Consider the following 72089-nt stretch of genomic DNA (forward strand, 5'->3'; position numbering starts at 1 on the left):
AACAGAGGGTTTTATTGTTGGCCCTTATAGATAGACATATAATGTAGTCCACATGTCTGGGGACAGACAGACATATGACTCTATATAATAACATGGTGAGAACAGACTTACTGGGTAGAGCAGAGAAAATGATTCATGGCTATGGGGAGAATTGGGACAGGCCGAGAGGATGAAGTGCTCTCTGAGCTGGACCTCATACCAGTGCCACCCCGGCTGCAATGGGTTTTGAAAGATGATTAGAAGCAAAAAGTGGTACCTGTTTAAGCCCAACCCGCTGCTGTTTAGCTTGGGATAAAAGGGAAAGTTAGCTGAGCCCCACCAGAAAGTTTGCTAAAAGCCAGAACTTGAATTTAGTTGCTAAACCTGGTGTCCCCCAAAATGACATGGTCAAAGTGGCCAACTCGGATTTTAAGGCCTATTGAGTCAGTAATCACCAAATCTGGGAGAAGAGACCCCAGTGATTGCTCAGCTCCAAAAAACTCTCACATTTCCTATAACTAACATGAAAATTGCTGTAGCCTTCACTTGAGGAAATCTTCTCAAGATGGGAAGGACTTGAACATGTTTATAATGGCAGAGGAATTGACATCAGTGAGGTGCAGCAGCAGTCAGGAAGGACTGATGGAAGGAGCTCTGTGAGGGCTAAAGAAAGGACGGGATCCAAAGCCCAGGTAGAGTTATTGACTGCTGCCGAACAAATGATGTGAATCAAAGTAAAGGCCTCTCCATAAAAAGGAAGTGCTGTGCTCCCCATCAGCCTTCCTTAGAGTTGTCTGATAGTTGCTGTTAATCTGCTGATGAAATCCAATGAAAATGGCAAAAGACAATTTCAGTTTAACAAATAACGGGTATCTGTACAAAAGGGAAAAAAGAAACATTGCATTGATTTTTTTGTTCTCCTTAATGGAAAGTCAATATTTCCTGATTCCTTGTTGCTGTTCATTCAAAAGATGTTTGAGGGCCCGAATTTTCTAGGCACTGATTTGAGAACATTTGCATTCTAATCAGGCAGACTCTAGACTGTCAGCAAGTAAACAAAAAAATAGTAGCAGTTTCCTTTCTATTCCAAATGATTTAAACAGAGAACGAGGTAGGAAAACTGAGGGTGAGGTGGGGCTCAGGTTTGCTGGAGATACGGGACTAGGGAAGGCCGCTCTGAGGAGGTGACACATGAGCTGAGACCTGAGGGATTAGATGCAGTCAGCTAGGGAAAATGTTCCAAGCCAGAGAAGAGCCAGAAGGAAAGTTCTAATGTGGAAAACCCTTGGCCTGTTCTAGGAAGTGAAAGGATGCCATGGAGGCAGGACTGTGTTGCGTAAATGTGTGACTTGAATGAGGGTTGGTATCAGAGATTGTCAGTGCCAGTAGGGTCCAGATGGTGGAGGGCCAGGCCCTGTGTTAGGTGTATTATTTGTGCTATCGGATCTAATTCTCAGAAGCACCTCTCAGGTAACTTTGGTTTCATTGTGGTGGTAGAGATAAAAAAAAATGATTGTAGGAGAGTGAGGAATGCAAAGGCTGTAAACCTAGGCAGCCACGTGAGGGAAGAATGGGAGAGAGGGAGGTGTTGAGCATCTGTGCTCATGTCAGTACCCCAGTGCCTTTACAGATGACTGCGTGGGGCTCATTGTTGCCTCAGGGTTCAATCACAGAATGGTAGTGACGATCATTCTGCTTTGCAGACAAAATTTGAAGTCTTAGTTCCATCATTATATCTCATGGAAAATGTAAAACTTCATTGGTGGGTCTTAGATTTTTCTTTATATTGAATATACAGTACATTTTTAACCATTTTGGTGAAGGATGTTAACAAGGAATTGGGTATTCCACCTAAAGGAGAGGGGTCTACGTTCAGTGCTTATAGAAAGCGATTTTTTTTTTAGAATAAACTGGTTTGAGTAGGCACTTGCAAGGTTCAAATGAAGTCCAGGGGTGCAAGGGTAGTTCAGTGGTAGAATTCTCACCTGCAGTGTGGGAGACCTGGTTTCAATTCCTGGCCCATGAGCCTCCCCAAACCAAGAAGAAAACAAAACAAACAAACAGAAATTCAACAAATGGTGCTGCAATAATGGGATACTGACATGGAAAAAGAATGAAATGTTACCCCTGGCATTCAGAATACTAAAAGAAGGAAGTTCATGTAGAGTTCTTGAAACTTCTCCTTAGGGCTCAAATTGGCTATCTGTGCAGCCTCTTACCCAGTCCCGAGGTGGCTACCCTGTTTTATTATGCCACTCTTGTGACCATGAATTCACTAAGGGGCTGTGCTTTTTGGCAGTTGACATTCTTTGGTTGGATGTAGCCAATGAGAGGCACAAGTGGCAGCCTGGAGTGTGACAAGAGCCATAACTTCTGTCGGGCTGCATGTAGCAGTATCTGGGGTATGTTCTGTTCTCCAAATGGGAACATTCTGAGAGTAAAGGGGGGGTGTTACACGTAAAATTAAAATTGCTTGTAAAACTTCTGAATATTTAATCAAATCAAGATTCAGCTGCAAATTCATAAAATCTCTTCAATTTCCTTCCATTCTGGTACAGAATATAAGTGTATCTAATTAAACATAAGAACTACATTAAAAGACCCTCAGCACATGTTGAGATGTTCCCACGTCCACCATCTGATTTCAAATGGTTATTCATTGTGCACTCCTTGAGCTCTGATGGTTCAGCGTGTTTGCTGCCTCCATTGTTTTCCTTGGATAAATTTTAAAATCTTCTTCACAAACTTCCTTTCATTAATTACAATTTTCCCGAAGCTTCAAAATCTGAAGATTTTTGACCTGATGTTGAATGATGCAATTAAATATTCCTAACTTATCATAAACAAAATTTTAAGGAGTTATTTCCAAAAAAATAATAATCACAGACCTTGTAGGGTGGTTGGATTGATCTACACAGCAGTTCTTCACAGGCTCGAGCATACCTAAAATTTGATTGACAGGTGCAGCAAAGAGAGAAGACTGATGTGGACTTTTTGATTCAGTATTACTTTTTGGTATTTTATGCAGTATCAGCCCCATCCCAGAAGTTTTGATGTTCGGTAATTTTGAATAAACTGATATGTACCTATAACCAACATTTCAAGACCAGCAGGTTGGTTTCAATTGACTGTATATCATAGCCTGTTTGGATGTGGTTATGAATTTATTTTTTATTTTTATTTTTACCTGACAGTCCTATGTATTAGTACCTATAAAATAGATTTTTACCTATTAAGAACATTTTTCCCAGACCTTGCACCTCTCCCCCAAAATAAGAACCTTATGTGTATTGTGATGGCCATTTTGAGATGTCAAAACCTAGAGGACCCAAAATGGGTGAATGAGGAGAATACCAAGAGCTCATCTTTAGCATGTGAAATCAGAGTAGGCAATTGGAGATATTTATTTGAGACTAGTTAGTGCTGTAGTCCTATACATGTTGGAGTTATCAGTCTTTGAATATTATATAAAGCCACATCAAAGAAATGTGTAGATATGAGAGAGAGAGAGAGAAGAGATCCAAGGCTGGTGTCTTGGGACATTCTAAAATACAGTTGAAATAAAAATTAAGAGTGTGATGGAACTAGGAAATGTTAGGTCAGAGAGTAAGTGAATGTTTAACTAAAGTAAATATTGCTATTTTTCTTAAATAGAGGTACCAACTGATATTCCCAACAGCAGTGTTTGAGAATTTCAGTTCTAAATCTTCCCCGGTACCTTGCATGTTGTGACTTCCTTTTAACTTATTGTGAAAACCTGTAAGTATTTTATCATAACTATAAAATATGAATAGATAGATTTCTATGAATTCACCACCTTTCTAAAAAACCTGGGAAAACTGCTTCCATCTCACCGTAGCAGTATTTCATACTGCTGCTACAAGTAAAACAGTCAATGTTAATTTGGTGCTATGGGCTTTACATACAACAAATAATTGTCCTGCAGCTCCATGTGCTAAGTACCACTATTCAGCTTCTCAGTTTTAGATGAAGAAACTGAGGCACAGAAGCGCGAAGTGCCTTGATTCAAGATTGCAAACAGTTTGCATGCAGGCAGCCAGGTTGCAACATGTACTCCTGCCTGTGTGCTTTGCTCCTTCTCTAGAAGGAGTTGTGAATGTGGCCAGGGGGTTTATAAACCCTGTGCTGCTTCCCAAAAGATTGGCCTCGGAGTGCACAGTTGAGGCTTTTCCCCATTTGACTTTGTGGAGTCAGCAGAAGGAGAACCAGTGCCTAGAGGGTTACAGACTTTCTTTCTTACAGGAACACTTGCAGGGTACCTGATTCAATATCTTCAAAATCTACCTTAGATCTAACTAGTGTGTTAGAGCTTCAGTGTAATTTGTGAGATTTAACTTTGCCAAAAATAAGTGATAACTGCAACTCAGTTTTTCTCCGTGGTGGCTTTAGGTTTTAAACCTTACCAAGGTGACTGGATAGAAGCTAAGGTTTCCATCCATCCATCCACCCATAGCAGTAGCGCAGTCTCCGTGAAGCTTCTGATACATAAGCATGTGCATAAGGTACTTCGTTTGCATAATTATGTTGTCATAGTGATCATTTTTGTCGCTCAGGATTCTCTTGGGTGCTCTGGAAAATCTAGAAAAATGAGAGAAAATACAGTCTGCTGAAGAGGTGCCAATGTTCTTAATGTACTTCTGAAAATAAATGGAGAACAATATAGAACTCATGTATTATTAAGTTCTAAATTTTGTAGTTTATTTGGGAAGTGTTAGAATGTTCTCAGGACAAGAACAAAGAAAATTCATGCGCCAGACAATTGTTTATAATGAATGGAATGGGGGAAGGGGTGTGCCAGGGTAGTTCAGTAGTAGAATTCTCTTCTGCATTACGAGAGACAGGGGTTCAATTCCTGGTCCATGTGCTTCCCAAAAAACAAACAAGCAAAAGAAACAAACAAAAATCCAACAAACAACAAAAATTGAACAAGTGGTGCTGGGATAATGGAATGCTCACATGGAAAAATAATGAAATGTGACTCCGCCATACAGCATACAAAAAAAAAAGAATGAAACTGGACTTGAGTTTACCGTTACAAGCTATGTATTATTTGCATAGTGGGGGCTGACTGGAAAATGAATTGGAAATTCAGTTTACATAAAGGTGCAGATGGGAGAATGAGCTTGGAATGTGGCAGAGGAAGTAGGGGAAAATGATAGACAACCTAATACCACATTCCTTTCTTTCTTGACTCTTCATTCTCTCAACCATAACTCTAGAGGTCAAGGTACAGTTTGTGCAATAGTTAGAGCAGTTTTTTCTCCTATGAGACCCTGGCCCCATGCCTTGAGGTTCTGATGTAATCGATCTGAGATAGGGTCTAAGCATGTGTATTTTCCAAAGCACCTCTAGTGTTTCAAATGTGTCAAGCAGGCTGGGAATCCTGATTTGGGGTGATCTGCAGTTGGGAGCCAGCGGGAAGAGGTGCAAACGCTGTTATGCTGCCTGCTTCTAAATGGACATTTCCATTCTTATATTTCCAGGTCTGTAGCACTAGCGTCTGTGGAAGAAATGGGGTGATAGACGATAGTATCTTTTTCACCTTGGATTCTCTGAAACTTCCTGTTGGATACATACCTCAGAAATCTGATGTTGTCAATGCGGTCGTCGTGGTGAACATGCAGCTGTGCTATCTTTGGCGAGCAGTTTCTATGACTTGAGTGAAAAGAGGGTAATAAGAAAGCACTATGTTTATTCCCTGTGCAACATTTCTTCTTTTGCAGGAAAGGGCATTGTTTAAATGTGTTCTGAAAAAAAATAGCTGCAATTAACAATTTATTTCCAATACAACTTTTCAAATCTTGAGTAGATTGGTTAAATGGATGTATCTTCTGGAAAGGGTTCACCAGTCTTCGTGATTGATTAAAGAGAATTTCATCATAATCTTTTGTAATATTTAATCATTTTTTCATTTATGATTGTAGTGGATCCGTTTTTCTGCTTGACTTTAGTTAAACTGCATACTTTGTTCTTTTCCCCCCCTTCATCCTTTGATTTATTTTTACAACGTATTGTGTGTCATACGGTTTTTAATATTCTGAGTTTGCTTTACCGGGCCAGTGAGACCTCCCAAACATCTTGTGATTTTTGCCCCACTTTTTGGGTGGGCAGTAGGACAAAATATCTTGTAGAGTTTAGGTGTTCACTCATGGCTTCAATCCAGAAATACTTACAGATTGCACTTTATGTGGAAGGCACTGATCTAGGTACTGGGCTTATAGACTTGAACGCAAAAGACAGAAGTCTGTCCTAATGGAACTTGCATTCTAGTGGTCCCTGCCTTGGTTCCTGTTCCATGAGTAGCAGCTAGTATGGTGGAAACTGTTGGAACTTAAGATCCCTGAAAAAAATAATCTTTTAAAGGTAGCACAACATCCCCATGGGAACTATAGAGCTGTGTGCTGTTGCACCTGAAAGTTGTATGGACCATGGGTCTGCCAGTTCTCCATTTAATTCTCCAGTTTGGTTAGGATGGAAGAATGTTCTTTGAGTATACCAGTGGGTTAGTATAAGTCAGGGCAGGTGGTGACACAATCATAGCTGCATGTTCCCATATATCTTACCTGGACTGAATGAATCACTTCAGCTCTTTTTTTGCATCTTGTGCTAGTATGTATTTTTCTTTCATCCTTTTATATGACAAACTCTAGAATGATTTGCTTTCGTAAGGCTGACCCAGCAGCAGGAATCTTTGAACCTTTTACCTCATGGATTTGCCAACTCGGAGACTCTGTGCCATAACTTAGAATGCAGGATCCTTTTGCATCTCACCTTCATCAGGGAATAGCACTGATTTCCCTAAATGGATGACATCATGGCTCTAGGACTCGGGCAGTTAAAAATAGCGGGCCGAGTTAGAAACAAGTTTTTCTTAAGTTGGGAAATAAATCACAAGCAAATATAAGTGAACCTACAGCCATGAGTTTCTAAGGTTCCAGTGTTGTGCAGAGGAGCATCCCAACTTGTGTGCAGTGAGTGGGTTGCAGATTTGTTAAGAAACAGATTCCCATCAGCTAATTTAGTGATAAATGCAATGAAGAGAAGGGATTAAGACAAAGATCTCGAGAACAAACTGGCAAACTACACCTCTTGGGCCAAATCTGGCCTCATGTGTATGTTTATTAAACAGCTTTATTGAGATATAATTCACATAACATGGAATTTATCCATTTAAAGTGTATAGTTGTGGTGTGGGGTCTGAAATTACTCTCGTGTTGCTTTGACATCTGGAGCAAACGAGGAGGGCCTTGAGGAGTCTAACTAAAAATTTCCCTGCCTACTCTGATTGGTGAAATCAACAAAAAATTTCCATTTATAATAGCAACCAAAAGAGTAAAATACTTAGGAATAAATTTACAGATACAAAGGACCTATACAGAGACAACTACAAGAAATTGCTAAAAGAAATCATGGAACAACTAAATAAATGGAAGGGCAAACCGTGTTCATAGACTAGAAGACTACATATGGTTCAGACGTTAATTCTACCCAAATTGATTTATAGAGTCAATACAATAACAATTAAAATCCCCAAAACTTACTTTGCAGAAAGAGAAAAACAAATAACCAAATTCATCCAGAAGACCAAGGTGCCCCAAATAGCTAAAAATATCTTGAGATAAGAAAATGAAGTGGGAGGTCTCACACTCCCTGACTTTAAAGCATATTAGAAAGCTGCAGTGGTCAAAACAGCATGGTGCTGGCATAAAGATGCATATACTGACCGATGGAATTGAATTGAGTGTTCAGAAATAGAGCCTCTCTTCTACTGATCTTTGATAAGCTGTCAAGCTAAACCAACTGGGACAGAACAGCCTCTTCAACAAATGGTATTTGGTGAACTGATATCCATATGCAAGAGAATGAAGGAGGATGTATGTCTCACACCCTATACAAAAATTAACTCAAAATGGATCAAAGACGTAAACATTAGAGCTAAAACAATAAAACTGTTACAAGAAAATCTAGGGGAATATCTTATAAATCTTGTGATGGGAGGTGGACTCCTAGACCTTACACCAAAAGCACAAGCAATGAAAAAAGAAATAGATAAATGGGATCTCTTCAAAATTGAACACTTATGTGCATCACAGAACTTTGTCAGGAAAGTTAAAAAGCAGCCTCTGCAATGGTAGACAATATTTGGAAACCACATATCAGATATGGGTTTAACATCCAGAATATATAAAGAGATTCTACAACTCAACAACAAAAATTCAAACAACCCAGTTAAAAAGTGAGCAAAAGATATGAACAGATACTGTTCAGAAGAGGAAATATTCATGGCTAAAAAGCACATGAAAAGATGCTCAACTCAACTGCCTATAAAAGGAAAACACAGTGAGATATCATCTCATACCTACTAATAGCCATTATAAAAAAGAAAAAACTGAAAATGACAAGTGCTGGAGAGAATGTGAAGAAAGAGGGATCCTTACCCATTGTTTGTTGGAATGTGAAATGGTGCAGACACTCTGGAAGGCAGTTTGACGGTTCCCCAGGAAACTTAGAATTGCCATATGATCCAGTAATCCCATTTCTAGGTATATATTCAGAGGAACTGAAAGCAAGGACACAAAGAGACAGTTGCACACTAACATTTAAAGCATTATTACTTAGGGATGTCAAGAGATGGAAACAGTTTAAATGTCCATCAATGGACAAGTGACTACACAAGCTGTAGTAGATACATATGATGGAATGTTACACAGCTGTAGACAGAATAAATTCATGAAGCATATAACAACGTGGATGAACCTTGATAACATTATACTGAGTGCAATTAGCCAGAAGCAAAAGGACAAATACTGTATGGTCTCACTAATATGAACTAACATTAATGAGTGAACGTTGAGAGTTAAAGTTAAGAACATATATTTTCCAGAGATAAAAAGAGGGCATAGATTGAGCATTTGCTGCTGAAGGAATACAGAATCTGCAAGAGGACTGATTGTAAAAATGCAGAAATTGATAGTACAATACTATCTGATGCTAGCACATAATATAAGTACGCTGAGTGAAACTCAATATAAGTATGGTTGAGGGAGAAGGGCAGGGGGCAAGTATGACACCAAAAGTAAACATAGAGGATAAAGACTGAGGCGGTATAACGTAGGAATGCCTAGAGTGGACAATAATGCTGACTAAATCTTCAAATATAAAAACGCTTCTGCGTGAAGGAGAAACAATGAATGTCTACATTGCAAGGTGTTGAAAATTGGATGATATACAGGAAAAAATACAATCAATGCAAGCTAAGATCTCTAGTCAACTCTAATACTGTAATATGTTTCCACTGAATATAACAAAGACATTGTGCCAAAATTAAATGTCAACAAGCAGGAGATATGGGGGAGGGATATGGAATCTTTGCAGAAGAAAAGGAAATGTCTTCATACAGATTATGGTAGTGAAGACATGGCTATTTACTTAGGTTGAACTGTATGATGTGTGAATAAAACTGTTTAAAAATGAACAGAGTGAAACAAGGGCTAGAGAAAATGTGGATAAAGAGATGTACCTACTTACTGTTGGTCAGGAAGCTGAGAGGTGCAGCCCCTCCAGAGGGCAGTGTGCTGGCTGACAGGAAGCTAGGGCTGGGCTTGCCTTATGATCCTGAAACCCCTTTGCTCAGTATATGCCTGGAGGAACTGCGATTGGGGACATGAATTGACATTTTCACACTGGTGTTTATGGCAGCAGTTTTCATGATTCGCAATGGATATAGGTGTCTTAAGGTTATAATGACTGAGGAATGGAAGGCGGAACTGTGGTGTTTCTATACAATGGACTATTGAGCGGTTGCAAGAAGGAAGGAAGTTGTGAGGCATGCAAATAGGTGAATGAACCTTAAGGGACAGTATGTTGAAAGAAATGTCAGAGGCAAAAATAACAAATATTGTCATACTTAGTCGTATGTAGTAAATATAATATGTAATCTCAGAGACTTAAATATGAAAGCTTGGGTTATAAGTTTGGGGCCTAGTATAAAGCATCCTAGATTGTCAGCTCTTACAGCAGTCACGTCTGGTGGAGTTGTAACTGTTTCTTGTAAATTCCGAGTACTGAGCCATTTCTTTATAACCTGGGCTTTCCCTGAACCTTTGGTATTTATGTGACACCTGAGGCTCAGATTTGTAGCACTGAAGGTATAAAAGTCAGCATTACGTCTATATGGCAACTGTTAAAACGTTTGAAAAAGTGATCAGACTTCAACTAGAGAGAAGAATGAAGCTGACCTGGATAATTCTAAGGTAAATCAGAATTCTGGGTAAAAGAGTACATCTCCATATTTGAAACTTCAACTTCTATGTGAGACGAAAGGGAGAGACGTTTATTTGGTGCAAACGGTGGGGACAACAACTCAATAAGCTGAGCCCTTGATCTTGGGGTTTGCCTTGATGAAACTTGTTCCTTCAAAAGTGTGCTAATCCTACTTAAAATTATGCCTAAGAGTCACCCCCAGAAAACCACTTTTGTTGTTCAGTAGTGGCTTCTGTCTCTAAGGCAACTTGGCAATTGAACTCACTGCCCTCCCACCCATCCGCCACGTGGGACACGACTCCCAGGGGTGTAAATCTCCCTGTTTATGTGTGATAGAACTCCCAGGATGAGATCAGACTCAGCAACATGGGATTGAGAAAGCCTTCTTAACCAAAATGGGTAAGAAAAAAATGTGACAAAAAAAATTTCAGTGGCTGAGAGATTTCAAACAGAGTTGAGGGTTAACCTTGAGGTATTCTTATGCATTATATAGATATCCCATTTAAGTGTGTGGTGTATTTGGGTTGCTAGAGGGAAGTACCTGCAACTGTTGAACTGAGTTCCAGTAGCCTTGATTCTTGAGGATGATTGTATAACTACATAGCTTTTACAATGAGACAGCATGATTATGAACACCATCTGCCTGATGCTCCTTTCATCCAGGGTATTGACAGACAAGTAAAAAATAAGGATAAAAATAAATAAATAATAGAGGGGGATAAGGAGTTTAAAAATTGGGGAGATTGAAATACTTGTGGACAATGAGAGGGAGGGGTAAGGGATATGGGATGCATGAGTTTTTTTCTTTTACTTTTTTCTGAAGCGATGTAAATATCTTAAAAATGATTATGGTGATGAATACACAACTATGTGGTGATATTGTAAGCCACTGATTATACACCAGGTTTGTCTGTATGTTTGTGAAGATTTCTCAATAAAAATACGTTTTTAAAAATAGAACCGAGAAGTCACAGAAGTCAAAAAATAGAAAATATCAGCATGTGACATGAGGCTGAGATGCAAGTGAAGGAACCCCAAAGACTGCGGGCAGTCAGCATCACATCACTACCGACTGTGAGAGAAAGCAAGCCTTGCCCGTCGTCACTGTGTAGTTCATCTAGCCTCACAACCACTGAGTCAGTCAGTTCCTGTTGTGATGCCAACCCATTGCATAGTATTTGTGATAGGAGCTTGGCAAATGAAAACAGCTTCCCTCTGAGTAGGACGGAAGAAAACCAGCGGTCGGTCCAAAAGGTCAAAGGCTATTCACTAAATCTATTCCATGTCGAATCATACCACACCTGGGAACCAGGAACCCAACATTTTTTTTTTTAGCCTGAGAAACCTGGTTGTAGAAAGAGCATAAAATAGTAAAAAAAAAAAAATAAATAAGGGCATGAAAATGGATGATGGTGCTGGTGATGGAGACACAACTTTACGATTGCAACTAACCCCACTGAATTGTAGATCTGAAAATCGATAAAGTGGGAAGTTTTACGTTGTACATAAGTTACTAGGCCAAAAAACCCCACTGCACAACACAAAGAAGGACCCCTAATATAAACTATGGACTATAGTTGAGTATAATGAAAATGCTGTTTTAGGGCTTTCCGTTGGTGGCTCACCAGTAGAGTCCATGCCTACCACGCTGGAGACCCGGGTTTGATTCCTGGTGCCTGCAGATGCGAAAAAAAAAAGCTTTTATTGCATCGATTGCAACAAAGTTATCACTCTAATACAAAATATTAGTAGGGAAAACTGTATGAGAGGGGGACAGTATATGGGAACTTTATACTTGCTGCCTGATTTTTTTAATTTACAATTTCTCTAAGAAAACTTAAATACATAAGTAAAAAAACAACAACATTAAACCCTAAAGAAAGTAGAAACAAATTAATACAGATAATAACATAAGGCAATAGTAAATAAAGTTTACCTTGACAAGTAAATCCAAATTAAAAAAAATATGAATAATATAGGCATATTTTTGCTACAGCAGAGAGAGAAGGAGAATACATTTTAGGAATAAAAAGATGAAACCACTGTCTTGGTGAAGTTCACATGCTGTGATCTGAATTTCACATATCGGCTTGGTTAGGTTATGGTGGTCATCTGTTTGGTTGAGCAGTGGCCTGCCTGTTAATGTGGCGGTATATTGTCGGTCGGATTTGCATCTATAATCAGTTCATTTCATCTACAATCAACAAAGGAGATTGCCCTCAGCAATGTGGGATATTTCCTAATCCAATCAGCTGGAGGCTTTAAAAGTCAGAAGTGAGGGTTTCAGAGATCAGAAGAATTTCTGCCTTAACTTCAGCACTGGCTCTTGCTGGAATTACCAGCCAGCCAGCTTGTCTTGGGGAATTCAGACTAAGGACTTCGGCATCACCTTTATAGGAGTTCCCAGCTTGTGGCCTGCCCCATGGAGTTCCAACTTGCCAACACCATGTTTGTGTTAACGAAATCCTTATAATAAGTCTCTTAATTATATATATGTTAATTATATATTACTATATATCTATGTATATACTGTCACTTATGTTTCTCTGCAGAACCTTGACTAATACATACAGTTTATGCAACTTTTTACCAGCAAGTTTGAAAATTTAAATGAAAAGAATACATTTGCCAAGAAAACTGAAATTCACCAAAATACACCAGAGATTAAAAACATCCCTCAATTACATGAGGAGAAAAGAAAAAGGCTCCTAAAGTTTTAACCCCTAAAAGGACAGCAGCTTTAACCTTTAAGGAATGTATAATTCCTAGTTTTATAACTATTGCAGAGCACAGAAAATATAGGAAGTTTCCATATGTGTACCATGGAGCAAGCATGATCACACAAAAATCAAGAAAATAAAACCCATCTTATTTCCCAGTAGGAAAGTCAAGATTTCAGTTGCAAACCACACAGCAGTTTGGAAAACGAAAAGTGCACTGTATACTATAGGCTCGTTCCTAAAGTGAGCAACCTTCACCTTACCAAGTGTATACCCAGCCCCTAGAAATCCTATCCACAACTTTCAATAAGAGGTAGAAATTTGGAAAAGGCAAAACCTTCACTATCTGCATGCAGTTTTATTATATACTTAGAAATTCAGAAGAATCAACTGAAGAACTTTAAGAAAAAAAGAGAAGTTCAGTATAGTGACAGGTTACATGGTGAATATCCAAAACACAACAGCTTTCTCTATGCTGTCAAAAGCAGATACACAGCATGATTGCAAAAACCAAAGAAAAATCATTCATCATATATCAAATACTATAAAATACCTAGGAATAAATTTAACAGAAATGTGCAAGAAGTTATAAATACAGTTTTAAACCTTTATTGAAGGAGTACAGTTAAAAGTTTTTATAAAATTGGAGTAAGCACCAGGAAGATGTAGTATGTTTTTTTAAGTTTTTAAATTTTTTTCAAAAGTTTGATGCATTCATTTTTTCACCTAAAAATATACTTAATTTTTTTTTAATTTTTCACTTTTTTATATATTTTTAAAAATTTTTATGTTTCATATATCTGTATTTATTCAATATTTTTTAGCAATATGCCTATATTTTGGTAATAAATTTTAGTATTGGCTGCAGCATCACAATATGGACACTTAGAGCCTCGAAAATTCCCGGAGAATTCTAAACATATGGGCACTCTTGGGGCCAAGTAGAAGCTCCTTGTCATGACAGAAGGCACAGGTGGTCCTTAAACTGAAATTTAACTTCAGTTTAAAAATGAGAGAAAACTCCTCAGAGCTGCTCCCTTCTTCATCAGTTTCAAATTTGGGGTAGAAAACCAAAACTGTTGGTGCTGTGATACGTAATTGTCTCAGATTCTGACAAAGTCGCGTGGAGTGGCATAGTGCAAATCTTTTGGAAAATGAAAATGAAAAACCGATTTTGAAAATGCTGCCAATTATGTCATTTAAAATTATGTCTGGTCAATGCAGCGGTGCTGGTAGGAGTGACAAACATGCGCAGGTGAATGTCCTAGCTGCATTCCCAAACACCAGTCCTCTGGAGTGGATCCGGAAGCCCATTGTGGAGGCTGCCCCAGACACACCTGCCTGACTCTCAGGGCCCCCAAAGATTCCATTTTGAGCCAGTGTTCATCCACCCATCCAGGGTAGGGAAAGGAGCAGGATGGCTATGATGCAAACTACAGTGGCAACCCAAGGAAAACAACTTTCTGGTAGGAAAAAAAATGTTGGCGAGAAGATGAACCAACAGGATAAGTGAAAACAAGACAGGTCTTTGGATTGATTTAGTATAGCAACACTAGACAGGGTGGCCAACGGTGGTTCTGTGGCAGAGATCTCGGCTGCCATGCCATGGGTTCGATTCCCAGTGCATGCCCATACAAATAAAAAAAAAGTCTAAGGATTTCAGGATGAACAGGGGAGACATAGGGAGGCTGAGTTCTGTGAGAAGAGGAATGCGCCATGAGGGAAGGAGGGAGAGGATGGGGCATCCGCCCTATACCTCCTCATTTCTACTTTACCCTGTGCCAGCCTACTTTCCTCCTTTCTTCTTCTCTGGTCCTAACAGGGGTGTGTGTTATGTCGGTGTGGACTAGCACCCAAGCCTCATTTTACACACTGGATCCAGGTTTTATTAACAGAAACAAGGGAGCATTACACAGAGGACATGGTCAAGGTCACAGCTTCCCAAACTGCTGCAGGTCGCTCAGTCTGCAGTCCACGGGCCCAGGCCACTGGACACCACGGGGAGCACAGAGGCAAGTGGCTTCATTCCTTAAGCACATGGTCTGGAAACCACATGCTGGGATTTCGCCCTCCTTTCTCACCCTCCTCTTCCAGCTTTCCTTCCCATCTCTCCCCTCATTCCACTTAGGGAAGGGGGTAGGTCAGGGAGAAAGCAGAAAGTGCAACAATGTTAAGTGTGAGAGAGAGGTGTGAAGCAAAATCAGGTAAACTGTTGGGGGCAAGGAGTTACATGAGTTCTGAGGCAGGATTCTAAACCTTGGCATGAGGAACACTGAGATCGATCCATTCTCTGTTGTCCTGGCTTTGCAGGATGCTTAGGAGCATCACCGGTCCCCTCCCGCTAGCTGGCAATGGCATGCATGCACACGCACACACACGCAATTAGTTGTGACATACAAAAATGTCTCCTGAAATAGTCAGATGTCCCTTGGAGGATGCATAGTCATCCCCAGTTAAGAAGTGCTGTCCTACAGCAAGGAGAACAAAGGAGAAGAGAAGCCGCAGCAGAGCAAGTGCGCCATGCTTCCCTGGCTCCCGAGCTGCCACCACCTCCTCATATGCACGTTGTCGGGTGTAATGTCCTGCTGGAAATTGAACCTCCACCAGAGCTAACACAGAGCCTCACCCACCAGCCCACAGCCCTGCTTGGACGCCTGCTTTCCATCTGCCCCTGTCTTCTGTGCTGGGTTTCCTTATTTCTGCTGGGTTGGGAGGTGCCAGAGGAGGTGGACACACCAGGCAGGCACTATCCCTGTTGGATGGAAGAGGAAGCTGAGGCTTGTGGCATCTTCCCTGAAGCGTCAGGATGGGTCCCAAATCTGGAACAGGCGCCAAACCACCAGACTATTTTCCCTTGCAAATATATTTAGGTTACAATTATATTCAAGGCTCTGTCGGCATAAAACTGCATACATTCAAGAAACAGTTGTAAATTAATGATTTAGTATTCATGAAAAACAATCAGTTAATGAGATGATTACCTAATTTCTGCATAGATACTATGCTCAGGTAATCAATAAATTGTTCTAGGGAGTACCTAGCTTATCTCTCTGTAGACCCGATTAGGTTCAAGTAGTGAGGTTTGGTTTTGTTTAGTTGAAGGGTAGAATCTGAGTGGCCAATCTCTGCTGTTGTAGGAAAAGTCAGTCTCTGCCCAGCTTTCCTGGGTCTCTGACCCCATCATTGTACATGGGTTTTGGTGACTCCTCTAAAAGCCTTGAAAGTGACCACAGACAGAGGAAAGAGTAATTCTAGGTAGCAGTACAAACTGGCCCCCGAGTGAATTGAGAAGAGCTCATCGGAGGACCAAAACAAGTCACTCACTCTCAGCAGGGATCCTGAAGATGCTTCCCCCACCTCAGGGCCTGACGGTCTAAATCCCGGCTCTGGACTTCACCGAGCCGCGGGCCCAGCAGGGATGTGGTGACGGTGCATACACGGCCCGCCTCAGCTCTCCTCGCCCCAACTTATCTAGCCTCACAGCACCAGGGTGCATTTTTAAATAAATAAGCTATATTATCACTCTTGTAACAATATGAACCATAGAAATATTTTTTAAAACTTTTAATTCTCTTTCTGCCTTATTTTTTTTTTTTATTTCCCTTTGCATGGACCTGAATTTGTGCATTGAGTCAGTGTAAAATGAGGTCCTACTGTATACACTCTACCCAGATTTTTCAAATTTGAACACTTTGCCATATTCATTACATCATTCTATGTATCGTCTGAACATTTGTGAGTAGGCTGCATATATCAAGCTTTTTACACCTTAGTAGTTCCACGTATCTTTCCTAAGAACAATCGGCCTGTGTTTTGAGGCCAATGGATGTGAAAGCTTGGCTTTTCAACAAGATCTATGGCAGCATCTAACACTTCACTGAAATCCCATGCCTAGAGCTGACAACTGAACCCTCTGTGCAGGGGAGGAGCGCGACCCCAGGCAAAGGGACAGAAAAGGCCCCAGAAGCAGAGGAATATGTGTTGGACACTTGGGAGCCACAACCAGGCCCAGCCTCCCATCTCAAGGCAGGTGGCTGCCCCACCTTCAAAGCCACACTCCAGATGCTCCCTGAAGAAGTCCACAGATGACCCTACTCTCTCCCCCAATCTTTGGAGTCGCTTCTAAGAACTGCTTGGCTTTCCAATGCACTTTTGGTGGGAGGAGTCACGAATTCCCACCCACTAGCCCATATTTTAATGGCCGCAATCCTTAGCTCGCTGCGCTCCCATTGGGTAGATTATGTAAGGAGGCGGGCACAAATGCAAACCGGCAGTTACCGGGCTGGATGTGAGGGCCTCTGACTAGTGATTGGTGCACACAGAGAAGGAGGCGTGGCTCCTGAGTGGCTGCCGTGATTGGAGCGTGGAACGGAAGCAGAAGCCTGAAGACGGAAGGACCTCGTGGTGGGTGTCGAATGGTACCTCAGCCGGCTGACTCCTGTACCATGTTTCAACTCATTGCCAAGGCTCTGAACTTCTGGAGGAGGGCAGACAGTATGGAGGAGGGCTGCAAGCAGAAAGGTACCCACCTACAGGGGCGCCGCTCCCTGCCCCCCCATCCAAGGCCTCTAGGGTCTGGAAGGGCGCTGCGTGACCACGGTGTGCTGTACTGTGGTACTGGGGTAGGGGGCGTCCGTAGTTCTCTGAGTCCTCAAGAGCTGGTCTTATGTCAGCCACACCACAAATTCTCACCTCCAAAATGATGGTGTTGGAAGAAACGTCTTGGGGGTGGATCGCTTTGCCCCACGTCTACATTTCCCCAGATGCCTTTAGAGCTTGTGCACATGCCCAGTGGTTGGCTGTGTAAAAGGTTCCTTTTTATATTTCCAGTAGTGGCAAATTGCCCTGATTTGAAAGTTAATTTGATTTTGTTCTGAAATGGGCAGGATTTGAAGGCAAGTGGTCCCGTTATCACAAGTTTTCAGTCACATATAATAGGGCTGGGGCTGTGCATTTACCTTGTCACTTTTGTGTCCTGTACCCAGCCCAGAGTCTGGCATTGAGTGGATGCTCAGTGGCTGTTTGTGAAGGCATGCATTTAGTTGGTGGAAGTCTTTCAAAACGTGACAGGGTTTTGTTGACTGGATCGTATGCCTCGTCTGAATAACACGGATGTCTTACATGTGTTGGGTGTTTGGATGTGCCAAACGTTGGACTTAGAGCCTTATGAGCTTTTGTGTCATATAATCCTCACAATAGAGCTCATGAGGGATGTGGTAGTATTGTGAAGTTCATTTTACAGCCGAACCAGGGAGACACTGACGGGTGAGCGAGAGTCGTGTGTGGCTGGTACTACCTCATGCTAGTATGTGCCTGAGCAGAATTCATGCCTTACCGTCAGGTCCAGCAGCCATGTTCTTACCCTCTGCTATCCCCCAGCCTCTGGATGCCAGCTCTCCCATGAGAGTCACAGCTCCTTAGTGTGGAACTTTGGAAGAGGCGCTTCCTCCCTTATCAACATTACTCTCTCTGCAGGGAAGTCTGCCTTCCAGTTGCTTGAATCTCCCTGCAGCTTCTCTGCCAGTTCCCGAAGCCCCTCCAAGGTGGCTGAGACTTAGCACATCTTTGACTTAAATGCTATTCCTTAAGTTTGAGCTGAAATCTCTTAGTGTAGAATCCACTAATGAGCATTACTTTTACCAATGGGGCCACACCTTTGACAGGTTTTTATGTGCATGAGTGGCAGTTGTCTTCATTGTCACTTCTACTTTCTTCAATATGATTTAAAGAAACAGATTTGACCCATTGTTTCATTTTGTTAGGATTTTCTTGGCTCATGATTCTGTAATGTGGTATAATCAAGATTCCTCCCAGCCATCCAGTCAATCCAGTCAATCCAGAACTTCCTGTTTTGGAGGTGGTGGCTGTGATGTTGAGGTTCAGAGTGTGGACTCTACAGGCAGACTATCAGCTTTCCAATCCCGATCTGTTGCTTGCTAACAGTGGTAGTTCAGAAAACAGAGGAAAATGCCACACTTCCTCCAGGTGATTCAGATGCACATTTGCACTAGATTTAAGGCCCGAAATCTTTTAGGCTTTGGTGGTGAGATGTTTAAGAATTTCCAGATGTTGCTGCTGATGCCGTTGATGATCATGATGATGTTAGATGACAATTATGGATGGTTAAAGCCTCTCTAGATGCAGTTATGATAACAACAACTACCATTTTTACTTGTGTTGTTTTAATATTTTTATTGAGAAAGCTTCACACCTATACAGTCCATAAATGGTGACTTACAATATCATCACATAGTTGTGTGTTTGTCACTATGGTCATTTTAGAACTTTGCATCACTACAGAAAAAGAAATAAAAAGAAAAAGGCCATACACCCCATACCCCTCCCTCTCATTGATAACTAGTATTTCCATCTATCCAATGTATTTTACCCCTTGTCCCCTCTATTATTTATTTAATTTTTATCCATATTGTTTTACTCATCTGTCCATACCTGGATAAAAGGAGCATCAGACACAAGGTTTTCATAATCATAGAGTAGTCATATGTTAATAGCTGTGTCATACAATCTTTTTCAAGAAACTAGGTTACTGGAACAGAGCTCATCAGTTTCATGTTCTCCCCTTCAGCCACTCCAATACATCATAAACTAAAAAGAAATATTTGCATAATACATAAGAATAACCTCCAGGATAACCTCTGGATTTTTTTTGAAATCTCTCAGCCACTGAAACTTCATTTTGCTGCATTTCTCTTTCCAGTTTTGATCAAGAAGACTTTCTCAATCCCATGATGCCAAGTCCCAGCTCATCCCAGGCATTCTGTCCCACGTTGCAGGGAGATTTCTACTGCTGGGAGTTATATCCCATGTAGTGGGGAGGGCAGTGAGTTCACCTGCCAAGTTGACTTAGAGAGAGAGGTGACATCTGAGCAAAAAAAGAGGTTTTCTTGTGGTGACTTGTAGGCATAATTTGAAATATGCTTGCCTTATCCTTGGCAGGTATAGGTTTCATACGGTAAACCTCCAAGATTGTGGGCTTGCCCTATTGAATTTATTGTCCCCACAGTGTGTGAGAATAGGACGAATTCCCTAAATGGGGAAGTTGAATATTTCCTCCTTTCTCCCCAGTCTCCAAAATGGACTTTGCAAATATTTTTTGCGTACTTGTTGTATATGCTTGCACCAGGAATCGAATCCGAGTTGCCAGCTGGGCAGGTGAGAACTCTGCCACTGAGTCACCATGGCCCGGCCCTGCATATGTTTTTCCTCGTTGCTGAAATTGCTCTGGGATATATTGGGGCATCACACCAACCAGGACAAACCAAAAATATCTCACACCCTAGCAAGTTTCCCTGTACTTATGGTGTTCCATTAAACTGAATGTACAAGTTAAATTAGATAATACGCTAACCAAAATATAAATTTTGCCCCAAATAAACGTCTATCCCTTTGTTTTCACATAAAGGATGAGTTTAAAACTATGGACCGTATCATCCTTTACCCTGTATTCTGATTTGCTTTAGTCCTATCCACATCAGCTTCATTCATATCTCTACTTGAAGTCTGATTCCTTTTTTTGAACTTTCTTAACAATTCCTGTATGGGATAATTCATGACTTCCATAGCTTCAGAACTCTGAGTCCCAGGTGTCCCATAAATACATGAATTTCTGGGACCGACTAGGTTATATACAAACAGCTCATTATCTCAGAATTTAGTAACAACTCCTGGGTATATATGAGTGCTGTAAGAGCTTACAATCAAGGACCCTTTATAGTAGGCCCCAAGCTGATAACCCGTGCTCTCCACTTCAGTTCACTGAGATTGTATATTATAGATAGTCCATATGAGTGAGGCATGATAATATTTGTCTTTTTGTTTCTGACATTTCTTTCAAAAGACTGTCCCTTAAGGTTCATTCACTTAGTTGGATGCCTCACAACTTCATTCCTTCTTGCAGCTGCTCAATTGTCCATTGTATGTATATACCACAGTTCCCCCTTCCTTTCCACAGATGTTGTACCCTTAGGCCACCTCCATTCATTGCGAACAACTAACATTTAATCTTGATCTGTGTGAGGAACTAGCAGTTCTATGACTTTACATGAATGTGTCAGATAATTCTCATTTCAAACCTATTAAGCAAACATGGCTGTTGTCCTGGTTTTACAGATGAAAAAATGTCAGAGAGGTTAAGAAATGTGGGGAGGGTATACGTTTGATAATTGGAAGAGCTGTGATTCAGAACCAGGCAGCCTGGCTCCAGGCTCAGTGTTCTTAACCACGGCACTCCACTGCCTGTGGCCACTCGTTACCCAGAGAACTGTGGAGCCAGGACTGGAATCCGGGTCTTTTGCCTCTAGAATCCAGCATGCTTAACCACTATGTTCTACTGATAATCCCATTATCTTTCTAGATTTGGATCATTGTCTGCAATGTCTTCCTCTGGTAGGGCTCATTTGTAGTGTGTGTTTGCTTTAGAGATTGATGAATGCGACCTTTTGTTTATCTATCTCATAGGTGACACCAAGTTGAAAACTGTACACGGGATTGTGACAAGGCTCTATAGTGAATATGGCTTGATTAATGAATGGATCTACTTTAGATGTGATATTGTGACTGGCAATGTGCTTCTGAAAGTTGGACAAAAAGTGATCGCGGTTGTGGAGGAAGATAAAGCATCTCGTGGATTGAAAGCAGTCAAAGTAAGATTTGCATGAATTTGGGGACAGTCAGTTTCTAGCAGGCTTCCAAGCTTGCTTCTACTTATTCAACCTAAGTTGACCTGGTATAGTTGGTGTTAATTTGTGTAATTTGAATTCCCACTCACATGATTGTGTGGTTCTTTTGGTGTTACCTTTGGGGTGGTACTGTTTATAAAATACACATTATATATTCTTCTAGCATATCAAATATGATTGACAAGGATAATTCTTGACTCTGTACTATTCTACAAATTCCTTTTGCCAGGTAAGAAACCATTTTCTGTACTATGCATTTATAAAAGTAGAATTGCTAGGTCGAAGGTGGTACATTCTTTATATAGCATTATAAAATCTATAAAGTTTTCCCTTTTTAAGTGTTCAGTGAACTCTTTAATGAAATGAATTTAAAAATAAATTCACAGAGTCATACAACCATAACCTCAGTCCAGGTATTTACTATTTTAATGGGTTTCATCGAGTTATCTTTCAGCTGTATTGTACTAAATTTATACTTCAGCGGCAGGTATGACACTGTCTATTAGTATTGGCAAGGACAGAAATATTATCAATCTTTAATATATTTGCTTATCTGAGATGTGAAAAGCATCCTCAAAAATTTACTTCGCATTTCTTTAAGTATTAGTAGAGTTGAGCAACTTTTCTTTCCTTAGAGCTATTTTTTGTATTAGGGTCATTAGAATTGTCTGTATGTTAGGAAAATCTGAACTTCGTGAGGAAAATTATCATATGAAGGTTTTGCCACTATTTCCTCTAAGACTTTCTTTGAACTTTTTTTACAGAGTTCAAATTCTATATAATGTAAATGTGTCCATCTTCTCCGTGAATCTTTTGCTTTGGGTAAAACTCCTCACAGAGACTTATTTCACTCTTTAATATGCATAAGTATTCACAAATGTTCTCCTCTGAAAGTTTGTTTCTTTATGTTTAAATATTATCTTGCCTCGAATTGATTTAGCCATAGAGACTGAGGGAAGCATCCAGATCTTGTTTTGCTAATGGCTATTACCTTGTTCCCATACCTTTAATTGAATTAGTAAATATTTAAAGAACTAAGTAATTTCCTTGCTGAGTTGAAATGCCACTTCTATCATACACTACATCTCCATAGGCATTTGAAACTGTTGGAACATCCTATTTTGTTCATTGGATTGTTTTGTCTTAACTTGTTGGTATGATCAAGTGATTTGAATTGTCAAGGCATTGTAACAATTTCAGTGTTTTAGTAGCCTAGTTTTCCTGGCAAATGTTTTGTTTATTATTTTTTGGAGTCTTCCTGGAGATTCCTACCCAGTGGCTTTTCTGCATAAATTTTAAAATCATTCTATGTAGCTCACCAACTCCCAGTATTAAAAACAACAAGAATAATTGTTGAGAATTTTAATTAGAATGACATGGAGGGTATAGATTTATTTCAAGAAGAGGTGATATATCTATAATGATCTTTTCACCAACAAAACAGGTCTCGCCTCTTACATGCTTCTGAAATTGTGGCATTGTTTACGTTTAATAGATTCTGTATGTTTTCTTTTTCGGGAATTTAAATATTATGTTCCATTATGTATACTTTTCTTTACGTTATTTAAATTTTAAATTTTGCTTCCTATATAGGACAGTGTTGAATTTTGTTATATAACTTGGTAGATGGTAAATTTTCTGAATCCTTCAGGTTGCTTTTCTTATATGCTTGAGATTTATTTTATTATTATGGTTTAGCTAGCATTTGCAGAGCATTAACTGTTATTTGGAGCTTTCGAAAGTTGTTTCTACCCGGTCTTGCTGTTTGTTTAAAGATTCTGTGCATGGGACAGAGCACTGAATTGTCTCACTGCAGCATCTTCATTGGGGTGGGTTCTCTTTTCTTCTTATAGCTTTTTTCTTCTGAGCAATCAATATGGAGAAAACTACGAATCCTTTTCCCAATCATGAGTCACCCTTACTTTATGGCAATGATCCCTATTTGGTTATGATGTTTAATTCTTCTAATGTACTGCTGGAGCTCTTTGCTTTGTTTCTATTTAAGAATTTTGCATCCACATAAATGAAATTGATCTATAGTTGTCTCTCTTTATGCTAGTGTTATCAGTTTATGCAAACATTATTAGAATGGATTTATACAAAGAATTGGGTGCATTCCTTCATTTTTAATGTTTCTGCACAATTTAACATCAGGATTGTTCTACTTTGCTAGCTGGCGGAATACAACACACCAGAGACGAATTGGCTTTTAATAAAAGGGGATTTATTTCATTAGCTCTTCAGAGGAAAGGCAGCTGACTTTCAAGTGAGGTTCGTTCTTAGGTGGAAAAGCACAGGGTGATCTCTGCTGCCTTTTCTCCAAGCCTCTGGGTTCCAACAGCTTTCCCCAGTGTGATTTGTTTCTGCATCTCCAAAGGCCTGGGCTGAGCTGCGAGTGCAGAGATGAGGTATGCTGAGCTGCTTGGGCTGTGCTACATTGCACTCTCTCATTTAAGCACCAGCCAATTAAATCAAACATCGTTCATTACAGCAGCCACACCTCTTAGCTGACTACAGATGTAATGAGCAACAGATACCATTGACTCATGTCCGCAGCAACAGAACTAGGTACCTTCACCTGGCCAAGTTGACAACTGAATCTACCTACCAAAAGGATTATGTATTCTATGAAAATCATAAAGAATTCAACTATCAAGCCAATGCAGTTTTTCATTTCCTTCCAAAGCTAGTAGCTTGTTAGGTCTTTTCTTGCTGTTTGTTTAACAAAAAACCCCGCAAATCTACCCACATCTTCATCTGTTGCCTCCTCCTCCCATCCTATTAGAATGGAAAAAGTGTCCCTGCAACAAAGGCCGCTCCACATCTGTTGTTTGAAGCTCATTCTCATTGCTTTCTCAGAACCCTTTCTCACACTACTGAGTGCTTCCACTCTTGTCTTTTTATGTTCTCACACTTTAAGGATCAGTGTCCATCGACATTTAAACGTGCCCAAATCTGAGTTCAGAAAAAGCAACATCTGGCCTTCAATATTGCTTTTTCTTTTGATCTCTCCCCTTTCTTTTGCAGTCAAGCATTTTGGCATCCTTATCTGTTTCATTACCTTCCCTTCCAGTCATGGGTCATCTCACTGATGTCTGATTTCCCCTCCCACCACATTCCATGAACCCCAAGCTACCTTTGATCACATATGCAGAAATCACTTGTCAGGGAGTGTGGAAGTCCAGTGTCAGGCTTTACCTGTTTCTTCCTCACTGCAGCTTTACCTTACTACACAGAAGAGCCCTCTAAGTGCTGCTCCTCAGTCCACCTGGATGGCTTCTTCTCCTGTGTCTGACTGTGTCAAGTCAAGGCTCTCAGTCTCTGAAGATGTAGTTGTTCATCAAGTTTAGATTATACGATGCATGTTTGATGGATGGAAAGATAGTTTAGGATGCTGAAGGTAAAGGGATAGTGACAGGCGATGAGGACAGAGAGGAAGAGATAACATATGGCCCTGTAGATTGTAGATTGGAGTACGGAGTTTGGATTTTACCTGAAGTTTAGTTGAAGGTCCATTAGAAGATTTTAAGTGATGAAAAGATAGATATTAAGTACCTGCAAAAATAATCATTGGCTACTGTGTGGAGAATGGATGGTAGTGAGCAAAGAGGTAAGCAGGCAGGTAAAATAGAAAGTTTATGGCTTGGGCTAGGTAGTAGGAATAGAGGTGATGAAAAGTGTTTTGACTAAAAATTCAATTTTGATGGTATCGATAGGATATCCTGACGGGTTGGATGGGGATTTGAAGAAAGGGAGGGTGTTGTGGGTTATCCCAGGGTTTTTGCGTAAAGCCATTAGGTGAATTGAGTTACCATTTTCTAATCTCAGAAGATGGGGGAAGAGTTGATTTTTGGCCTGTGGGATGTTCAGAACATGTTAAATTTAGGCTATGTTAAGCTTGTGATGCCTATGGGGCAGCCATATCCTAACTCACTGCGTATGTAAAATTCAGAGTCATGAGCATTTAGATGGCATTTACATCCATGGGACTGGTGTGTACATAAAGAGGAGGCTCAGCGAGAGGAGGAAGATCTAGCAAAGGAAGCTGAGAAAGAACCTCTCCAGGAGAGGGTGGTAATGCAAGCCAGGCAAAACATTTCAGGAAGTAGTGAGAGACCGACCACCTGTGACACTGATAGGTTCAGTGATGAAAGCTTAAAGAACTGGGCATTGCATTTGGCAGCCTAGAGGTTACTAGTAATCTTAAGTGCAATTTCATTGGCCTGTTGAAATAAATGCCTGATTGCAGTGGGTACATGGTTTGCCTTGGGGGATGTCAGAGCTAATCAAGGAAAAAAGATAAGACCACTAGATGGGAGTAACACGCAGTGTATTCATTGGGGCTGTGCTTTGACAGGTTGTGTGAGAGGGGAAAATCCCTCACAGCAGGGAACCTTGCAGAGGCTGTGATGCAGGGGATCACCCAGAAAGGAAAGCAGGGTCAGAAAACTCCAGAGGAGAGAAAGTACTCGAACTACTTTTAAAGCAATTAGATGTGGAAAAATTTGAGTCAGACACTGGCAAACTTATTTGGGAGTGTGGGATTGGCTCACAGGCCAAGGCTGATGTCAAGAACTAACCAACAGGCAGAAGGAACACACAGAGGTCATCATTAGCTCATTTACATAACAGTGGAGGATTGAGGAGGGCATTGGAAGTGAGGAAGTGAGTCTCAAGGATTCCTTCAATATCTTTTGCTGAGGGGGAGCAAATGAAGCCAAGGAAAATTGATTTGTGTGTTTTTTTTTTAACCTTGGAGTTTCTAGAGTATGTTGACCCATTAGAGAAAAATTGATGTAGAAAGTAACTGTAGAAGTTAAGGCGAGAGAGAGAATGGTATTTTGTGCACAGCTGGGGTTAAACCTTTAGTTAGGGCTTGGATGTCCCTCCACTCTTGGGACAAAATGCAGAGAAAGCCAGAACAGGTGCCAGGAGGTTGATACAGGAGCTCCTGTCCCAAGACCCTCATTTTCTCTGGAAAGCAATAAGTAAGGCCTGCTTGTCAGTGTGTATTCTTCCATTAAAGACCATAAAATATTTGTTTAATTAAAAAACATGAAATTACAGTGATATAGTATTGAGGTGTATATATATATATATATATATATATATATATATATATATATATAGTCTCAGATTTGGAAAAGAACATTCACTAGTTCTTGCAAATAGAGTAAGAATATTGGGCAGCATTGAGTGCTCATGTGAGAATTGTGTCCGCCCTTGTAAATTGCCCTAGACAGCTGAATCCGTTGGTTTTAATTTTTTGCTGGAGAGTTCAATTGCTTGGGCGAAAGTGGAGAATACCTGGATAGGTGCACCTTACTGAGCTTGGGGTTTTGCTGCCAGCTGAGAATGTCAAAGAGAGTGAAGTTCAAGGGTTGACCGTTTTCGCCTTGTTTGGAAATCTTTGGGCTTCCTGAGTGTGCATATTCATGTCTTTCATTAAATTGAGGAAGTTTTCTGTCCTTATTTTGTGGAATATTCTCTCTGCCCCTTTCTTGCTTTCTTCAACTTCTGGGAACTCCAGAGTGCCTATATTGGCACACTTGATGGTGTCCCACAGGCCTTAGGTTCAGTTCGCCTCTTAAATTCTGTTTCCTTTCTGCCCCTCGGTCTGAATCATTTCTTTTACATTGTTGAAATCACTGATTCTTTCATCTACCAGCTCCAAGCTGCTGTTGAAACGCTTTAGAGAATTTTTCATTTCAAGTATTGTGGTCTTCACCTCCAGTAGCGCTTTTTCTGCAAATTTTGTTTTTAAACACTTGTATCTCTTTATTGAGATTCTCATATTGTTCATTCATTATTTTCTTCATATTCTTTAGGTCTCTTGCCGTGTTTTCCTTTGTCTTCTAAGTCTTTGTCTAGTCTGCCCAATGTCTTGTCCTCTTCCTTGATGGTTTCTGGATTTTTATTTTATTCCTGTGGATGGGCCATTCTTTCCTGTTTCTTTGATTATCTTATAATCTTTTGTTGCCCACTCACCATCCTAATATTTTAAAGTGACCACTCTGGGATTTACTCCCTGAACTATCTGTTCCTTAAGTGTGTATGCAGCTAGTGATATGACAGAGATTTTCTTCAATGCCAAGAGCTAACATAAACAAACATACCAAAGCAAAAAGCACCTTTCACAGTCTTTGCAAATTCATTCTGTGTGGGTAGTGGTCTCCTTCGGAGCTCAGCCCTCCTATCAAAAGCAGCCTGAGGCAAATGTGAAATGCAGGGTCTTCTTTGTCTTACCTAGGTCTGTGTGGGCTTCTTGTCCTGGGCTTGTACTTGCTTGTGGCATCAGGAATGACCAGTGTACAGGAATTCAAATGCACCCTCTTCTCCCTTGGAAATAGATATTCTGCCTCTCCTGGGTGCTCTGTTGCATGACATAATGCAGGTAATATTTGCCCCAAGCTGTCTCAGCTGAATTGTTCTTTCACTACTTTAGCTTTCTACAAGTGCTTCTTTGCTTTCAGGACAAATTCTCAGATGGGGAACCTGAGTCAAATTTTCATCTAAGATTGGTACTGACATGTGGGCACCCCAGTATGTGCACAGGGGTTCTCTGCTTTCTCTGGACCAGGGCCAAGGTCTCACAGTGGGAGCTCAGGCTGGCTCCACACTTCACCAGAGAAGGGGTAGGGGATGGTCTAGCAAGGGCACCAGGAATTTTGCCTGCTTTTTCTTAATTCACCACTTGCCCAGTTATTGCATCCCTTTGACTATTTTCCAGAATTTTCTGGGATTTGGCTCTACTAATTTTTATAAGTTGTTCAAAGATTCTGGGTTGATGGAATCCTGGAGCATGTTATACCACCACCTTGGTCAACTGTATAAAGAAGACTTATGGGATGTGTTACTGACAAAGCTAGTGGATTCTTTTGCCCATGCAATCAAATGACTAATTCCTGTAACAAAGGGTTTTGTTTTTTATATATTTTATTTTTTTGCTTGGGCAGGCACAGGGAATCGAACCCACATCCCCAGCATGGCAAGCGAGAACTGCCTGCTGAGCCACTGTGGCCCAGCTGACAAAGGGGTTTTAAAGAATGAAAATGTATTGCTAGGCATGTAACACGAGATGAGGTGGCCTATAGGCCCAAAAATCTGTCTACTTGAACAACAGTAATTCTGATAGTTTTATAGCATTAAAAGATGGGCAGGTTTTAGGATAATGTGCTCAATAGCCGCAAATGATGTAATTAGAGGTAATTTAATTATTGAGTATGCACAGATGGATTACATGCTTAGTCACAGGGCACATGTAAGAAAATGGTGGCCTTAATATGAGGATGGACAAAATTTTTAGTATTACAATGAAGTATAGGTGACTTACCGGTTAAAGTCTAAGCCACTGCATATGTTAGGCAAGGCCATTTTGGTTAGATCCAGTTTCAGTTATCAAGATAACTTTGGATGTGAGGCATGTTAGTCATGGGCTGACCCAGGCCTTTTCATTAATAAACATTAGGGGCTGTCTTTAGTGATTACAAGATTTTAAAATTGAAAAACTGGATACATGGGTACAAGTGAACGGTAGTCACAAGATTTTTACAATCACAAGGGCATAAAATAAATGTTGTATAATCAATATCGGAGATCAAAATAGCTGTATTAGAATTCAAAGATTTCAGCTATTTCTCTCTGTCTGCTCTAATATACCATAAAGTAAAAAAGAAATATCTATATAATACTTCAGTAACCATAATCATGCCTGAAATCCTAACTTCTCAGTTAGAACTCCCACCTTTCATTTGATAATTATGTCTCAATCTTGAGGGATAGCTGGGCAACAACTCTTCTAACTTCTTTAAGACTGAAAAGGGGCATTGTCATTGAGGGGCAGAGGGATGAAACTGGTTGTTGTTTTTGGAGGGCCCCGTATTTCTGGATTTCAGAGCTTATTTGGCATTGGAACAATCTGGAGGCTTTAAGTCTCTGAATACAAACTTAATAAATAAAACTTTTATGGAGCCCAGGGTATTCCTTTGGGTTTCCAGGAACACTGTTGGCTAAGTGTTGCCACATTGTGGCAATTTGTAATATCTGGCTGAAACCTGCCCAAGAGTAAACTCTAGAATGACTTCTCAACTCCATTTGAGATCTTTTAGGCATTGAAACTCTGTTTCTTCTCCCCTTTTGGTAAACTAATCCCACCATGCCAGTGCCAGGCTCATCCCTGGGAGTTATGTCCCATGGTGCCAGGGCCAGGCTTGTTTCCCTGTCAGACATGTCCCATGTGGGGGAAGATCAGACTTTGGCTTAGAGAGAGATCACATTTGAGCAACAGAAGAGGTTCACTGGGGGTGACTTTTAGGCCTTCATAATAAGTAGGTTCAGTTTTGCCATTATGTAAATATGTTTCATACGGGTAAGTCTTATGATTGAGGCCTTGGCTTATTATATACGGAGCCCCAGTAGCTTAGGAAAATATCAGAAATTCCCCACATACAGAAGTTTAATAGTTCTGCCTTTTCTCCAGTTCCTCAAGAGACTTTGAAAATACTTTTTCATTTTCTGCTCAAAATGTATCAGGGTATAACATTAACTTGAGCAAAATATTCAGATTTTATTCCTCGTTCTAGGTTTCATAGTAAATAAAACTGAATTAGGTCATTTCAATAAACTGACAAGAGAGGTTCAATTAGATAGAAAATTTAAATTTTGGACAGAACAAACATTTTTTCTTTTGGTTTCATACAAAACTTAAAGATTTAAAATGCAGTAAATATGTATTTTTTACCTAGTATATTGATTTACTTTAGTTTTAATCAGGTCAGTTTCAGTTACAGCTTTAATTGGAGTTTGACTACTTTTTCAGTGTTTTAACAGTTGTTGTAAGGAATAATGCTGACTTTCAGAGCTGGAGAACGAACTCTGAGTCTGAAGTATCACACAGATACTTAAAGTTCCACGGAATTCCCAGAATATACAAAGAGCAAAGCTTTTCAGAATTTAGACGTAACAGTGGACGCTTACAATGTAAGCGTTATTATTATTTTTATTTTTATTTTTATTTTTTACCTGAGCAGGCCCTGGAAATCAGACACGTGTCTCTCTCATGGCAGGTGGAAACTCTGACTGTTGAGCCACCATGACCCATCATAAGCCTTAATTTCTTATCTTTTTGTTCACGTCGGTAGGCACAAGGAATTGAACCCAGGTCTCTGTCATGGCAAGTGAAAACTCTACCTGCTGAGCCACCGTGGCCCATCATATGCCTCAATTTTTTTTTTTTATTTACATGGGCAGGCATCAGGATTCGAACCTGGGTCTCTGTCATAGCAGGCGAGAACTCTTGTCTGGTGAGTCACCGTGGCCTGCCCCCTAAGCCTCAGTTTTTTCATAAGTATTTTTAAATGAAGCTACTTTCAGAAATAAAAGCATTCAACAGTTGTCTTATATTGACAAACCATTGCAGAGATTTTGTTCTGTTTCACCTTTACACATTTACCATAGTTATGTTAAGTAACAGATAAACTATAATTGATATATTTGTTCTGCTTCTCTTTGAAGGTCTGTCCTTGTTTCAGTTGAAGCACTCACCTATAGCTGACCACATATACTTTTTCTTTTCTCTATTTTTCTCATATTTTCATTGAAATATATTCACATACCATGCAATTCAGCCTTTGAGTATGTACTCTGGTTTTTAATATATTCACAAAATTGTTCAGCCATCACCACTAATTCCAGAACATTTTCACCATACCATTAAGAAATTTCAAATCCACTAGCAGTGTCAACCACTAACCTAATTTCTGTGTCTGTGGATTTACCTATTCTGTGTAATTCATATAAATGGAATTATATAACATGTGGTCTTTTGTGTTGGGCTTTTATCACTAAATATAATATTTTCAAGGTTCATCTATGTGGCACGTATCAGTACTTCATTCCTTTTTATGGATGAATTATATTCCATGGTAAGGACATACCATTTTTCATTTATTCATCAATTGTTCGATATTGGGATATTTCTAATTTTGAGCTATTATGATTAATGCTGCTATGAACATTGTTCTAATTTGCTAGCTGCCAGAATGCTATACACTAGAAATGGAACAGCTTTTAGAAAGGGGAATTTAATAAGTTGCTAGTTTGCAGTTCTAAGGCCAAGAAAATGTCCCAATTAAAACAAGTCTATAGAAATGTCCAGTCTAAGGCATCCAGGGAAAGATACCTTGGTTCAAGAAGACTGGTGATATTCAGCATTTTTCTCTCAGCTGGAAGGGCACATAGTGAACATGGGGATATCTACTGGCTTTCTCTCCAGACTTCATGTTTCATATAGTTCCCCATGTGGTGTTTTCCTTCTTCATCTCTGAAGGTCGCTGGCTGTTGGACTCTCTGCTTCTGTGACTGTCGTTCTGAGCCCTTCTCCAAAATGCTTCTTCTTTTATAGCATTCCAGTAAACTAATCAAAACTCACTTAGAGTGGGTGGAGACCTATCTCCATCTAATGAAGTTTAATACCCACATTTGTTTGAGTCACATCTCTATGGTCATAAGCTAATTAAAGTTTCCAACATACAGTACTGAATTGGTATTAGAAGAAACCGTTGTTTCCACAAGGTTGATTAGAACTAAACCATGGCTTTTCTAGGGTACAGAAACCTTTTCAAACCATACCACATATCCATATACCTGACTTTGTGTGCATATACCTTTTTTTTTTAATTTAAGAAAATAAATAATACACTTAGAACCACCAACAATGGATGTCTTAGTTAGCTTAGCCATAGGCATATTTCAGTAAAGTATCCATATAATTATTATAAAGTCTGTGTTGGCACAGTAAGTTTCATAAACCAATTCAAAATTAAAGCAACAGGGAAGAAATCTCCATATTCAAATAGTAAAGTTCTTATATTCTACTTATTAAACACTAACTTAGATACCATTTGATCAGCTGTCAAAACTAAATGTTCTCAAAACATACAGTAGAAAGTTCTTACAAATGTCTGCATTGCTATAGTAATGACCTAAATGATCTGTGTTACTCAATATTTTCCTGATTTCATATTTGTAAAATTAACACATGGAATCTTAACCACCTAAAATGGATATTTGGTTAGTTTATCCATAGGGATATTTAAAAAATCTAAGGAATCTTCATAAAGCCTCTTCGTACAATTTTCATAAACCAGTTTGAAATTAAAGCAAGCAAGGAAAAAAATCTATAAATGCAGATAAGAGGGTTACTTTAATTCTAAATATTAGACACTATTTAAATGCCATTTGATTAACTATCAAAACTGTATACATTCTCAAAATACCAAGTTAAAAGTTACTACAAATATCGGCTTTGCTATAGTGGTGAGCTATGTTACTAAATGTATTCAGATTTTTGGTTTCAAGAATTTATTTTACCTTATATTTACTATAACTTCTACAGTTTTGCTTTAAACTCTTTTTTTAGTTGTAACGTATAAATGTATGTACAAAGAAAAGAAAGGAAAAAGCAATAATTTTCAAAGCACATTTCAATAAGCAGCACTGCCTTTGCCATATCCCATAAGTTTTGATATGTTCTATTCTCATGATCATTCATCTCCAGATATTCACTGATTTCCCTAGCCATTTCTTCCTTGACACACTGATTATTTGAGAGTGTATTGTGTAATCTCCATATATTTGTGAAAGCTCTGGTTCTTTGGTAATTCTAATTTCCAACTTTATTCCATTGTGATGAGAGAAAGTGCTTTGAATAAATTTCTATCTTGTTACATTTATAGAAACTCAGTTTATGTGCTGTTATATGATGTATCCTGGAGAATGTTCCATGTGCACTAGAGAAGAATGTGTATCCTGGTGTTTTGGGATGTAATGATCTATATAAGTCTATTAGATCTAATTAATTTATCTTATTGTTTAGGTGCTCTGTATCCTTGTTGATCCTCTTTGTGGTTGTTCAATTTATAGCAGGAGTGGTATATTGAATACTCCCACTACTACTGTTGATAAGTCTATATCTCTGTTCAGTTTTTCCAATATGTGCCTGATGTCCTTGGGACCTCCTTGATTGGAAGCATACACATTTATGATTGTTATTTCTGCCTCGCAAATTGTCCCTTTTACTAATATGTAGTGTCCTTCTTTGTCTCTTATCTCTTATCACATCTTTATTTTTCAACACTATTTTGCCTGATATTGCTATAGCTACTCCTGATTTCTTTTGGTTATAGCTTGCATAGAAGATCTTTTTCTATCCTTTCACTTTCAATCTAACTGTGCCCTCCTACAGACCTCGCTCTCCTGTCTTTTGTTATCAGCTGACAGGGCTCCCTTTCGTATTTCTTACAGGGCTGGTCTCTTGTTTACTAGTTCTCTCAATCTTTCTTTTTCTTTGAAGATTTTAATCTCTCCCTCAGTTTTGAAGGATAACTTGTCTGGATGAAGAATTTTTGGTTGCAAGCCTTTCTCATTCAGGATCTTAAAATATCATACCATTGCCTCTTGCTTCCATCTTGCTTGGTGTGTAGTGGAAGGCAGTATCATGTGTTTTCTTTCTATGCGGTATATTGCTTTCCTTGTGCTCCTTTCAGGACTTTTTGTTCCTCTTCAACACCTGACAATCTGATTAGTATGTATCTTGGAGCAAGCTTGTTAGGATTTATTCTATTTGGAGTTCGATCGGCCTCTTTGGTTTGCATATTTGTGTTTTTTATCAGGGTAGGGAAGTTTTAGCTAATGATATCTTCAACTACTTTTCCCAACCCTTTACTCTCTTCTTCTCCTTATGGGACACCAATAATTCTTATATTTTTGCACCTCTCATTCTCCATCATTTCCCTAAGAGCCGGTTGTATTTTTCTTCATCTTTCTTGTCATTCGTTCTTTTCTGCAGTCTAGTTCTACTGCTGTATCTTCTATGTCACTTGTTCTTCTTTCTGCTTCTTCAAATCTGTGAAGTGTCTCCAGGATATTTTTTATTTGGTTTACTGTATCTTTCATTTCTGTGAGAGCTGCCATTTTTCTATTTAATTTCCCAAATTCTTCTTTATGTTCTCCTTGTGTTTTCCTGATATCCTTTATTTCTTTATAAATATCCTTGAGTAGTTATTCTGTATTTTGTGTCCCCTCTGGAATTTTGATTTGGTCATTTGAATGGGCCATTTCTGCTTGGATCTTGGTGTATTTTGTGATTTTTCTCTGGTGTTCAGGCATTTGATTATCTTGGTATGGTTATTATGCAGTTGGTTTCCTTCACGCTTCTAAAGGTTTGTATTTACTTAGTTTTAGCTAAATGTTACCTTTTCCATTTTGTTTGTTTGTTATTCTCTGCCAAAGCAAGGTCTAGATCTCATGTCGAAGATACAGTTCAATGTAAGGGTCTATTATAAGGTAGGCTGGGGTGAACGTTTAGTCCAATGGCAGAATGGCTGTCCACTATGCAGGAGACCCTAGGAGTATTCCCAGCCAATGCACAAGGAAAATGATCATGAAAAGGAAAGAGAAAAAACATAATAATAATAAAGTAAACTGATAATAGAATAAAACTATGAAAAACGAAAACAAGAACCACAACAAAAGACAGCTCAAGAGTAGTTGGCACTGTATTCAAAAGGAGAAACCCCAGGATATACTGCCAGTGAAGTTAGGCTGGCTTCCACCAGAGGGAGAGAAAACTTAAGAGAAAAATAATAATAGTAGTATTAAAAATAAGTTAAGTAGAATAATAGAAAATAATATATGGGGTAAAAAATTGAAAATGAGTAAACTATAATAATGTAAAATGTCTATAAGATTTTTTAATGTAATGGACAATTATATTACTAATATAAATATATAGAAAGAATATGTTTTAAAAGGGGGAAATACAAAGGAATATTAAAAAAATAAAATTAAAATAAAGACCTAGGCACATAGGAAGTTAGCTTGCTTGCACTTACCTCTTCTTCCAAGCTGGTGGTGACAGTGAAGCATCTCCTCCCTCACGCTCTCACCTCCCTGCCTGGGGCAGCCTACCTGCACTTACAACATCTGGCCAAGAGATCTTGCACTCAATTCTCCTCCACCATCAGCCCCGCCCCTCTTGGCCAAGGTGACTCAAGATCAGCATGCTCAGCTAGGTTGCTGCTCTGCCAGGGGCAACTGTCTTGCTGGGTCTCTGCCAGGGACTGGGCAGCAGACCAACACATGAGGGATCAGTGGATCAGCTGATCTGCCATACTTGTGAGACTGCCAGATACTGCAACTGGGAGCTGGTTTGTCCTACACCCAATTGGGTGACCACTCCCCTACCCCGAGGCCCACCTTGTGGTGGAGGATCACTGGCCTTTGGGCTCCTTGCAGGTGCTGCCCTCTGTAACCATGTGGGGAGGTTTCCCCAGCCATCAGGTGTACAGGCTGAAACCGAAGGGGGCCACTCCTCTCCTATCACACCTCCCCGGTGCACCGCAGTCCACCCGGTGTCGATCCTCCTCACCCAACCCATTCGATCTCCCCTGATCCTCCTACCCTGAAAAACTGACTAAATACCCTCCTAGACTACTCATACTCCTGTTCTTGCAGTCCTGGACATTTTCTCCCTGTGTTCTATCTTGTTTCATGGAGTAAGTGCGAATTCACTCCACTCCAGTCTGCCATCTGCCCAGAAGGTTGCCTACCACATATACTTTAAGAGAAGTATTAGAGCAAAGCAGTGTGATTGAAAAGTAAATGGCTGTTTCTATAATATATAGCTTCTTTTTTTAAAAGAATAATACTAAATCTATGTCTAACATCATATCTTTGTTTAACATTACACCAATTAATACCAGGATATACCAGGGGCAGTGAGAATATTGTCAAGTCTTCACGAATTTTTTATACAATTTCTGAATATATGAACAACATTTTACTTATACAGATTTGGCTAATATCAGGATAGAAAATCCCTTTTCACCACTGTAATACTTCCCAAGCACCTATGCATATGTTAACCTGTTTTAACACTTTACAAGATGAAAGAACAAGTTCATTGTAACAGTTTTTCTCTTAAACATGAGGAGACTTCTCTTCTGAAATAAAGGATGATAAGGTGAACATAAACTTTTAGATATATATTATTCTGATGTAAAGTTTCTTTTTTAGGCAGAGCACTCGAATAGTCAAGGAGACCTTTTTAAAACTTTACATTAAGAGCAGACTAACAATCTGCATTATTTTAACAAGGAGAAAATGGAACTTTAGTTTTGTATGAATACACTGTTTGACATAAAAACTTTCTTTTTTGAAATATGATAACTACACTGTTAAATTGGGCCAGCATTGACTATGTCAGACAGAATTCGCTTTTATAGGCTTTTTTTTTACAACTCTCAATATTTATTCAAGGTTTCTAGTCAACAATGACGACAAACAAAATTCACTTCCTTAAGCTTTCTGTTGCTTTCCATATACATTCAGTACTTGTAGACAACAAAGACTATAACAAACAAAGCTCATTTTCTGCAACTTTCCATATCCATTCACCTATAATTTTTATCTATCCAGACCTGCACGTGATCAGAAATAAATTTGATGATAAATCCACAACGCTCTTTGAATATGTATACTTCTTTCCAGTAACCGTACTCATGAAGAGATGAAGAGACAGAGATCTTACAAAATAATGGGAGAAGAACGAAATTTATGCTTGGATTTGGAATACAATCAGACATTTATATACTTTGAACTCACAACACACGAATGATTACATTATAATATGCTTAAAATTTCTCAATCAGGCAGTAGTTTCAAAGGTCAAAAGAGCTCCAACTTTGAAGTATGTTTAATATTTAAGGGATGTATATTCAGAAAAAAACTGAAAAATTTTCAACATTATTCTTCAGTGCTAAATAATATCAGGAACATGATAGTTTGCAAAATTAAATTATGGTTAAAAAAACTAGTTCAGAGGTCTTTATTCAAATTCTACTTTCTTATTTAAAGGTTTTACAATTGTCATCTTTTCTATGAGGTCATGTTTTATCTACCTGTTTTGAAAATTCTTTCAGCATTTTTATTTTTTTATTATTGCTCTCTTACACTATGCTTGGTATAAATGTATTCTAACTAGAATATAAACTCTTCACTGTTAAGAATTATGTCTTTCCCACTCAAAACAGCACTTACTGACAAAAATATACTGATTTACATTAAGAAAGCTACCACAGATTCAACTTCTTCCACATACTGAATGAATAGATGGCCATGTAACCAAAAGTCAAATTCTTTGAAATCCAGGTAATTAAGGCTATAAAAAATTTCATTTTTATTTCCTACAAAACTAACTGATCTCTTAAATAGGCATTAGCAAATTAAAATTTTTATTATATTTCACATGTGTTATTTCCACCAAGTATATTGCTCAGATTATGTAACTTAACCTATTTAGTTAGGCAATTTTAAGAGGAATTTTGAGAATGTGCTTATAATACCAGCTTATTTTATCGATAAGCTTATATAAATTGAAGGAGAACACACCCAAGCAGAATAGAATTGCATTTGTTCAATACAAAAATTTAGTTACAGGATACATGTAAATGGTGGTCTTGTTATGATGGGCATGATTTTTGATATTATAATGAGGTGTAGGTGACTTATAGGTTAAAGTCTAAGCTACTGCATATGTCAGGCAGGCCCATTTTGGTTAGATCCAGTTTCAGTTACCATGATCAATTTAGGCTTGGGGTGGTTTAGTTCTGGGCTGCCCCAGGCCCTTTCATTAATAACCATTAGTCACTGTCTTTAGTGATTACAAGATTCTAAAATTGAAAAACTGGATAAATGGGTATAAGTGAAGGTTAGTCACAAGGTGTTTACAATCACAAGGGCTTAAGATATGGGCTACATGTCATGATCAGAGATCAGAGAAGCTAGATTACAATTCAAAGATCTCAGATATTTCCCTCTGTCTAATACACCATTAAGTAAAAAAAGGAATATCTATAAAAAATGCAATAATCACAATCATCTCTTAAATCCTAACTTTTCGGTTACAGAGGTTGGAGAATGGGGAATTCCATATGGAATTTGGAAAAGGTTCAGTTTCAGCTGTGATCATTTAGTGGCAGTGAAGTCAGCGAACAGAGAAGTCAGAGTAGGCTGTGGATCATTCGCCTGAATAATGACAGATGTGGTGGAGAGAGGGGAGCCTGGGACTGAAGTCCTCAATGAAGTGAAATGACAGTGAGGTTGGTGTGGAAAGCTGGAAAGACATCAGAGAGAAATGGAAATATGTCATGAATTAAGCTATTAAAAATTCTAGGCTATTCAAAGAAGAAACAAGAGAAGAGAGAATATACACCTCAATGGACCAAGTTTCCATCAGGAACAACCCTCTATTCACTCTGTCTGAAATTTCCCCCATACTGGGAATGCCCAAAATTCAATGTTGAAGTTTTTTTATATCATTTATCACAACTTGATTTCAAGTGGTTGTTTTTTCTTTTACTCCCAATTAATCATGAATTCCTGGAGGGCATGATCATATATCATTTATTTTTTGATCTAATACTATCAGAGCATAATGCATTCGATTTGATAGGTGTGGAAACGATGTTTTGAGGTGCATAGTAAAATATATGAAACTAAAACATTTTTTGTACCATCTAATGTCTGGCACATATCAGTCAGGTGAATATATTTATCATTGTGTATGATAGTTTTTAAACCATTTCTTGAACAATGATGATTTAAGGATATGTTTCCCATTTTTCAACTTTTGTTATGTTTGAACTTTTCCTTTATCGTACAGGTGTATGCTTTCTGTGATAATTGCCATGGTAATGGATCATCATACTCCCATGCTAGAGTTTTAGTTGGTTATGTTACCTCTATAATGGAAGGTGCTGGCTACATTAATCACGCAACTTACTTCACTCTAGATGTCGTGTGTAAAGGTATGATTTATATATGCTTTAAATTTAAGTTTTGCCTGTTTTTAAATATTATAACTTGGATTGAGAGCTTGTTACAGGAATCATTTTGAGAGTCAAATTTGGAACATGCTTAATTTGTTGAGAGGATTTTAGTACTATAACTCCTTCTCTAGTATACCTGCTTCCAGTTGGTGGCTCTTTAATTTTGAGCCAGACCTTTGGAGTTGAAGGTGATATAAAGCAAAAGGTCAGATATGTAATGTTATTGAAACTACATGTTTTGCCTGTTCCTTTATCTAATACAGTGACTAATATTTGTGTAATGTTTTGTTCATATGGGTATTGAATTTCTAATATAACTGCAAAGTATTACCAGAATACAGGGGTATTGTTAATTTTTAAATAAAGTTTGAAGATAGCCTTGTACTTATCTGCGTGTGTGTGTGTGTGTATTGTTGAATGAAATTTAAAATTAACAGACATAACATTCTTATTTTTTTTATCCCTAAAGCAATGGTTTGTTAATTTGCTTATGCTAATTGAGTTTCATTCAGCAATTATTATTGAGTACCTGGTCTCCTCACAATAGAGTGCTAGATATTGAAGAGGCCTAGATTAGTAAGACTTTCATCAAGCCCTGTCTGCAAAGAGGTAGCAGAGGGTTTTATTGTTGGCCATTACAAATAGACATATAATAAAGTCCACATGTCAGGAGACAGACAGACATATGACTCTATATAATAACGTGATGAGAACAGACTTCTTGGGCAGAGCAGAGAGAACAATTGATGGCTATGGGAAGAATTGGGAAAGGCCGAGAGGATGAAATGCTCTCTGAGCTGGGCCTCATACCAGTGCCATCCCGGCTGGGATGGATTTTGAAAGATGATTAGAAGCAAAAAGTGATACCTGTGCTGCCATTTAGCTTGGGATAACAGGGGAAGTTAGCTCAGCCCCACCACGAGAACTTGAACCCAGCTGCTAACCCTGGTGTCCCCCCAAAAACATGGTAAGTGGCCAACTGGGATTTGAAGACCTACTGAGTCAGTAATCCCCAAATATGAGAGAAGAGGCTCCAGAGATTGCTCAACCTCAAAGGAATCTCTCAGTCCCTATAACCCACATGAAAACTGCTGTAGCCTTTACTTGGAGAATTCTTCTTAAGATGGGAAGGACTTGAACATGTTTATAATGTCAGGGGAATTGACATCAGTGAGGTGCATCAGCAGTCAGGAAGGACTGATGGAAGGAGATCTGTGAGGACTAAAGAAAGGACGGGATCCAAAGCCCAGGTGGAGTGATTGCCTGCTACCAAATAAATGAAATGAATCAAAGTAAAGACCTCTCCATAAAAAGGAAGTGCTGTGTTCCCCATCAGCCCTCCTTTGAATTGTTTGATAGTTGCTGTTAATCTGCTGATGAAATCCAATGAAAATGGCAAAAGACAATTTCAATTTAACAAATAACGGGTATCTGTACAAAAGGGAAAAAAGAAACATTGCATTGATTTTTTTGTTCTCCTTAATGGGAAGTCAATATTTCCTGATTCCTTGTTGCTGTTCATTCAAAAGATGTTTGAGGGCCCGAATTTTCTTGGCACTGATTTGAGAACATTTGCATTCTAATCAGGCAGACTCTAGACTGTCAGCAAGTAAACAAAAAAAATAGTAGCAGTTTCCTTTCTACTCCAAATGATTTAAACAGAGAACGAGGTAGGAAAACTGAGGGTGAGGTGGGGCTCAAGTTCGCTGGAGATACGGGACTAGGGAAGGCCTCTCTGAGGAGGTGACACATGAGCTGAGACCTGAGGGATTAGATGCAGTCAGCTAGGGAAAATGTTCCAAGCCAGAGAAGAGCCAGAGGGAAAGTTCTAATGTGGAAAACCCTTGGCCTGTTCTAGGAAGTGAAAGGATGCCATGGAGGCAGGACTGTGTTGCGTAAATGTGTGACTTGAATGAGGGTTGGTATCAGAGATTGTCAGTGCCAGTAGGGTCCAGATGGTGGAGGGCCAGTCCCTGTGTTAGGTGTATTATTTGTGCTATCGGATCTAATTCTCAGAAGCACCTCTCAGGTAACTTTGGTTTCATTGTGGTGGTAGAGATAAAAAAAATGATTGTAGGAGAGTGAGGAATGCAAGGGCTGTAAACCTAGGCAGCCACGTGAGGGAAGAATGGGAGAGAGGGAGGTGTTGAGCATCTGTGCTCATGTCAGTACCCCAGTGCCTTTACAGATGACTGCGTGGGGCTCATTGTTGCCTCAGGGTTCAATCACAGAATGGTAGTGACGATCATTCTGCTTTGCAGACAAAATTTGAAGTCTTAGTTCCATCATTATATCTCATGGAAAATGTAAAACTTCATTGGTGGGTCTTAGATTTTTCTTTATATTGAATATACAGTACATTTTTAACCATTTTGGTGAAGGATGTTAAAAAGGAATTGGGTATTCCACCTAAAGGAGAGGGGTCTATGTTCAGTGCTTATAGAAAGCGATTTTTTTTTTAGAATAAACTGGTTTGAGTAGGCACTTGCAAGGTTCAAATGAAGTCCAGGGGTGCAAGGGTAGTTCAGTGGTAGAATTCTCACCTGCAATGTGGGAGACCTGGTTTCAATTCCTGGCCCATGAGCCTCCCCAAACCAAGAAGAAAACAAAACAAACAAACAGAAATTCAACAAATGGTGCTGCAATAATGGAATACTGACATGGAAAAAGAATGAAATGTTACCTATGGCATTCAGAATACTAAAAGAAGGAAGTTCATGTAGAGTTCTTGAAACTTCTCCTTAGGGCTCAAATTGGCTATCTGTGCAGCCTCTTACCCAGTCCCGAGGTGGCTACCCTGTTTCATTATGCCACTCTTGTGACCATGAATTCACTAAGGGGCTGTGCTTTTTGGCAGTTGACATTCTTTGGTTGGATGTAGCCAATGAGAGGCACAAGTGGCAGCCTGGAGTGTGACAAGAGCCATAACTTCTGTCGGGTTGCATGTAGCAGTATCTGGGGTATGTTCTGTTCTCCAAATGGGAACATTCTGAGAGTAAAGGGGGGGTGTTACACGTAAAATTAAAATTGCTTGTAAAACTTCTGAATATTTAATCAAATCAAGATTCAGCTGCAAATTCATAAAATCTCTTCAATTTCCTTCCATTCTGGTACAGAATATAAGTGTATCTAATTAAACATAAGAACTACATTAAAAGACCCTCAGCACATGTTGAGATGTTCCCACGTCCACCATCTGATTTCAAATGGTTATTCATTGTGCACTCCTTGAGCTCTGATGGTTCAGCGTGTTTGTTGCCTCCATTGTTTTCCTTGGATAAATTTTAAAATCTTCTTCACAAACTTCCTTTCATTAATTACAATTTTCCCGAAGCTTCAAAATCTGAAGATTTTTGACCTGATGTTGAATGATGCAATTAAATATTCCTAACTTATCATAAACAAAATTTTAAGGAGTTATTTCCAAAAAAATAATAATCACAGACCTTGTAGGGTGGTTGGATTGATCTACACAGCAGTTCTTCACAGGCTCGAGCATACCTAAAATTTGATTGACAGGTGCAGCAAAGAGAGAAGACTGATGTGGACTTTTTGATTCAGTATTACTTTTTGGTATTTTATGCAGTATCAGCCCCATCCCAGAAGTTTTGATGTTCGGTAATTTTGAATAAACTGATATGTACCTATAACTTATATATTTCAAGACCAACAGGTTGGTTTCAATTGACTGTATATCATAGCCTGTTTGGATGTGGTTATGAATTTATTTTTTATTTTTATTTTTACCTGACAGTCCTATGTATTTGTACCTATAAAATAGATTTTTACCTATTAAGAACATTTTTCCCAGACCTTGCACCTCTCCCCCAAAATAAGAACTTTATGTGTATTGTGATGGCCATTTTGAGATGTCAAAACCTAGAGGACCCAAAATGGGTGAATGAGGAGAATACCAAGAGTTCATCTTTAGCATGTGAAATCAGAGTAGGCAATTGGAGATATTAATTTGAGACTAGTTAGTGCTGTAGTCCTATACATGTTGGAGTTATCAGTCTTTGAATATTATATAAAGCCACATCAAAGAAATGTGTGTAGATGAGAGTGGAGAGAGATTGTGTGAGAGAGAGAGAGAGAGAGAGAGAGAGAACACATCCAAGCCTTGTGTCTTGGGTCGTGCTAAAATATAGTTGAAATAAAAATTAAGACTGCTATGGAACTAGGAAATGCTTGATCAGAGAGTAAGTGAATGCTTAACTTCAGTAAATATTGCCATTTTTCTAAAATAGATGTACCAACTTATATTCCCAACATCAGTGTTTGAGAATTTCAATTGTTCTAAATGTTCCCGGGTACCTTGCATCTTGTGACTTCCTTTTAACTTATTATGAAAACCTGTAAGAATTTTATCATAACTGTAAAATATGAGATAGATAGATAGATACACTTCTAGGAGTTTACCCCCTTTCTAAAAAATCTGGGAAAATTGCTTCCAACTCACTGTAGCAATATTTCGTTCTGTTGCTACAAGTAATAGCAGTCAATGTTAACTTGGTGCTGTGGGCTTGACATACAACAAATAATTGTCCTGCAGCTCCATGTGCTAAATACCACTAGAAACTGAGGCAAAGAGGCACAAAGTGCCTTGATTCAAGGTTGCAAACTGTGTGGCTGTATCACAGTTTGCACGCAGGCAGCCAGGTTGAAACATGAACTCCTACCTGTGTGCTTTGCTCCTTCTCTAGAAGGAGTTGTGAATGTGACCAGGGGTTTTATAAACCCTGTGCTGCTTCCCAAAAGATTGGCCTCGGAGTGCACAGTTGAGGCTTTTCCCCATTTGACTTTGTGGAGTCAGCAGAGGAGAACCAGTGCCTAGAGGGTTACAGACTTTCTTTCTTACAGGAACACTTACAGGGTACCTGATTCAATATCTTCAAAATCTACCTTAGATCTAACTAGTGTATTAGAGCTTCAGTGTAATTTGTGAGATTTAACTTTGCCACAAATAAGTGATAACTGCAACTCAGTTTTTCTCCCTGGTGGCTTTAGGTTTTAAACCTTACCAAGGTGACTGGATAGAAGCTAAGGTTTCCATCCATCCATCCACCCATAGCAGCAACGCAATCTCCGTGAAGCCTCTGATACATAAGCATGTGCATAAGGTACTTTGTCTGGATAATTATGTTGTCATTACTGACCATTTTTGTTGCTCAAGAGTCTCTTGGGTGTCCTGGGAAATCTAGAAAAATAAGGGAAAATACAATCTTTGTTGAAGAGGTGGTATTTTTCTTAATGTACTTCCGAAAGTAAATGGAGGACAATATAGAACTCATGTATTATTATGAAGTTCTAAATTTTTAATTTTGTAGTTTATTTTGGAAGTGTTAGAGTGTTCTGAGAACAACAAGAACAAACAAAATGCATGTGTCAGAGAATTGTTGGTAATGAATGGAATGGGGGAGGGGTGTGCAAGTGTAGTTCAGTAGTAGAATTCTTTCCTGCCATGCAGGAGACCAGGGTTCGATTCCTGGTCCATGCGCTTCCAAAAAACAAACAAGCGAAACAAACAAACAAAAATTGAACAAGTGGTGCTGGGATAATGGAATGCTCACATGGAAAAATAATGAAATGTGACCCCGCTGTACAGCATACAAAAGAAAAAAAAAAGAATGGAATTGGACTTGAGTTTAGCATTACAAGCTATGGATTATTTGAATTGTGGGAGCTGAGTAGAAACTGAATTGGAAATTCAGTTTGCACAAAGGTGCAGATGGGAGAATGAGCTTGGAATGGGACAGAGGAAATAGGAGCAAATGATAGACAACATAGCACCATATTCCTTTCTTTCTTAACTCTTCATTCTTTCAACCATAACTCTAGAGGTCAATGTACATTTTCTGCAATAGTTAGAGAAGTTTTTGATCATATGAGACCCTGGCCACATGCCGAGAGATTCTGATGTAATTGATCTGAGATAGGGTCTCGGCATGAGCATTTTCCAGGGCATCCCTAGTGTTTTAAACGTGTCAAGCAGGCTGGGAATCTTGATTTGGGGTGATCCACAGTTGGGAGCCAGTGGGAAGAGGTGCAAATGCTGTTATGGTGCCTGCTTCTAAATGGACATTTCCATCCTTATCTTTCCAGGTCTGTATCACTACCCTCTGTGGAAGATATGGGGTGATAGATAATAGTATCTTTTTCACCTTGGATTCTCTGAAACTTCCTTATGGATACCTACCTCAGAAATTCGATGTCATCAATGCGGTTGTCGTGGTGAGCATGCAGCTATGCTATCTTTGGAGAGCAGTTTCTATGACTCTAGTGAAAAGAGGGTAGTAAGAAAACACTATGTTCATGCCCTATGCAGTATTTCTTCTCCTGGCAGGAAAGGGCATTGTTGAAATGTGTTTTGAAAAAAAAATAGTTTTGTTAAGCTTAACAATTTATTTCCAGTACAACTTTTCAAATCTTGAGTATATTGGTTAAATGGATGTATCTTCTGGAGAGAGTTCAGCAGTCTTCATGATTGATTAAAGAGAATTTCATCATAATTCTTTGTAATATTTCATTTTTTTGGCATTTCTCTTTGTAGTGGCTCTGTTTGTTTCTTTTCGTTAATCTACATTCTTTGTTTCTTTTTCTCCTTCAACCTTTGACTTAATTTTTACAACATATTGTGTGTCATAAGAGTTTTTAATATTCTGAGTTTGCTTTACTGGGCCAGTGAGACCTCCCAAATATCTTGTGATTGTTTCCCCACTTTTTGGAGCACAGTAGGAGAGAATATCCCGTAGAGTTTAGGTGTTCACTCATGGCTTCAATCCAGAAATACTTACAGATTACACTTTATGTGGCAGGCACTGATCTAAGCACTGGGCTTATACCCTTGAATGCAAAAGGCAGAAGTCTCTGTCCTAATAGAACTTGCATTCTGTTGATCCGTCCCTTGGTTCCTGTCCATGAGTAGCAGCTAGTATGATGGGAAGTGTTGGAACTCCAGATCCTGGAAAAAAGTAGACATTCAAAGGCAGCATGACATCCCCGTGGGAATTATAGCGCTTTCTGCTGTTGCACTTGAAGGATGTATGGGCCATGGATTCTACCACTTCTCCATTTAATTCTCCAGTTTGCTTAGGATGGAAGAATATTCTTTGAGTATACCAGTGGGTTAGTATAAGTCAGGGCAGGTGGTGACAGAGTCATAGCTGCACTTTCCCATATATCTTCCCTGAACTGAATGAATCACTTCAGCTTCTTTTCTGCATCTTGACCTAGTGTATATTTTTCTTTCATCTTTTTACATGACAAACTCTAGAATGATTTGCTTTCATAAGACTGACGTAATAGCAGGACACTTTGAACATTTTAACTCATGGATTTGTCCACTCTGAGGATTTTTACCATAATTTAGAATGCAGGGTCCTTCTGCATCTCACCTTCATTGGGGAATTGCACTGCCTTCCTGAAATGGATGACATCATGTTTCTAGGACATGGGAAGTTGGAAGTAGCAGGCTGAGTTAGAAACATGGTTTACTAAAGTTGGGAAATAAATCACAAGCAAATATAGGTGAATCTACAACAAAAATTCAAACAACCCAATTAAAAAGTGGGCAAAAGACATGAACAGATACTGTTCAGAAGAGGAAATATACATGGCTAAAAGGCACATGAAAAGATGCTCAACTCAACTGCTTATAAAAGCAAAACCACAATGAGATATCATCTCATACCCACTAATGGCCATTATAAAAAGGAAAAAAAAACAGAAAACAACAAGTGCTGGAGAGGATGTGGAGAAAGAGTGATCCCTACCCATTGTTTGTTGGAATGTGAAATGATGCAGACACTCTGGAAGGCAGTTTGACGGTTTCTCAGGAAACTTAGAATTGCCGTATGATCCAGCAATCCCATTTCTACATATATATTCAGAGGAACTGAAAGCAAGAACACAAACAGACGGTTGCACACCAACATTTAAAGCATCGTTACTTAGGGTAGCCAAGAGATGGAAACAGTTTAAATGTCCATCAATGGACAAGTGACTACACAAGCTGTAGTAGATACCTATGATGGAATGTTACACAGGTATAAGACAGAATAAATTCATTAAGTATATAACAATGTGGATGAACCTTGATGCCATTATAGGGAGTGCAATTAGCCAGAAACAAAAGGACAAATACTGTATGGTCTCAGTAATATCAACTAACATTAATGACTGAACTTTGAGACTTAAAGTTAAGAACACAGATTTTTCAGGAGATAAAAATAGGGTATAGATTAGGCATTTCATGCTGAAGGAATACAGAGTCTGCAAGAGGAGTGTTTGTAAAAATTCAGAAATGTATAGTACAGTACTATCTGATGGTCGCACAATAATATAAGTTCACTGAGTGAAGCTCAATATAAGTATGGTTGAGGGAGAAGGGCAGGGGGCAAGTATGACACCAGAAGTAAAAATAGAGGATAAAGACTGAGGCGGTATAACGTAGGAATGCCTAGAGCATACAATGATGTTGAGTAAATGTACAAGTATAGGAACACTTTTGCATGAAGGAGAAACAATGAATGTCAACATTGCAAGGTGTTGAAAGTTGAATGGTATACAGGAAAAGATTCAGTCAATGCAAGCTAAGGTCTCTAGTCAAGCCTAATTCTGTAATGTGCTTCCACTGATTAAAACAAAAACATTATGCCAAAATTAAATGTCAACAAGCAGGAGATATGGTAAGGGGTATGGAATCTTTGCAGAAGAAAAGGAAATGTCTTCATGTAGATATGGTAGTGAAGACATGACTGTATACTTAGGTTGGACTGTATGATGTGTGAATAAAACTTTTAAAATGAACAGAGTGAAACAAGGGCTAGAGAAAATGTGGAGAAAGAAATGTACCTACTTACTGTTGGTCAGGAAGCTGAGAGGTGCAGCGCCTCCAGAGGGCAGTGTGCTGGCTGACAGGAGGCTAGGGCTGGGCTTGCCATATGATCTTGAAACCCCTTTGCTCAGTATATGCCTGGAGGAGCTGAGATTGGGGACATGAATTGACATTTGCACACTGGTGTTTATGGCAGCAGTGTTCATGATTCACGATGAATGTAGTGTCCTAAGGTTATAATGACTGAGGAATGGAAGGGGGACCTGTGATGTTTCTATACAATGGACTGTTGAGCAGCTGCAAGAAGGAAGGAAGTTGTGAGGCATGCAACTAGGTGAATGAACCTTAAGGGATAGTATATTGAATGAAATGTCAGAGGCAAGAAGACAATGATTGTCATACTTAGTCGTATGTAGTAAATATATTATACAACCTCAGAGACTTGAATACGAAAGCTTGGGTTATCAGTTTTGGGGCCTGGTATAAAGCATCCTAGATTGTAAGCTGTTACAGCTGTCACATTTTTTCTGGAGTTGTAACTGTTACGTGTAAATTCGGAGATATGAACCATTTGTTTATAACCTCGTCATTCCCTGAAACTTCGATATTTATGTGACACCTTAGACTCAGAGTTGGAGCACGGAAGCTATAAAAGTCAGCATTACCTGTATACAGCAACAGTTACGACGTCTGAAAAAGTGATCAGACTTCAACTAGAGAGAAGAATGAAGCTGACCTGGATAGTTCTAAGGTAAATCAGAATTCAGGGTAAATGAGTACATCTCCATATTTGAAACTTCAACTTCTATGTGAGATGAAAGGGAGAGACATTTATTTGGTGCAAACGGTGGGGACAACCAACTCAATAAGCTGAGCCCTTGATCTTGGGGTTTGCCCCTATGAAACATTCCTTCAAAGGAGTGCTAAGCCTGCTTAAAATTATACCTAAGGGTCACTCCCAGAAAACGGCTTTTGTTGCTCAGTAGTGGCTTCTCTCTCTAAGCCAACTCAGCAGGTGAATTCAGTGCCCTCCCATCCACCCACCATGTGGGACGTGACTCCCAGGGGTGTAAATCTCCCTGGTTACGTGTGACAGAACACCCAGGATGAGACTGGACCTGGCAGCATGGGATTGAGAATGCCTTCTTGATCAAAAGGGGTAAGAGAAAAATGTGATAAAATGAAATTCAGTGGCTGAGATTTCAAACAGTTGAGGGTTAACCTTGAGTTATTCTTATACATTATATAGATATCCCATTTAAGTGTATGGTGTATTGGGATTGCTAGAGGGAAGTACCTGAACTGTTAAACTGAGTTCCAGTAGCCTTGATTCTTGAAGATGATTGTATAACTACATAGCTTTTACAGTGAGACAGCATGATTATGAACACCTTCTGCCTGATGCTCCTTTCATCCAGGGTATTGACAGATGAGTAAAAAATAAGGATAAAAATAAATAAATAATAGAGGGGGATAAGGAGTTTAAAAATTGGGGAGATTGAAATACTTGTGGTCAATGAGAGGGAGGGGTACGAGATATGGGATATATGAGCTTTTTTTCTTTTACTTTTTTCTGAAGCGATGCAAATATTCTAAAAATGATCATGGTGATGAATACACAACTATGTGGTGATATTGTAAGCCACTGATTATACACCAGGTTTGTCTGTATGTTTGTGAAGATTTCTCAATAAAAATACGTTTTTAAAAATAGAACCGAGAAGTCACAGAAGTCAAAAAATAGAAAATATCAGCATGTGACATGAGGCTGAGATGCAAGCGAAAGAACCCCAAAGACTGCGGGCAGTCAGCATCACATCACTACCGACTGTGAGAGAAAGCAAGCCTTGCCCGTCGTCACTGTGTAGTTCATCTAGCCTCACAACCACTGAGTCAGTCAGTTCCTGTTGTGATGCCAACCCATTGCATAGTATTTGTGATAGGAGCCTGGCAAACGAAAACAGCTTCCCTCTGAGTAGGACGGAAGAAAACCAGCGATCGGTCCAAAAGGAGGTCAAAGGCTATTCGCCAAATTTATTCCATGTTGTGTCATACCACACCTGGGAACCAGGAACCCAACCTTGTTTTTTTTTAGCCTGAGAAACCTGGTTGTAGAAAGAGCATAAAATAGTAAAAAAAAAAATAAGGGCATGAAAATGGATGATGGTGCTGGTGATGGAGACACAACTTTACAATCGCAATCATCCCCACTGAATTGTATCTGAAAATGGATAAAGTGGGAAATTGTAGGTTGTATATAAGTTACTAGGAAAAAAAAAGACATGACTGCACAACACAAAGAAGGATCGTAATATAAACTAGGAACTATAGTCAACAGTATAATGAAAATGCTATTTTTGGGCCTTCCGATGGTGGCTCACCAGCAGAGTTCATGCCTGCCATGCTGGAGACCCGGGTTCGATTCCTGGGGCCTGCAGATCCAAAAAAAAGAAAAAGCTTTTATCGTATCAATTGCAACAAGGTTATCACTGTAATGCAAAATGTTAATAGGGAAATCTGTGTATGAGAGGGGGACAGTATATGGGAACTTTACATTGATGCCTGACTTTTTTTAATTTACAATTTCTCTAATAAAAATTAAATACATAAGAAAAAAAAGTTAAACCCTAAAGAAAATAGAGACAAATTAATACAGATAAAAGCATAAGGCAATAGTAAATAAAGTTTAACTTGACAAATAAATCCAAATTTTAAAAAATATAAATAATATAGGCATATTTTTGCTACAGCAAAGAGAGAAGAAGAATATGTATTAGGAATAAAAAGATGGAACCACTAGCTTGGTGAAGTTTAAAAATTATATTACATACTGTAATGGCTAATTTCACATATCAGCTTGGCTAGATTATAGTGTTCAGCTGTTCGGTCAAGCAGTGGCCTGCTTGTTAATGTGGAGGTATATCGTAGGTCGGATTTGCATCTATAATCAGTTGATTTCATAAACAATCAACAAAGGAGATTGCCCTCAGCAACGTGGGATATTTTCTAATCCAATCAGCTGGAGGCCATAAAAGTCAGAAGTGAGGGTTTCAGAGGTCAGAAGAATTTCTGCTTCAACTTCAGCATTGGCTCTTGCTGGAATTACCAGCCAGCCAGCTTGCCTTGGGGAATTCAAACTAAGGACTTCAGCATCACCTTTATAGGAGTTTCCAGCTTGTGGCCTGCGCCATGGAGTTCCAGCTTGCGAACACCATGTTTGTGTAAATGCATTCCTTATAATAAGTTTCGTAATTATATCTATGTTAATTATATATATTACTATATATCTATATATATCCTGTCACTTGTATTTCTCTGGAGGAGCTTGAACAATACATACAGTTTATGCAACTTTTTATCAGTAAGTTTGAAAATTTAAACGAAAAGAATACATTTGCCAAGAAAGCTGAAATTCACCAAAATACACCAAAGAAGAGATTAAAAACATCCCTCAATTACATGAGGAGAAAAGAAAAAGGCTCCTAAAGTTTTAACCCCTAAAAGGACAGCAGCTTTAACCTTTAAGGAATGTATAATTCCTAGTTTTTTAACTATTGCAGAGCACAGAAAATATAGGACGTTTCCATATGTGTACCATGGAGCAAGCATGATCACACAAAAATCAAGAAAATAAAACCCATCTTATTTCCCAGTAGGAAAGTCAAGATTTCAGTTGCAAACCACACAGCAGTTTGGAAAACGAAAAGTGCACTGTATACTATAGGCTCGTTCCTAAAGTGAGCAACCTTCACCTTACCAAGTGTATACCCAGCCCCTAGAAATCCTATCCACAACTTTCTATAAGAGGTAGAAATTTGGAAAAGGCAAAACCTTCACTATCTGCATGCAGTTTTATTATATACTTAGAAATTCAGAAGAATCAACTGAAGAACTTTAAGAAAAAAAGAGAAGTTCAGTATAGTGACAGGTTACATGGTGAATATCCAAAACACAACAGCTTCCTATATGCTGTCAAAAGCAGATACACAGCATGATTGCAAAAACCAAAGAAAAATCATTCATCATATATCAAATACTATAAAATACCGAGGAATAAATTTAACAGAAATGTGCAAGAAGTTATAAATACAGTTTTAAACCTTTATTGAAGGAGTACAGTTAAAAGTTTTTATAAAATTGGAGTAAGCACCAGGAAGATGTAGTATGTTTTTTTAAGTTTTTAAATTTTTTTCAAAAGTTTGATGCATTCATTTTTTCACCTAAAAATATACCTAGATTTTTTTATTTTTCACTTTTTTATATATTTTTAATGTTTCATATATCTGTATTTATTTAATATTTTTTAACAATGCACCTAAATTTTGGTAATAAATTTTAGTATTGGCTGCAGCATCACAATATGGACACTTAGAGCCTTGAAAATTCCCGGAGAATTCTAAACATACGGTCACTCTTGGGGCCAAGTACCAGTTCCTTGCTATGACAGAAGGTACAGGTGGTCCTTAAACTGAAACTTAACTTCAGTTTAAAAATGAGAGAAAACTCCTCAGAGCTGCTTCCTCCATCATCAGTTTCAAATTTGGGGTAGAAAACCAAAACTGTTGGTGCTGTGATACGTAATTGTCTCAGATTCTGACAAAGTCACGTGGAGTGGCATAGGGCAAATCTTTTGGAAAATGAAAATGAAAACCAATTTTGAAAATGCTGCCAAATATGTCATTTAAAAGTCTCTCTGGTCAATGCAGCAGTGCTGGTAGGAGTGACAAACATGCGCAGGTGAACGTCCTAGCTGCATTCCCAAACACCAGTCTCTGGAGTGCAGCCAGAAGCCCATGCTAGAGGCTGCCCTGAATACATCTGCCTGACACCCAGGGCCACCAAAGACGCCTTTTTGAGGCAGTGTTCATCCATTCATCCAAGGAAGGGAAAGGAACAGGATGGCTACAACGCAAACTACAATGGGAGCCCAAGGGAGACAACTTTCTGGTAGGAAAAAACAATTTTGGTGGGAAAGGTGAACCAACAGGATAAATGAAAACAACACAGGTCTTTGGACTGATTTGGTATAAAGACTAGGCAGGGCGGGCAGTGGTGATTCAGTGACAGAGATCTCACTTGACATGCTGGAGACGTGCGTTCGATTCCCGGTGCATGTCTAAGCAAAAAAAAAGTCTCGCATTTCAGGATGAACAGGGGAGACATAGGGAGGCTGAGTTCTGTGAGAAGAGGAATGCGCCATGAGGGAAGGAGGGAGAGGAAGGGGCATCCTGCCCTATACCTCCTCATTTCTACTTTACGCTGTGCCAACCTGGCTTCCTCCCTTCCTCTTCTCTGGCCCTAACAGGCCAGAGGGGTCTGTGTTATGCCCATGTGGACCAGCGCCCAAGCCTCATTTTACACACTCAATCCAGGTTTTAGTAACAGAAGAAGTAAGTGACCCTTACACAGAGGACATGCTCAAGGTCACAGCTTCCCATACTGCTGCAGGTCCCTCAGTCTGCAGTCAACGGGCCAAGGACACTGGGCACTGCGGGGAGCACCAGAGGCAAGCGTCTTCGTTCCTCAAGCACATGGTCTGAAAATCACATGCTGGGATTTCGCCCTTCTTTCTCACCCTCCTCTTCTAACTTTCCATCCATCTCTCCCCCTCCCTCCACTAGGGGGTGGGTCAGGGGAGAAAGCAGGAACTGCATCAATGTTAAGTGAGAGCTGTGAAGCAAAAACAGGTAAAGAGGTGGGTGCAAGGTCTTACATGAGTTGTGCAGCAGGATTCTCAACCTTGGCACCAGGAACACTGAGGTTGATCCATTCTCTGTTGTCCTGGCTTTGCAGGATGCTTAGCAGCATCATCGGTCCCCTCCCACTAGCTGGCAGTAGCGTGCATGCACACACACACACATGCAATCAGTTGTGACAACCAAAAATGTCTCCTGACATAGTCAGATGTCCCTTGGAGTATGCATAGTCACCCCCAGTTAAGAACTGTTTTCCTACAGCAAGGAGAACAAAGGAGAAGAGAAACCGCAGCAGAGCAAGTGCACCATTCTTCCCTGGTTCCCGAGCTGCCACTGCCTTCTCATGTGCACATTGTAGGGTGTACTATCCTGCTGGAAATTGACCCTCCACCAGTGCTAATACAGAGCCTCACCCACCAGCCTGCAGCCCTGCTTGGACGCCTGCTTTCCATCTCCCTTGTCTTCTGTGCTGGGTTTCCTTATTTCTGCCCTGTTGGGAGGGTGCCAGAGGAGGTGCACACACCGGGTGGGCACTACCCCTGATGGACGGATGAGGATGCTGAGGCTCAGGGCATCTTCCCTGATGTGTCAGGACTTGGGTCCCGAATTTGGAACAGGCACCAAGCCACCAGACTATTTTCCCTTGCAAATATATTTAGGTTACAATTATATCCAAGGCTCTCTCGGCATAAAACTGCACAAATTTAAGCGACAGTTGTAAATTAATGATTTAGTGTTCATGGAAAACGATCAATTAATGAGATGATTACCTCATTTCTGCATAGATATTATGCTCAGGTAATCAATAAATTGTTCTAAGGAGTGCCTAGCTTATCTCTCTGTAGACCCGTTTAGATTCAAGTAGTGAGGTTTGGTTTTGTTTAGTTGGAGGGGAGAATCTGAGTGGCCAATCTCTGCCGTTGTAGGAGAAGTCTGTCTGGCCAGCTTTGCTGTGTCTCTGACCTGATCATTATATATGCATTTTGGTGACTCCTCTAAAAGCCTTGAAAGTGACCACAGACAGAGGAAAGAGTAATTCTAGGTAGCAGTACAAACTGGCCCCCGAGTGAATTGAGAAGAGCTCATCGGAGGACCAAAACAAGTCACTCACTCTCAGCAGGGATCCTGAAGATGCTTCCCCCACCTCAGGGCCTGACAGTCTAAATCCCGGCTCTGGACTTCACCGAGCCGAGGGCCCAGCAGGGACGTGGTGACGGTGCATACACGGCCCACCTCAGCTCGCCTCACCCCAACTTATCTAGCCTCACAGCACCAGGGTGCATTTTTAAATAAATAAGCTATATTATCACTCTTGTAACAATATGAACCATAGAAATATTTTTTAAAACTTTTAATTCTCTTTCTGCCTTATTTTTTTTTTCGATTTCCAATTGCATGTGCCTGAATTTGTGCGTTGTTTGTGTAAAATGAGGTCCTACTGTGTACCCTCTACCCAGATTTACCAACTTTGAACTTTTTGCTACATTCATTACATCATTCTGTTGATTGTCTAAACATTTGTGAGTAAGCTGCACATATCAAGCTTTTTACAACTTAGTAGTTCCACGTATCTTTCCTAAGAACAATCGGCCTGTGTTTTGAGGCCAATGGATGTGAAAGCTTGGCTTTTTGACAAGATCTATGGTAGCATCTAACACTACACGGAAATCCCATGCCTAGAGCTGACAACTGAACCCTCTGTGCAGGGGAGGAGGGTGCCCCCAGGCAAAGGGACAGAAAAGGCCCCAGAGGCAGAGGAATATGTGTTGGACACTTGAGAGCCAGAACCAGGCCCAGCCTCCCATCTCAAGGCAGGTGGCTGCCCCACCTTCAAAGCCACACTCCAGATGCTCCCTAGAGAAGCCCACAGATGAGACTCCTCGCTGTCCCAATCTTAGGAGACGCTTCCAACAGCCACTTCACTGTCTCCGGTGCTTTTTGGTGGGAGGAGCCACGAGTTCCTGCCCACAAGGCTGTGGCATCTCAGTGGCCTCAATCCTTAGCTCACTGCACTCCCATTGGTTAGATTATGTAAGGAGGCGGGCACAAGTGCAAACCGGCAGTTACGGGGCTGGATGTGAGGGCCTCTGACTAGTGATTGGTGCACACAGAGAAGGAGGCGTGGCTCCTGAGTGGCTGCCGTGATTGGAGCGTGGAACGGAAGCAGAGCCCTGAAGAGGAAAGGACCTCGTGGTGGGTGTTGCGCGGTACCTCAGTCGGCTGACTTTTGTACCATGTTTTGACTCATTGCCAGGGCTCTGAACTTCTGGAGGAGGGCGGACAGCACGGAGGAGGACTGCAAGCAGCAAGAGAGGCTCTTGGAAGGTACCCACCCATAGGGGCGCCACTCCCCATCCCCCATCCAAAGCCTCTAGGGTCCAGAAGGGCGCTGCATGACCACGGTATTATGTATTGTGGTAATGGAGTAGGGGGCGTCTGTAGGTCCCTCTGTCTTCAAGATCTGGTCTTGTGTCAGCCACGCCACAAATTCTTGGCTCCAAAATGATGTGTTGGCAGAGAAATCACCTGGGGGTGGGGGCGTTGCTGTTCCCCACCTCTGCAATTCCCCACATGCCTTTATAGGTTGTGCACGTGACCAGTGCTCGGTTGTGCAAAAGATTCCTTTTCATATTTCCAGTAGTAGTGAATTGCCCTGATTTGAAGGTGAATTTGATTTTGATCTGAAATGGGCAGATCTTTTGAAGGCAAGTGGTCCTATTATCATAACACTTTTGTATCTTGAACCCAGCCCAGATTCTGACACTGAGTGGATGCTCAGTGGCTGCTTGTGAAGGCCTACTTTCATTTGGCGGGAGTCTTTCAAAATGTGAGAGGGTTTTGTTGAATGGATTGTAAGCCTGCTTTCAATAACACGAATTTTTTACTTGTGTTGGGTGCTTGGATGTGCCAAACGCTGGGCTTAGGGCCTTATGAGCATTTGTGTCATATAATCCTCACAATAGAGCTCACGAGGGATGTGGTAGTATTGTGAAGTTCATTTTAGTGCCAAACCAGGGAGACACAGACGGGTGAGTGAGAGTTGTGTGTGGCTGGTACTACCTCATACTAGTATGGACCTGAGCAGAATTCACTCCAACACTGTCAGGTCCAGCAGCCATGTTCTTACCCTCTGCTCTCCCCAGCTTCTGGACGCCAGCTCTGCCATGGGAGTCACAAATCCTTAGAGTGTACTTTGGAAAAGCCACCTCCTCTCTAGTCAACATTACTCTCTCTGCAGTGTCGTCTGCCTTCCGGCTGCTTGAATCTCCCCTTAACTTCTCCTCCAGCTCATGAAACCCCTACAGGGGTGGCTGAGCCTTAGCACATCTTTGACTTAAACGCTATTCCTTAAGATTGAGCTGAAATCTCTGTGTAGAGTTCACTAATGAGCGTTACTTTTACCAACAGGGCCACACCTTTGACAGGTTTTTAAGTGGCAGTTGTCTTCATTGTCACTTCCACTTTCTTCTATATGATTTAAATGAACAAATTTGACCCATTGTTTCATTTTGTTAGGATTTTCTTGGCTCGTGATTCTGTAATATGTTATAATCAAGAGTCTTCCCAGTCATCAGTCAATCCAAAACTTCTTTTTTGTGGTGGCTGTGATGTTGCGATTCAGAGTGTGGGCTCTACAGGCAGACCACCAGCTTTCCAATCCCAGTCTGTTGCTTGCTAACAGTGGTAGTTCAGAAAACAGAGGAAAACCCCACACTTCCTCCAGGTGATTCAAATGCACTATTACACTAGATTTAAAGCACCAAATCTATTAGGTTTTTGTGGTGTGATGTTTAGAATTTCCGTATGCTGCTGCTGATCCCGATGATGATCATAATGACGTTAGATTACAATTATGGATAGTTAAATCCTCTGTAGATGCAGATATGATAACAACTAATAGTTTTGGTTGTATTGTTTTAATATTTTTATTGAGAAACCGTCACACATATACAGTCCATACATGTACAATCAGTGGCTTACAGTATCATCACATAGTTGGGTATTCATCATCATGATCATTTTTAGAAATTGCATCACTCCAATAAAAGAAATAAAAAGAAAAAGGTCATACATCCCATACCCCACCCCTCTCATTGACCACTAGTATTTCCATCTACCCAATTTATTTCAAACCTTATCCCCCCATCCTTTCTTTATTTTTTACCCATATTATTTTACTCATCTGTCCATACCTGGATAAAAGGAGCATCAGACACAAGGTTTTCACAATCATACAGTCACAATGTAAAAGCTGTGTCATTATACAATCTTTTTCAAGAATCTAGGCTATTGGAACAGAGCTCATCAGCATCAGGTACTCCCCTCCAGGAACTCCAATACACCATAAATTTAGAAGGGATATCTATATCATGCATAAAAATAACCTCCAGGATAACCTCTGGACTTTTTTGAAATCTCTCAGCCACTAAACTTTATTTTGCCACATTTCTCTTCCTGCTTTTGGTGAAGATGGCTTCCTCAATCCCACGATGCCAGGTCCAGCTCATCCCCGGAGTTCTGTCCCACATTGCCAGGGACATTTATACTCCTTGGGGTCATATCCCATGTTGCGGGGAAAGCAGTGAGTTCACCTGCCGGGTTGGCTTAGAGACAGAGGCCACATCTGAGCAACAAAAAAGGTTTACTTAGGAGACTCATAAGCATAATTTTAACTAGGCTTGGCTTATTGTCAGCAGGAATAAATTTCATAGGAGCAAACCCCAAGATTGAGGGCTCAGCATATTGAATTTGTTGCCACCACTGCTTGTGAGAATAGCAGGAATTCCCCAAACAGAGCAGTTGGATATTTCCTCCTTTCTCTCCAGTCCACCAAGGGGACTTTGCGAATACTTTTTTTTTTGTGTGGTCTTGCACCAGGAATAGAAGCCGAGTCTTCAGCATGGCAGGTGAGAACTGTACCACTGAACGACCGTGACCCTGCCCTGAATACATTTTTATTCATTGCCGAAATTACTCTGGGATATATTGGGTCATAACGCTAACCTGGACAAACCAACAAGATCTCACACCCTAGACAAGATTCCCTGTATTTATGCTGTTCCACTAAACACCGTAAAAGTTAAATTACATAATATGTTATCCAAAATATATATTTTGCACCAAATAAACATCTCTCCCTTTATTTCATGTAGATGTTGAAGTTTAAAATACGCACCATATCATCCTTTACCCTCTGTTCTGATTTACCTTAGTCCTATCCAGATCTGCTTCATTCATATGTGTACTCGAAGTCTGATCCCTTTGTTTCAACTTTTTAGACACTTCCTGTATGAGATAATTCATGACTTTCATAGCTTCAGAACTCTAACCCTGAATCCCAAGTGTCACATAAATATATGAAGTTTCTGAGACCAAGCAGGTTATGTACAAACAACTCAGTATCTCAGAATTTAGAAACAACGGTTACAACTCCTGGGCATATATGAGTGCTGTAAGAGCTTACAATCAAGGACCCCTTACAGTAGGCCCCAAGTTGATACCCGTGCTCTCCACTTCAGTTCACTGAGATTGTATATTATAGATAGTCCATATGAGTGAGGCATGATAATATTTGTCTTTTTGTTTCTGACATTTCTTTCAACAGACTGTCCTTAAGGTTCATTCACCTAGTTGGATGCCTCACAACTTCATTCCTTCTGCTGTTACTCATTAGTCCACTGTATGTATACACCACAGTTCCCCCTTCCTTTCCACAGATGTTGTACCCTTAGGCCACCTCCATTCATAGCCAACAACTAACATTTAATCTTGATCTGTGTGAGGAACTAGCAGTTCTATGACTGTACATGAATGTGTCAGATAATTCTCATTTCAAACCTATTAGGCAGACATGGCTTTTGTCCTGGTTTTACAGATAAAAAAATGTCAGAGGGGTTAAGAAATGTGGTGAGGGTATATGTTTGGTAATTGGAAGAGCCGTGATTCAGAACCAGGCAGCCTGGCTCCAGCCTCAGTGCTCTTAACCACGGCACACCACTGCCTGTGGCCACTGTCTACACAGAGAACCATGGAGCCAGCATTTGAATCCGGGTCTTCTGCCTCCAGAATCCTGCATGCTTAACCACTATGTTCTACTGGCACTGACGTCAAATCAATTCCATTATCTTTCTAGATTTGGATCATTGTCTGCAATGTCTTCCTCTGGTAGGGCTCATTTGTAGTGTGTGTTTGCTTTAGGGATTGATGAATGCGACCTTTTGTTTATCCATCGCATAGGTGACACCAAGTTGAAAACTGTGCACAGGATTGTGACAAGGTTCTGTAGTGAATATGGCTTGATTAATGAATCGATCTACTTTAGTAGTGATGCTGTGACTGGCAATGTGCTTCTGAAAGTTGGACAAAAAGTGAATGTGCTTGTGGAGGAAGATAAAGCATCTCGTGGATTGAAAGCAGTCAAAGTAAGATTTGCATGAATTTGGGGACAGTCAGTTTCTAGCAGGCTTCCAAGCTTGCTTCTACTTATTCAACCTAAGTTGACCTGGTATAGTTGGTGTTAACTTGTGTAATTTGAATTCCCACTCACATGATTGTGTGGTTCTTTTGATGTTACCTTTGGGGTGGTACTGTTTATAAAATATGTATTATATATTCTTCTAGCATATCAAATATGATTGACAAGGATAATTATTGACTCTATACTATTTTACAAATTCCTTTTGTCAGGTAAGAAGCCATTTTCTGTACTATGCATTTATAAAAGTAGAATTGCTAGGTCGAAGGTGGTACATTCTTTATATAGCATTATAAAATCTATAAAGTTTTCCTTTTTTAAGTGTTCAGTGATCTCTTTAAGGAAATGAATTTAAAAATAAATTCACAGAGTCATACAACCATAACCTCAGTCCAGGTATTTACTATTTTAATGGGTTTCATCGAGTTATCCTTCAGCTCTCTTGTACTAAATTTACACTTCAGTGGCAGGTGTGACATAGTCTATTAGTATTGGCAAGAATGGTAATATTATCAATCTTTAATATATTTGCTTTTCTGAGATGTGAAAAGCAGCCTCAGAAATTTACTTTGCATTTCTTTAAGTATTAGTAGAATTGAACAACTTTCCTTTCCTTAGACTATTTATACATTAGGGTCAATAGAATTATCTGTATGTTAGAGAAATCTGATCTTTGTGAGGAAAATTATCATATGAAGGTTTTGCCACTATTTCGTCTAAGACTTTCTTTGAACTTTTTTTTATAGAGTTCAAATTCTACATAATGTAAATGTGTTCAGCTTCTCTGTGAAGCTTTTGCTTTAGGTAAAACTCCTCACAGAGGCTTATTTCACTTTTTAATACACCTAAGTATTCACAAAGTTTCTCTTCTGAAAGTTGATTTCTTTATGTTTAAACATTATCTTGCCTCGAATTGATTTAGCCATAGAGAATGAGGGAAGCATCCAGATCTTGTTTTGCTAATGGCTATTACCTTGTCCCCATACCTTTAATTGAATTAGTAAATATGTAAAGAATTAAATAATTTCCCTATTGAGTTGAAATGCCACTTCTGTCATACACTACATTCCCATAGGCATTTGAAACCGTTGGGACATCCTATTGTGCTCATTTGGTTGTTTGTCTTAACCTGGTGATGTAATCAAATGATTTGAATTGCTGAAGCATTATAACAATTTCAGTGTTTTAGTAGCCTAGTTTTCCTCTCAAATGCTTTGTGTATTATTTTTTGGAGTTTTCCTACGACATTCCTACCCATTGGCTTTTCTGCATAAATTTTAAAATCATTCTATGAAGCTCACCAACTCCCAGTATTAAAAACAAGAAGAATAAAAGTGTTGAGATTTTTATTTACAATGACACGCAGTTTATAGATTTAATTCAAGAAGAGTTGATATATCTATAATACTCCTTTCACCAACAAAGCAGGTCTCTCCTCTTACATGCTTCTGAAATTGGGTATAGTTTTCATTTAGTAGATTATCTATGTTTTTTGCTGGGGTTTTTTTGGGGGGATTTTAAATATTTTGTTCCATTCTCTATATTTTTCTTTACATTATTTAACTTTTTAAATTAAAATTCTAATTAAAACTTCAAGTCATTATTAATGAATTTTATATTGTATTTTTAAACTAAATTTTGCTTCCTATATAGGACAGTGTTGAATTTTGTTACATAACTTGGTAGATGGTAAATTTACTGAATTCTTCTGGTTGCTTTTCTTATATGCTTGAGATTTATTTTATTACTATGGTTTAGAGAGTGTTGGCAGTTCATTAACTGTCATTTGCAGCTTTTAGGATGTTGTTTCTGTCCAGTCTTGCTGTTTGTTTAAAGATTCTGTGCGTGGGGCAGATCCCTGAATTGTCTCAGTGCAGCATCTTTATTGGGGTGAGTTCTCTTGTTTTCTTATAGTTTTTCTTTTGAGCTTTCAATATGGGGAAAACTATGAATCCTTTTCCTAATCATGAGCCACCCTTACTTTATGGCAATGATCCCTATTTGGTTATGATGTTTAATTCTTCTAATGTACTGCTGGAGCTCTTTGCTTTCTTTGTATTTAAGATATTTGTATCAACATAAATGAAATTGATCTATAGTTGTCTTCCTTTATGCTAGTTTTATCAGTTTATACAAACATTATTAGAATGGATTTATACAAAGAATTGGGCGCATTCCTTCATTCTTTATATTTCTGCACAATTTAACATCAGGATTGTTCTAGATTGCTAGCTTGCGGAATGCAACACACCAGTGACAGATTGGCTTTTAATAAAAGGGATTTAGTTCATTAGTTCTTCAGAGGAAAGGCGGCTAACTTTCAACCAAGGTTTTCCTTACATGGGAAGGCACAGGGTGATCTCTGCTGGATTTCTTTCCAGGCCTCTGGGTTCCAACAGCTTTTCCCAGGGTGATTTATTTCTGCATCTTCAAAGGCCTTGGCTGAGCTGTGAGTGCTGAGATGAGGTATGCTGAGCTGCTTGGGCTGTGCTTCGTTGCACTCTCTCATTTAAGCACCAACCAATTAAATCAAACATCGTTCAGTACAGCAGGCACGCCTCCTAGCCTACTACAGATGTAATGAGCAACAGATGAGGTTCACCTACCATTGGCTCACAGCCACAGCAACAGAACTAGGTACCTTCACCTGGCCAAGTTGACAACTGAATCTAATTACCAAAAAGATTATGTATTCTATGAAGATTATAAAGAAGTCAACTATCAAGCCAATGCAGTTTTTCATTTTCTTCCCAAGCTAGTAGCTTGTTAGATCTCTTCTTACTGTTTGTTTAACAGAAAAACCCACAAATGTACCTACATCTTCAACTATCGGCTCCTCCTCCCATCCTATTAGAATGGAAAAAGTGCCCCTGCACCAAAGGCCCTGTCTCCACATCTGTGGTTTGGATCTCATTCTCTTTGCATTCTCAGAACCCTTTCTCACACTATTGAGTGTTTCTGCTCTTGTCTTTTTATGTTCTCACACTTTAAGGAGCAGTACCCATCGACATTTAAATGTGCCCCAATCTCAGCTCAGAAAAAGCAACGTCTGCCTCTCAATATTGCTTTTTCTTTGATCTCTCCCCTTTCTTTTGCAGGCATTTTGGCATCCTTATCTGTCTCCATTACCTTCCCTTCCAGTCATGGGTCATCTCACTGATGTCTGATTTCCCCTCCCACCACGTTCCATGAACCCCAAGCTACCTCTGCTCACATATGCAGAAATCACTTTGTCAGGGAGTGTGGAAGTCCAGTGTCAGGCTTTGCCTGTTTCTCCCTCACTGTGGCTTTACCTTACTACACAGAAGAGCCCTCTAAGTGCTGCTCCTCAGTCCACCTGGATGGCTTCTTCTCCATCCAGACTGTGTCAAGTCAAGAGTCTTAGTCTCTGAAGGTGTAATTGTTCATCATATTTAGATTACAGAATGCATGTTTGATGGATGGAAACATGGTTCAAGATGCTGGCAGAAGACAGATAGTGACAGGAGATGAGGACAGAGAGAAAGAGATCGCATATGGCCCTGTAGATTGTAGATTGGAATACAGAGTTTGGATTTTACCTGAAGTTTAGTTGAAAGTCCATTAGAAGATTTTAAATGAAGAAAATACCTATTTTAAGTACCTGCAAAAATAATCATTGGCTGCTGTGTGGAGAATGGATGGTAGTGAGCAAAGAGGTAAGCAGGCAGGTAAAAGAGAAAGTTTGCAATATTGTTAGGTGTTAAATAATAATGGCTTGGACTAGGTAGTAGAAATAGAGGTGATGAAAAGTGTTTTGACTACAAATTCAAATTTGATCATATGGATAGGATATGCTGATGGGTTGAATGGAGGTGTGAAGAAAGGAAGGAGATGGTGGGTTATCCCAGGGTTTTTGCATAAAACCATTAGGTGAATTGAGTTACCATTTTCTAAGCTGGAGAAGATGAGGAAAGGGTTGATTACGCGTGTGTGAAGTTCAGAACGTGTTAAATTTAGGCTATGTTAAGCTTGAGATGCCTATTGGACAGCCATATCCTGACTCACTGTGTATGTAAAAATCAGAGTCGTGAGCATTTAGATGGTATTTAGATCCATGGGACTGGTGTGTACATAAAGAGGAAGTTCAGGGACAGGAGGAGGATCTAGCAAAAGAAGCTGAGAAGGATCCTTTCCAGGAGAGGGTGGTGATGCAAGCCAGGCAGAGCATTTCAGGAAGTAGTGCGTGACCCCCTGGGTCACTAATACCTTGAGTGATGAAAGCATAAAGCATTGGACATTGCATTTGGCAGCCTAGAGGTTACTAGTAATCTTAAGAGAAGTTTCAATGGCGTGTTGAAATAAATGCCTGATTGCAGAGGATACAAATTTTACCTTGAAGGATATCAGAGATAATCAAGAAAAAAGATAGGACCACTAGATGGGAGTAAGACGCAATGTATTCATTGGGGCTGTGGTTTGGCAGGTTGTGTGAGAGGGGAAATCCCTCACAGCAGGGGACCTTGCAGAGGCTGTGATGCAGGGGACCACCCAGAAGGGGAAGCAGGGTCAGAAAACTCCAGAGGCGACCTGGTACCACAACTACTTTTAAAGTAGTTAGATATGTAAAAATTTGGGTTTGACACTGGCAGCCTTTTTTGGCATCCTGGGGTTGGCCTACAGGCCTAGGCTGATGTCAAAAAGTAAACAACACACAGGACGAACACACAGAGGTCATCATTAGCTCATTTACATAACAGTGGAGGATTGAGGAGGGCATAGGAAGTGAGGAAGTGAGTCTCAAGGATTCCTTCAATATCTTTTGCTGAGGGGGAGGAAATGAAGCCAAAGAAAACTGATTTGTTTTTTTTTTAACCTTGGAGTTTCTAGAGTATGTTGACCCATTAGAGAGAAAAATTGATGTAGAAGGTAACTGTAGAAGTCAAGGTGAGAGAGAGAGTGTGGGATTTTGTGCACAGCTGGGGCTAAGCCTTTAGTTAGGGCTTGGCTGTCCCTCCACTCTTAGGACGGAATGCAGAGAAAGCCAGGACAGGTGCCAGGAGGTTGATGCAGGAGCTCCTGTCCAAAGATCCTCATTTTCTCAGGAAAGCAATAAGTAAGGCGTGCTTGTCAGTGTGTATTCTTCCATTAATGACCATAAAATATGTGTGTAATTAAAAAACATGAAATTACAGTGATATAGTATTGAGGTGTATATATATATAGTCTCAGATTTGGAAAAGAACATTCACTAGGCAAATAGAGTGAGAATATTGGGCAGCATTGAGTGCTCATGTGAGAATTGTGTCCATCATTGTAAGTTGCCCTAGACAGCTGAATCCGTTGGTTTTGTTCTTTTGCTGGAGAGTTCAATTGCTTGGGCAAAGGAGGAGAATAGCTGGATAGGTGCGCCTTACTGAGCTTGGGGTTTTGCTGCCAGCTGAGAATGCCAAAGAGAGTGAAGTTCAAGGGTTGACCGTTTTCGCCTTGTTTGGAAATCTTTGGGCTTCCTGAGTGTGTGTCATTAAATGTAAGTTTTCTCTCCTTATTTCTTGGAGTATTCTCTCTGCCCCTTTCTCTCTTTCTTCAACTTCTGGGACTCCCAGAGTGCTTATATTGACACTGTTGATGGTGTCCACAAGTTTTATGTTCTGTTCGCCTCTTAAATTCTGTTTCCTTTCTGCTCCTCGGTCTGAATCATTTAATTTGACTTGTTGAAATCACTGATTCTTTCATCTACCAGCTCCAATCTGCTGTTGAAACGCGTCAGAAAAATTTTCATTTCAGGTATTCATCTCCAGTAGTGCTATTTCTGCAAATTCTGTTTTGTGTCTCTTTATTGATATTCTCATATTGTTCATTCATTATTTTCCTCATATTCTTTAATTCTCTCACCTTGTTTTCCTTTGTCTTCTAAGTCTTTGTATCTGTTCAAAGTCTTGTCCTCTTCCTGGATTTTTATTTTATTCCAGTGGATGGCCCATCCTTTCCTGTTTCTTTGATTGTCTTATAATCTTTTGTTGCCCACTGTGCATCCCAATATTTCAAAGTGTGAACTCTGGGATTTACTCCCTGGGCTCTCTGTTCCTTAAGTGTGTATGTAGCTAGTGATATGACAGAGATTGTCTTGAATGCCAAGAGCTAAGATAAACAAACATACCAAAGCAAAAAGCACCTTTCACAACCTTTGCAAATTCATTCTGCATCGGCTAGTTGTCTCCTTCAGAGCTCACCCCTCCTATCAAGAGCAGCCTGAGGCGAATGTGAAATGCAGGGTCTTCTTTGTCTTACCTGAGTCTGTGTGGGCTTCTTGTCCTGGGCTTGTGCTTGCTTGTGGCATCAGGAATTACCAGTATACAGGAATTCAAATGCACCCTCAAGAGAGATATTCTACCTCTCATGGGTGCTGTATTGCAGAACGTAATGCAGGTGGTATTTGCCCCAGGCTGTCTCAGCTTAATTGTTCTTTCACTACTTTAGCTTTCTGCAAGTGCTTCTTTGCTTTCAGGACAAATTCTCAGATGGGGAACCTGAGTCAAATTTCCACCTAAAATTGGCACTGACATGTAGGCACCCCAGTATGCGCCCAAGGGTTCTCTGCTCTCTCTGGACCAGGGCCAGGGCCTCACAGTAGGAGTGCAGGCTGGCTCCACACTTCACAAGAGAAGGGGTAGGGGAGGGTCTAGCAAGGGCACCAGGAATTTTGCCTGTTTTTTCTTCGTTCACCACTTGCCCAGTCACTGCATCCCTTTGACTATCTTCCATAGTTTTGAGGGAGATGGCTCTGCTAATTTTTGCGAGTTGCTCAGAGATTCTGGGGGGATGGTACCCTGGAGCATCTTATGCACCATCTTGTTCAACTGGACAAGGAAGATTTATGGGAGGTGTTACTGACAAAGCTAATGGATTCTTTTGCCCATGCAGTCAAATGACTAATTTCTGTGACAAACGGTTTGTTATTTATTTATTTATTTATTTTGCATGGGCTGGCACCGGGAATCAAACCTGGGTCTTCGGCAAGGGAGGTGAGAACTGCCTGCTGAGCCACTGTGGCCCGCCCGACAAAGGGGTTTTAAAGAATGAAAAAGTATTGCTAGGCATGTAGCAGGAGATGAGATGGCATATTGGCCCCCAAATCTGTCTCATTGAACAGCAGTAATTCTGAAAGTTTTGTAGCATTAGAAGATGGGCAGGATTTTGATAATGTGCACAATGGTCCCAAATGATGTAATTAGAGGTAATTCAATTATTGAACATGCACAGATGGATTACATGCTTAGTCACAAGACATATGTAAGAAAATGGTGGCCTTAATATGAGGATGGACATGATTTTTAGTATTACAATGAGGTATAGGTGACTTATAGGCTAAAGTCTAAACTACTGCATATGTTAGGCAAGCCCATTTTGGATAGATCCAGTTTTAGCTATCAAGATAACTTTGGACTTGGGGCGGGTTATTCATGGGCTGACCCAGGCCCTTTCACTAATAAACATTAGGGGCTATCTTTAGTGATTACTAGATTCTAAAATTGAAAAACTGATACATGGGTACAAGTGAGGTTAATCACAAGAGTTTTACAATCACAAGGGCATAAAATAAAGGCTATACAATGATTATCAGAGATCGAAATAGCTGTATTAGAATTCAAAGATTTCAGCTATTTCTCTCTGTCTGCTCTAATATACCATAAAGTAAAAAAGAAATATCTATATAATACTTCAGTAACCATAATCATGCCTGAAATCCTAACTTCTCAGTTAGAACTCCCACCTTTCATTTGATAATTATCTCTCAATCTTGAGGGATAGCTGGGCAACAACTCTTCTAACTTCTTTAAGACTGAAAAGGGGCATTGTCATTGAGGGGCAGAGGGATGAAACTGGTTGTTGTTTTTGGAGGGCCCCGTATTTCTGGATTTCAGAGCTTATTTGGCATTGGAACAATCTGGAGGCTTTAAGTCTCTGAATACAAACTTAATAAATAAAACTTTTATAGAGCCCAGGGTATTCCTTTGGGTTTCCAGGAACACTGTTGGCTAAGGGTTGCCACATTGTGGCAATTTGTAATATCTGGCTGAAACCTGCCCGAGAGTAAACTCTAGAATGACTTCTCAACTCCATTTGAGATCTTTCAGGCATTGAAACTCTGTTTCTTCTCCCCTTTTGGTAAACTAATCCCACGATGCCAGAGCCAGGCTCATCCCTGGGAGTCATGTCCCATGGTGCCAGGGCCAGGCTTGTTTCCCTGTCAGACATGTCCCATGTGGGGGAAGATCAGACTTTGGCTTAGAGAGAGATCACATTTGAGCAACAGAAGAGGTTCACTGGGGGTGACTTTTAGTCCTTCATAATAAGTAGGTTCAGTTTTGCCATTACGTAAATATGTTTCATACGGGTAAGTCTTATGATTGAGGCCTTGGCTTATTATATACGGAGCCCCAGTAGCTTAGGAAAATATCAGAAATTCCCCACATACAGAAGTTTAATAGTTCTGCCTTTTCTCCAGTTCCTCAAGAGACTTTGAAAATACTTTTTCATTTTCTGCTCAAAATGTATCAGGGTATAACATTAACTTGAGCAAAATATTCAGATTTTATTCCTCGTTCTAGGTTTCATAGTAAATAAAACTGAATTAGGTCATTTCAATAAACTGACAAGAGAGGTTCAATTAGATAGAAAATTTAAATTTTGGACAGAACAAACATTTTTTCTTTTGGTTTCATACAAAACTTAAAGATTTAAAATGCAGTAAATATGTATTTTTTACCTAGTATATTGATTTATTTTAGTTTAATCAGATCAGTTTTAGTTAAAACTTTAATTGGAATTTGAGTTCTTTTCGGTTTTTTTAACAGTTATTTTATGGAGTAATGCTGACTTTCAGAGCTGAAGAACTAACTCTGAGTCTCAGGTGTCACACAGATACTTAAAGTTCCAGGGAAGTTCCATGTTATACAAAGAGCAAAGCATTTCAAAATTTAGATGTAAGAGTTAATGCTTGCAATGTAGGCAGTAATTTTTTCTTTTCTTTGTTTTTATTTATTTATTTTATGTATGGGTAGGCACCGAATCAAACCCAGATCTCTGTCATGGCAGGTGAGAACTCTTGTCTGGTGAGCCACTGTGGCCTGCCCCCTAAGCCTTAATTTTTTGTAAATATTTTTAAATCAAGCTACTTTCAGAAATAAAAGCGTTCAACAGTTGTCTTATATTGACAAACCATTGCAGAGATTTTGTTCTGTTTCACCTTTACACATTTACCATAGTTATGTTAAGTAATGGATAAACTATAATTGATATATTTGTTCTGCTTCTCTTTGAAGGTCTGTCCTTGTTTCAGATGAAGCGCTGACCTATAGCTGACCACATATACTTTTTTCTTTATTTTTCTCATATTTTTATTGAAATATAATCACATACCATACAATTCAGCCTTTGAGAATGTACACTGGTTTTTAGTATATTCACAAAGTTGTTCAGCCATCACCACTAATTCCAGAACATTTTTACCATACCAGTAAGAAATTTCAAATATGCTAGCAGTGTCAACCACTAACCTAATTTCTGTGTCTGTGGATTTACCTATTCTGTGCAATTTATATAAATGGAATTATACAATATGTGGCTTTTTGTGTTGGGCTTTTATCACTAAGTGTAATATTTTCAAGGTTCATCCACATGGCATGTATCAGTACTTCATTCCTTTTTATGGATGAGTAATATTCCACAGTATGGCCATATCATTTTTTGTTTATCCATTCATCAATTGTTGTACATTTGGGATATTTCTAATTTTGGGCTGTTATGATTAATGCTGCTGTGAACATTGTTTTAGTTTGCTAGCTGCCAGAATGCACTACACCAGAAATGGAAGGGCTTTTAGAAAGGGGAATTTAATAAGTTGCTAGTTTGCAGTTCTAAGGCCGAGAAAATGTCCCAGTTAAAACAAGTCTATAGAAATGTCCAGTCTAAGGCATCCAGGGAAAGATACCTTGGTTCAAGAAGGCTGGTGACGATCAGCGTTTCTCTCTCAGCTGGAAGGGTACATGGCGAACATGGGGGCATCTGCTGGCTTTCTCTCCAGGCTTCTTGTTTCATATAGTTCCCGGGTGGAGTTTTCCTCCTTTGTTTCTAAAGGTCGCTGACTGGTAGACTCTCTGCTTCTGTGACTATGTCGTTCTGAATCTTTCTCCAAAATGCTTCTTCTTTAATAGGATTCCAGTAAACTAATCAAGACTCACTTAAAATGGGTGGAGACATATCTTCATCTAATCAAGTTTAATACCCACATTTGATTGAGTCACATCTCCATGGAGATAAACTAATTAAAGTTTCCAACATACAGTACTGAATTGGGATTAGAAGAAACCGTTGCTCCCACAAGGTTGATTAGGATTAAACCATGGCTTTTCTAGGGTACATAAACCTTTTCAAACCAGCACAAATATTCATATACCTTGTTTTCTGTGCATATAACTTTTTTTAATTTAAGAAAACAAACAATACACTTAGAACCATCAGCAATGGATATCTTAGTTAGCTTAGCCATAGACCTATTTCAATAAAGTATCCATATAATTATGATAAATCTGTGTTTGCACAGTAAGTTTCATAAACCAATTTAAAATTAAGGCAACAAGGGAAAAAGCTTCATGTTCAGATAGTAAAGTTTTTATACCCTAAGTATTAAACACTAAAGATACCATTTGATCAGCTGTCAAAACTGTAAATGTTCTCAAAATATCCAGTAGAAAGTTCTTACAAATATCTGCATTGCTACAGTAATGACTTAAATGACCTGTGTTACTCAATATTTTCCTGATTTCATATTTGTACAATTAACATATGAAATCTTAAGCACCTAAAGTGGATATCTTAGTTTATCCATAAGACATTTAAAAAATCCAAGGAATCTTCATAAAGTCTGTTTCAACAGTATGTTTCATGAACCAGTTTCAAATTAAAGCAAGGAAGGAAAAAAATCTGTAAATGCAGGTATCAGGGTTACCTGAATTCTAAATATTAAACACTATCTTAAATGCTATTTGATTAACTATCAAAACTGTGTACGTTCTCAAAATATCAAGTAAAAAAGTTACTACAAATATCGGCTTTGCTATAGTGATGAGCTAGGTTAGTAAATATTTTCAAATTTTTGATTTCAGGAATTTATTTTACCTAATATTTACTATAACTGCTATAGTTTTGTTTTAAACTCTTCTTTAGTTGTAACATATAAATGTATGTACAAAGAAAAGAAAGGAAAAAAGCAATAATTTTCAAAGCACACTTCAACAAGCAGCACTGCCTTTGCCACATCCCATAAGTTTTGATATGTTCTATTCTCCTTATCATTCATCTCCAGATATTTACTGATTTCTCTAGCAAGTTCCGCTTTGACCCACTGATTATTTGAGAGTGTGTTGTTTAATCTCCATATATTTGTGAAAGCTCTGGATCTTTGGTAATTCTAGTTTCCAACTTTATTCCATTGTGATCAGAGAAAATGCTTTGAATAATTTTCGATCTTGTTACATTTATAGGAACTCAG

At 39.4% G+C, this 72089-nt stretch overlaps 1 protein-coding gene across 3 annotated transcripts; it reads left to right on the plus strand.

The window, feature by feature from the left end:
• Positions 1-17270: 17270 nt before the first annotated feature.
• Positions 17271-60637, plus strand: LOC143670385 (RNA helicase Mov10l1-like). Of its 3 annotated transcripts, XM_077145148.1 has the most exons (7): positions 17271-17504; positions 21462-21646; positions 39405-39549; positions 44578-44690; positions 45673-45801; positions 56357-56427; positions 60340-60637. In XM_077145148.1, exons 1-7 carry the CDS (start codon positions 17399-17401, stop codon positions 60341-60343), a joined length of 753 nt encoding a protein of 250 aa, XP_077001263.1. In that variant the 5' UTR covers positions 17271-17398; the 3' UTR covers positions 60344-60637. The 3 variants fall into 3 exon arrangements, with proteins under 3 accessions (XP_077001263.1, XP_077001261.1, XP_077001262.1); XM_077145146.1 differs by lacking the exon at positions 60340-60637 and having other exon boundaries at positions 56357-57436; XM_077145147.1 differs by lacking the exons at positions 56357-56427; positions 60340-60637 and adding an exon at positions 49031-49150.
• Positions 60638-72089: the final 11452 nt, after the last annotated feature.

The sequence above is a fragment of the Tamandua tetradactyla genome, chromosome X (assembly GCF_023851605.1).
Source record: "Tamandua tetradactyla isolate mTamTet1 chromosome X, mTamTet1.pri, whole genome shotgun sequence".
In the NCBI taxonomy this organism is placed as follows: Eukaryota; Metazoa; Chordata; class Mammalia; order Pilosa; family Myrmecophagidae; genus Tamandua; species Tamandua tetradactyla.

What these genes read in the sequence shown, in the direction of transcription:
- LOC143670385 (XM_077145146.1), top strand. Translation starts at nt 17,399, where the DNA reads ATGGTACCTCAGCCGGCTGACTCCTGTACCATGTTTCAACTCATTGCC. An exon ending in TCTAGATGTCGTGTGTAAAG is followed by an intron (nt 39,550 to 44,577) that starts GTATGATTTATA and finishes TGGTGGCTTTAG; the next exon opens with GTTTTAAACCTTACCAAGGT. An exon ending in TACATAAGCATGTGCATAAG is followed by an intron (nt 44,691 to 45,672) that starts GTACTTTGTCTG and finishes TTATCTTTCCAG; the next exon opens with GTCTGTATCACTACCCTCTG.